At 44.0% G+C, this 72089-nt stretch overlaps 1 protein-coding gene across 6 annotated transcripts; it reads left to right on the forward strand.

Annotated features, from left to right (window-relative positions):
• The first annotated feature begins 2507 nt into the window (after positions 1-2507).
• On the forward strand, positions 2508-30580 carry fst (follistatin). Of its 6 annotated transcripts, none has more exons than XM_036979142.1 (6): positions 2508-2760; positions 12212-12403; positions 12635-12853; positions 13316-13540; positions 23448-23678; positions 28984-30580. In XM_036979142.1, exons 2-6 carry the CDS (start codon positions 12274-12276, stop codon positions 29088-29090), a joined length of 912 nt encoding a protein of 303 aa, XP_036835037.1. In that variant the 5' UTR covers positions 2508-2760; positions 12212-12273; the 3' UTR covers positions 29091-30580.
• The last annotated feature ends 41509 nt before the right edge of the window (positions 30581-72089 follow it).

A 72089-nucleotide genomic window follows, 5' to 3' on the forward strand; every position in this document is an offset into this window, starting at 1 on the left:
GGTCAAGAGCTTCAAGTTTCTCGGTGTCACGACATCACTACGGCATTAACATGGTCCACACACACATTCACACAAATGTGAAGAAGGCACAACAACGCCTCTTACGCCTCTTTCCCCTCAGGAGGCTGAAAAGATTTGGCATTGGCCCCTCAGTTCCTCCAAAGAGTTCTACAGCTGCACCATCGAGAGCATCTTGACTGGCTGAATCACCACCTGGTATGGCAACTGAACGGCATCCGAGAAGAAAAAGAAACGCACACCTATTTAGACGAGGTGCTGGCTAGAGGTGCTGGCTAGAGGTGCTGGCTAGAGGTGCTGGCTAGAGGTGCTGGCTAGCGGAGTAGAAAACTTGAAAATAAAAGAGAGCCGCACACTCTAGGAGCTGGGAGATGGAGATGGAGATGCAAAAATGTTATTAACCAACGTTACGACAGCCAAGCTGTCTTCATCAGGGTGTAATGATCGGCATCCAGTAGTGTGTACGGCCCAGTACATCACTGGGGCCAAGCTTCCTGCCACCCAGGACCTCTATACCAGGCAGTGAAGCCCTAAGCATTGCCAAAGACTCCGGCCACCAAAGTCATGGACTGTTCTCTCTGTTACCGCATGGCAAGTGGTACCGATGCACCAACTCTGGAATCAGCTTCTAACCTCAAGCCATAAGACTGCTAAATAGTTTGTCCAGCTAAGTAATGGATAACTATATGGAGCAAACACTGCTCCTACTATTTATTATCTGTCCTGATGCCTAGTCACTTTACCTTTATGTACATATCTACCTCAATGACCTCGTACCCCTGTACATAGCCGCGATACTTGTACCCCGTGGATATAGCCAAGTTATCGTCACTCATTGTGTATTTATTCCTTGTGTTATTATTTTTCTCTCTACATTGTTGGGAAAGGCCAACAAGTAAGCAATTCACTTGTTAGTCTACACCTGTTGTTTGTGAAGCATGTGATGAATACAATTTGATTTTGGTTTGAAGTTGGCTACTGTTATTGACACCTGAGTGAGACAAGGTAACAGCTGAGGCCAAAGACAGACACAAGTCAGAGGAGATGCTGTGGTCATATGACGGAGAGGACTACATGAGTGAGAATGTACCGTTGTTGGCTGCCACTGTTGTAATTTGGCTTGGCTTCTCCGACCATGGCCAGTCCTTCTCATGTATAGCATACAGCCCATACATCGATTGCAGCCATTACAATTTGACTTGTGTTATTGGCTTCCATGGCTTCTCCGACCGTGGCTATTCCTTCAATGTTGACCTGTTGCTATAGCCAGGCAGAACTGACAGATGACCCAGATTGATTTTTAGCTAGTTTAAGTTTTTTTTTCTGAAACTGGATATTCAACGCAGACCACCACGGGAATGGGCCTCACTCACACATGCAAACACACACCATGGGGACAGGCCCTCAGGTCTCTGATCAATGTTACGGGTGCCTGTGAAGTCCAAGAGAATCAAGATAACACTCTGTACTTGGAGTGTCCAAACACACACACACACACACACACACACACACACACACACACACACACACACACACACACAGGAAAAAGTGCTTGTGCATCTAATTTCTCCTGAGACCCTGATCTAGTCAAGGTCGAAGCAAACCTATACCAATACTGCCATCGTCTGGCAACTTTATGTACTTCACATGAACAGTGCATGTTAGAGTAGGCCTAATTTTATTCTTTGTAAATGACAGGAAAATATTCGATAACAGTAAATATCTTTCATCTGACAAGCAACACAAAACATACTGATCATGGACCTTGATAATAACGCAAGAGACATCTTATAAATAGTATCATAGCTTCTATAGTAGCTAAAGCAAATTTTATGTAAAAAAAAACATGATTTATTATATATATTTGTTTTAAAAACTTGAGCTAAGGATATGCCTTTTTTTGGGGGGGGGGGGGGGGGGACTTGGGACAGGCCTCTACTTCCCTAAACTCTGTGTACCAATCTGTAACCAACATCTTGATCAACTCAAAATATATCAACAGAAGTGTCTGAATATCTTATGAGAATTTGACAGTTGGAATGGTTGGTTCTAGAACATTAACTTTATATACTAATGTGCCAGTCACTCCGTACCCGGCCTAGACTAATCATGCTATGTACAATTTCATAAAACAGTTTATGGAAATTGTTTTTTAAATGCAGTAATAGTAATATTTTTGTCATTTTGACTTTTGATCAAATACCACCACCGACTCTTTTTCGCTGCCATATTAACGTTAATGCGCCAATTGAAACTCAACGAGAAAAGAGTTGATCGTTTTATTAACGTTTTATTTAAAAAAGTATGGATTTCAGCAAACAAAGAAAGGCACGCAGCTAGAGAAAGACAAACACTGCATGGTAAGGGTTTAAGAATTTGTTAAGTTTTGTTTTAAGAGCCCCGACCCTTGTTCTGAACGTTAAAAGATTTGCAGGTTTGGTTTTTGGAAACATACGGAATGTATATTTAATGTGAGCATGAAATTATTTACGAAAAAAAAAAAAAAGCAAAGTGATATTACTACACACCTATAAAGAGTTAGGATTCCCACACGGCCATATTTCCATTTTACAGCGCATGTTGACGTAAGACAGAAGAAGGACAGATGAGGAGAGAGGCGGACCTGTCCTAATTAGCGCTCTGCGTCACCTGTGTGTAAACACAAGACGGATGTCACAGACGTGTTGTCAGTGGAAACATACTGCCGGGTACAACTGTGTTAAAACCTGTTAAAACCGTGCCGTAAGTGTATATTTTGCTACCGTGAAATCATTTTGGTGTGATATGGAAGTAGAGGGTTTTATGTTTCTAGAACCATACCCGCAATGGAGAATCGGTTCACGTTTAGATGGAGTACTTGGCTCTTTTGGCACCCAGAGCCGATTCACATTGAAACGGGACATGTAAAGGTCCTTGGACGAAAAGTAACTTTAGACTCATTTACTCCGTTATTGAGCTTGTCTCTGTTCGACTCCATGCCTGTGATTTGCATGTGATTTGCATGTGATTTACATGTTATTTGCATGTGATTTACATCATGGACTTGGGTGTAGTCAGCAATCTCAGTGTTTGTTTATACAAATCCACAGGTTTATTGCTTTGAAAGCTATACCACTCCGGTTTATTCTGTGATTGTTTGGAGATATGTAGATGGTGGCCCAAACCCCTATCCTCCAGTAACCTCAGGGTAATTGTTTTGGTGGTCCCGAACCCCTCTATCCTCCAGTAACCCCAGGGCAATTGTTTTGGTGGTCCCAAACCCCTATCCTCCAGTAACCCCAGGGCAATTGTTTTGGTGGTCCCAAACCCCTATCCTCCAGTAACCCCAGGGTAATTGTTTTGGTGGTCCCAAACCCCTCTATCCTCCAGTAACCCCAGGGCAATTGTTTTGGTGGTCCCAAACCCCTATCCTCCAGTAACCCCAGGGTAATTGTTTTGGTGGTCCCAAACCCCTATCCTCCAGTAAGGTCATTGTTTTTCAATTGTGCATGTTTGTATTTCAGTTCATATTTACTGTTTATTCGTAAATGCAGTGTTCACATTTACAAGAAGTGTTGGTCGTGGTCTCTTGGTTTTTCTCTTCTGTGGTTTTGGCTTTCTGTGTGAACTCGGTCAGTTGTCTCACTGAAAAAAACGGCAGCATGATAGAGCCTAGTTCTACTTTCCATGGACTTTTGAGTTAGTGGTTACCTAGTTCTACTTGTTATGGACTATTGAGTTAGTGGTTACCTAGTTCTACTTGTTATGGACTATTGAGTTAGTGGTTACCTAGTTCTACTTGTTATGGACTATTGAGTTAGTGGTTACCTAGTTCTACTTTCTATGGACTGTTGAGTTAGTGGTTACCTAGTTCTACTTGTTATGGACTATTGAGTTAGTGGTTACCTAGTTCTACTTTCTATGGACTGTTGAGTTAGTGGTTACCTAGTTCTACTTTCTATGGACTGTTGAGTTAGTGGTTACCTAGTTCTACTTGTTATGGACTGTTGAGTTAGTGGTTACCTAGTTCTACTTGTTATTGAGTTAGTGGTTACCTAATTCTACTTGTTATGGACTATTGAGTTAGTGGTTACCTATTTCTACTTGTTATGGACTATTGAGTTAGTGGTTGCAATGCTGATACTTCACCCCCTGACAGCACACTTGTGTGTTTATAGACAGCAATATGACAAGAACGGGACAGAGAATATTGGCCTGTTATTTACATGAAAAATTAAAAGTTTATATAGGCAATTATTTAATAGCTGTGAAAATAAACCAGAACAGTATCTACATAATGTGGTTAAACGTTACCATAAGGATGTACACTAATCATGTATACTTGATCACTACTTGATATATATTTACTTAATAACTGTGATAGTGACACTACTTTAGGGCATACTCAGTGTGCCCATGTACATCGATTGAATCCTCCACTCATCATGAACAGTTGATTTGGTTTCTAATCGAGGAACCAACTGTTTCTTCTCCAGTAAAACTCTACCCTCACATCTGTCACCGAGCCGGTCGATAGATCAACGGTGGCCAGGAGGCTCAACATGGTGGGAAAGCAACGTCTGTCTGTCTGTCTGTCTGTCTGTCTGTCTGTCTGTCTGTCTGTGTGTCTGTGTCTCTCTGTGTGTCTCTCTCTGTCTCGCTCTGTCTCTCTCTCGCTCTCGCTCGCTCTCTCTCTCATATAAAAAAATAAATGGCTCCATGCAGGTGGTGTCACGGAATTCTAAGAGTGGCAGTGTGCCCTCTCCGACCACAACTGGTGCAGGAGGAGGCTCCTCCTCCGGTCGCCCTAGATGCAGCACCCCCTAACTCCATGGGTGTTGGAGCGGGAGTGCTGGGAGGTGGAACAAACAGGACCTGCTCTGGATGCCCGCTAGCAGGTTGTCTAGCCGGATTGACATGTTGATGAGTTCGTCCAGAGTCACGACAGGCTAGCTCCCTGCGGACGTTCTCCCGACCTATAACGGTCCATCGGGGACCCTGTCATTCCACCCGGCGGCCAGGGTCCAAAACTCCAGCGTAAAGTCCTGCCTAAAGGTGGAACAGCCGTTCACTCACTGGTGGGTGGTCGAACACAGCCCGGAAACGGCGGGTGAACTCAGGGTAGTGGTCCCTCGCTGAGTCTGGACCCTCCCAGACCACGTTGGCCCACTCCAGGCCTCTGCCCGTTAGGCAGGAGGCTCACACTCTCCTCTCCCGAGGGAGTCGGGCGAACGGTAGCCAGGTAATCCTCTAGCTGGAGCAAGAACCCCTTGAACCTCCCTCGGGATCGGTGGCAGCTAGTAGACCGGTGACGATGACCACCGAGGGAGAGGAGCCGCCCGAACGGGGAGAGGAGCCGCCCGAACGGGGAGAGGAGCCGCCCGAACGGGGAGAGGAGCCGCCCGAACGGGGAGAGGAGCCGCCCGAACGGGGAGAGGAGCCGCCCGAACGGGGAGAGGAGCCGCCCGAACGGGGAGAGGAGACAGTAAGTTCGGTGATGTCCTTCCCTCTCCCATCCAGGTGGGGGTAATGTCAGTAAGTCAGGTGGTGTCCTTCCCTCTAACCTCTCCCATCCAGGTGGGGGTAATGTCAGTAAGTCAGGTGATGTCCTTCCCTCTAACATCTCCAATCCAGGTGGGGGTAATGTCAGTAAGTCAGGTGATGTCCTTCCCTCTAACCTCTCCCATCCAGGTGGGGTTAACAGTCAGTAAGTCAGGTGATGTCCTTCCCTCTAACCTCTCCCATCCAGGTGGGGGTTAACAGTCAGTAAGTCAGGTGATGTCCTTCCCTCTAACCTCTCCCATCCAGGTGGGGTTAAGTCAGTAAGTCAGGTGATGTCCTTACTCCTCCCATCCAGGGTTGACAGGTGGGGGTAATGTCAGTAAGTCAGGTGATGTCTTTCCCTCTAACCTCTCCCATCCATGTGGGGGTAACAGTCACTAAGTCAGGTGATGTCCTTCCCTCTAACCCCTCCCATCCAGGTGGGGTTAACAGTCAGTAAGTCAGGTGATGTCCTTCCCTCTAACCTCTCCCATCCAGGTGGGGGTAATGTCAGTAAGTCAGGTGATGTCCTTCCCTCTAACATCTCCCATCCAGGTGGGGGTAATGTCAGTAAGTCAGGTGATGTCCTTCCCTCTAACCTCTTCCATCCAGGTGGGGGTAATGTCAGTAAGTCAGGTTATGTCCTTCCCTCTAACCTCTCCCATCCAGGTGGGGTTAACAGTCAGTAAGTCAGGTTATGTCCTTCCCTCTAACCTCTCCCATCCAGGTGGGGGTAATGTCAGTAAATCAGGTGTTGTCCTTCCCCCTCCCATCCAGGGTTAACAGGTGTCGGTAATGTCAGTAAGTCAGGTGATGTCCTTCCCCCTCCCATCCAGGTGGGGGTAATGTCATTGTGTCAGGGGAGACAGCAGATGTACCTGTGGGGGTGATTGTGGGCAGTGTGATTGGAGGTCTGCTCTTACTGGCTCTGTTGGTGGGGCTGCTGTGGAAGGTGAGGATCAGGGCCCGTATTCACAGTCTTGGAGTAGGAGTGCTGATGTAGGATCAGTTTGGCCTTTTAGATCATAATGAATATGACTATGTGGACAGGGAGGACCTGATCCTAGATCACAATGAATATGACTATATGGACAGAGAGGACCTGATCCTAGATCATAATGAATAAGATGATGTGGACAGGGGGAGGACCAGATCCTAGATCATAATGAATATGACTATATGGACAGGGGGAGGACCTGATCCTAGATCATAATGAATAAGATGATGTGGACAGGGGGAGGACCAGATCCTAGATCATAACGAATATGACTATATGGACGGCGAGGACCTGATCCTAGATCACAATGAATAAGATGATGTGGACAGAGAGGACCTGATCATAATGAATATGACTATATGGACAGGGAGGACCTGATCATAATGAATATGACTATATGGACAGGGAGGACCTGATCATAATGAATATGACTATATGGACAGGGAGGACCTGATCATAATAAATATGACTATATGGACAGGGAGGACTTGATCCTAGATCATAATGAATAAGATGATGTGGACAGAGAGGACCTGATCCTAGATCATAATGAATAAGATGATATGGACAGGGAGGACCTGATCCTAGATCATAATGAATATGACTATATGGACAGGGAGGACCTGATCATAATGAATATGACTATATGGACAGAGAGGACCTGATCCTAGATCATAATGAATAAGATGATGTGGACAGAGAGGACCTGATCCTAGATCATAATGAATAAGATGATATGGACAGGGAGGACCTGATCCTAGATCATAATGAATATGACTATATGGACAGGGAGGACCTGATCATAATGAATATGACTATATGGACAGAGAGGACCTGATCCTAGATCATAATGAATAAGATGATGTGGACAGAGAGGACCTGATCCTAGATCATAATGAATATGACTATATGGACAGGGAGGACCTGATCCTAGATCATAATGAATATGACTATATGGACAGGGAGGACCTGATCCTAGATCATAATGAATATGACTATATGGACAGGGAGGACCTGATCCTAGATAAGCTTGTCTACTCTGGTAATGATGTATAGTATAGGTGATGTGTATATGATGTCTTTTTCATAGGATGTAATAGAGATATTGATCAAAAGGACTTAGGACTGAGGATATTGATTACTGTGTTCTGCCACAATCACAATTTTAAAGAAAGTCTGTGATTTTCCTTTTTTAGTTTGTTTTTTCTTTAGTTAATGAGATTGTGTACTTTAACCTTTTCTAAAGATATAATATATATATATACAGTGGGGCAATAAAGTATTTAGTCAGCCAGCAATTGTGCAAGTTCTCCCACTTAAAAAAGATGAGGCCTGTAATTTTTATCATAGGTACACTTCAACTATGACGGACAAAATGAGATGAAAAAAATCCAGAAAATCACATTGTAGGATTTTTACTGAATTTATTTGCAAATTGTGGTTTTACCAACTTCTGTATTTAATTACCAAACATTTTACCAACTTCTGTATTTAATTACTAAACATTTTACCAACTTCTGTATTTAATTACCAAACATTTTACCAACTTCTGTATTTAATTACCAAACATTTTACCAACTTCTGTATTTAATTACCTAACAATTTACATACAGTTCAAATCAAAATCAAATGTTATTGGTCACATACACGTGGTTAACAGATGCTATTGGTCACATACACGTGGTTAACAGATGCTATTGGTCACATACACGTGGTTAACAGATGCTATTGTGGATGTAGCGAAATGCTTGTGCTTCTAGTACCCGACAGTGCAGCAATATCTAACAATTTCACAACATAATTTCACACAAATGTAAGTAAAGGAAGGGAATTAATAATATATAAATATATGGAGGATCAATGTCAGAGCGGTATAGACTAAGATACAGTAGAAAGTATAGAATACAGTATATAGATATGAGATGAGTAATGCAAGATATGTAAACATTATTAAAGTGACTAGTGACTAGTGATGATTTCATTGGCCTTTCTGTGCTAGTGATGGCTGTTTAACAGTCTGATGGCCTTGAGATAGAAGCTGTTTTTCGGTCTCTCGGTCCCTGCTTTGATGCACCTGTACTGACCTCTGATAGCGGGGTGAACAGGAAGTGGCTCGGGTGGTTGTTGTTGATTATCTTTTTGGCCTTCCTGTGACATCGGCTGCTGTTGGTACTATACCATAGTAATTGAGTTGATTGTTTTTTCTTATTACATTATTGATTTCCATATCATTAAAAAGGCATCCAAACTTAAGCTAAAAGCACAATTTCTGTAATTACTGATAACTAGGTGGAGACTAAATAAGGACATAGTTGGCCGAGATGTGGTCGTTTTTGACAACCAGGTTTCAACATCATATTAGGTACAATATAGCAAAGCGTTTGCGCTCTTAGATGGCTGCCCAAGTATGGACGCATTTGGGAAAGGTGTGTGTGTGTGTGTGTGTGTGTGTGTGTGTGTGTGTGTGTGTGTGTGTGAAAAAAGCTCAGTGAACAGAAACAAATGGTTAGAAGTTGTAGGAGTTATGTTGTCAACATCACACTTTAACCCGATTTCCATGATTATAACATCGTTATGTTTCGCTCGCCAATCAAGTAGGCACAACTCAATTGTGTGTTCCGTAGCCTTCTAGGATATCCGGGGAAGTCAATTATCAGCTGAACCTTAATATAATATGTTATGGTATATGGTTAGGCAGGTTGGTTGGAAAATGATTGCTGCTTTTTTTAAAATTGTTTTAATATATATTTAATTGGATACCTCAAATTACCCTCAATCCAAATCCTCCGCATGAATGTAATTTCGATGGGTTAACATCAGTGTCAAGTATTCCAATAATGAAATGTTGTCGTTGTTTTTCGGGAAAAAAAATACTTAGCGCTAGAACATCGAGTAATTACACAATTAATATTCTAGTATCTTGTAAATGTGAGTACAACTTGAGAGGACAAATGCCAAACCACAAACTTCCCTCATTGCACTTGTCTTGCTTGCCAAGACAGTTGTATCGCCGACGGTCTGCAGAAGAGGTCGCCCGTGGACCTCTGTAAAGACCGTTCTGTGTTCCATTGTGGGGGAGAGTTGACGGTCTAGTCTAGCCTAGAGACTATTTCATTCAATGAAATGTAATACTCGCCTTCACTCTGAAGCCTCTTCGGAAACAGGGTTGGTTATATTTATCAGCTTGACCTGACAGAGAAACCCAAACAACTGTCTCCTCTAATATTAGCGTCCCTCCCTGTACACTGCAATCTATTATTGTCATGCGGCACGGAGAGAGGTCATTCATTCCAATAGAGGACTCTTATTAAAAGATGAACACCTTCCATCCGCAGTTGATGGAAAAAAAATATCAGTTATCACCAAGTCATTTGAAGTTTGGGGAATTGGCGGTCTGCACCCTTGATAGACGTGTCTGTTATATGTGAATGAAATATGGATACATATATATTGATATTAGCCTAGCAATACTTTACAATTAGGCTACTGCTGATGTTACTACTATTATGCATTTAGTCTATAGCCATAACCGCTCATATAAGGAGCAATATCATTATAATCGCTATGTCACACCTATCAACAAATGAAATCAAATAGAAAAATATCAATTAATTAAATGTAGCCTATTTAAATGATTAAGAGGTCACATTGAAATAAACAGTGAATGTACATTAATGAACATGATAGATTATTTTAAGATTTTGATATTTCGTTGTTTTTTTTTAATGAATTTATTTGCCACCTCAATGTATCCACGTCCAATTGATCCTCTGCGATTCATTTTTAAATTTGCACCACAGCAATTAAGCAAGTGTACTAGTAATCTGCTATAAAGTGTACTTTTACCAAACTGCTGTGAACAGACAGAGAAAGTTGAGACTAATCACCTGATTTAGCATTGAAAGAGGTTTACGTGTAATGTAAAAATCCCCCCCCCCCCCCCCCCCCCCCCCCTCTCTCTCCCTTTTCCCTCACCCCCTCCCCTACGGACCAGAAGACCGCCTACCACAGATAGACGACCCGAGACCCCTTATAGATTTAAAAAGAGACGCTGCATTCTCAGACTGACATTCATTCAGCACTCACTGACACCTTTTAAACAGATTTGCTCTGTTCGCTTAGCTGCTAGTGTCAATTTCCGATACCTTGTTCACTTCACTTCGTCTCCAGCACCATGCTCAGGATGCTACAGAAACTCCGTCTCCAGCCAGGGATGAGTCTATTATTGATATGGCTCTGTCATTTCATGGAAGATCAAAAAGTACAAGGTATGTTATTTATTTTCCAAATCTTTCGATAAAAATAGTTTTTATTTTATTTTATTTTTTACGTGTTTTTACCAGTGTAGCCTGTTCTGTCTGCGTCCTGGTGTACATTGAAACGTTGGCAGAGTTCAACACTTTTCAAAGGGACATTTCAACATTCTTTCCATTTGGTTTGAAGTTGCCTACTATTAGACAGAGCGTGTAGAAAACGACTGCCAACCAAACAGGTGCCAGAAGGTTTAAAAGTGAAATGATTGTTATAGTTTTGGAACCCATACAATCGAGCCAAATGGAATTATTTTTTGTTGTTGTTTTTTGTTTGTTGATTAATTTCATGACACAGATTTGTTGGTGTGGAAGGTGTCAATATAACATTCCGTGAAAATAATCTTCGTAGTAATTTATAAAATACTTTGAAAATGTAACAGTATAACTGAGTGTCATAGCAGTGCGCCTTGTATAATAACATTTACCTCAAACTGAGATCGAGTTGGAGTGCAAGTCAGAGATTTAGGTGGTTTGAAATTTGTGACCGCATATTATTGTGACGTATAAGAATGTCATTTATCTAAACATATTGCTAAACGTTTACTTGTATATCTGCAAGGACAGGATTTACGATATGTTTGCCATATGGAGATATTATTATTATTATTTTTAGCATTTGTTACATTGATAAGAATCAAATACAGTTGGTGCTGATAACGATACATATAGTTGACCTCATACAACAGAAACGGTCCCTTTTCTGCCATCGACATAAATATCAACAACGTAGCCTGCGTTTTAAGTGCATCCTTAAAAAAAAAAAAGTTATAAATCACTTGTCACCTATTAGTGTCTTTATGTGTATTTTGGCAAAGTCTTGTTATGGTAGCTATTCGTTATAAATACTGCTATGATCGACGTGTCTCACGGGTGCTGTGAGACCAGGGATGCTCATAGATATTTGGAACAAAAGTGTATACAACTACTGTATTCGTAAAGATCATGTTTTCTTTTTACTGTTCGGGCGTTGATAAATCAAGAATTTCAAGAATACAGTTATGACGAGGCCAAGAGGAAGAAATTCGATGACTGTTATAACTTGTGACATTATGTGATAGGCAATAGAACAAGATTGTTCAACTCTGTGAACATGGAGAACTCAACACTATATATAAAAAGCAATAGCACATCTCAGTTAAAGGTCAGTATTTTCTTCAATGCTGTATCCTACTGGCCAGCTGTCAGTGTTGAACATTTATTGGTCACTGAATAAGAAAGTGTTAAAACTGTTGCATGATATTGGAGGGAAAAAAAACTGAGAGAGCGAGAGTGTGACTGACGTGTTGCGTCTGGATCAGGTTAGTCAGTAAGCGGCATGGCTTCAGACTGTAAAAAGACTGGGCTAATTTGTGTTTGTTTCCAGCTGGTAACTGCTGGTTACAGCAGGGGAAGAACGGGAGGTGTCAGGTGCTCTACGTACCGGGGATGAGCCGAGAGGAATGCTGTAGAAGCGGGAGGCTGGGAACGTCATGGACCGAGGAGGATGTACCCAACAGCACCTTGTTCCGGTGGATGATCTTTAACGGCGGAGCCCCCAACTGCATACCCTGCAAAGGTACAGGGATGTTTATATGATATGGCTCACATAATATGGCTAATAATAATATTTCACATCGTCGTTTTAGAGTGAAAGCATGTCCGATGAAATAATGTTTAACTTCGTTTAAATGTAAGTGAAACTAAATTAGACACATTTTCTCGTTAATAAACCTAATTGCATCTTAGCAATGGCTGTTCTCCATTTATTTAATATAATTGAAGAACATCGACATTTATTCCACTCCAGAAACGTGCGACAACGTGGACTGTGGACCCGGAAAGAGATGCAAGATTAACAGGAGAAGCAAGCCGCGCTGCGTCTGCGCGCCAGACTGCTCCAATGTCACTTGGAAAGGACCTGTCTGCGGATCGGATGGAAAGACATACAAAGACGAGTGCGCGTTGCTCAAGTCCAAATGTAAAGTCCATCTGGACCTAGAAGTGCAGTACCAGGGCAAATGCAAGAGTAAGTAAACCTGCAGTCCGATGCGCAAAACAGAACACAGCCGTATTATTCATATAGAACAATCAATTGGATTCATTCTGGTGTTGGATAAAAGGGCAAGCAAACACGACGCATTCCAAAATTGGATCCGCACATAAGTACGTAAAACATGCTCCATTGCTTTGTATGAATAGTGTTTTACTAGGCAGGTCAGTTAAGAACAAATTCTTATTTTCAATGACGGCCTAGGAATATTGAGTTGTTCAGGGGGTGGGTTGTTCTGTCTTGTTCAGTGGCAGAACGACAGCTCGGGGATTCGAACTTGCAACCTTTACGATTTACTAGTCCAAGGCTCTAACCGCTAGGCTACCCTAGTTGATTCATAGTAGATGTCTACTAGACATCTGAGTATAGATATGGTTAGTTTCTTAACTCTGCAGATATTAAGCATTGCATTCATTTTACATATTCTTGTTCTGACAGAGACCTGCCGTGACGTTTTATGCCCAGGAAGCTCCACGTGCGTCGTGGACCAGACAAATAACGCATATTGTGTGATGTGTAATCGGATCTGCCCTGAACAGAGGTCACCGGATCAGTTCCTGTGTGGCAACGACGGGATCATCTATGCCAGTGCATGCCATCTGAGGAGGGCGACATGTCTCCTGGGCAGATCCATAGGAGTAGCATATCAGGGGAAATGCATCAGTAAGTATTGTCTCCTGGGAACATCAGTCAGTATTGTCTCCTGGGAACATCAGTCAGTATTGTCTTCTGAGAACATCAGTCAGTATTGTCTCCTTGGAACATCAGTCAGTATTGTCTCCTGGGACCGACGGTCAGTATTGTCTCCTGGGAACATCAGTCAGTATTGTCTCCTGGGAACATCAGTCAGTATTGTCTCCTGGGAACATCAGTCAGTATTGTCTCCTGGGAACATCAGTCAGTATTGTCTCCTGGGAACATCAGTCAGTATTGTCTTCTGAGAACATCAGTCAGTATTGTCTTCTGAGAACATCAGTCAGTATTGTCTTCTGAGAACATTGGTCAGTATTGTCTCCTGGGACCGACGGTTAGTATTGTCTCCTGGGACCGACGGTCAGTATTGTCTCCTGGGAAAATCAGTCAGTATTGTCTTCTGAGAACATCAGTCAGTATTGTCTCCTGGGAACATCAGTCAGTATTGTCTTCTGAGAACATCAGTCAGTATTGTCTTCTGAGAACATTGGTCAGTATTGTCTCCTGGGAACGACGGTCAGTATTGTCTCCTGGGAACATCGGTCAGTATTGTCTCCTGGGACCGACGGTCAGTATTCTCTCCTGGGAACATCGGTCAGTATTGTCTCCTGGGAACGACGGTCAGTATTGTCTCCTGGGAACATCGGTCAGTATTGTCTCCTGGGACCGACGGTCAGTATTGTCTCCTGGGAACATCAGTCAGTATTGTCTCCTGGGAACATCGGTCAGTATTGTCTCCTGGGAACATCGGTCAGTATTGTCTCCTGGGAACATCGGTCAGTATTGTCTCCTGGGACCGACGGTCAGTATTTCTCCTTGGAACATCAGTCAGTATTGTCTCCTGGGAACGACGTTCAGTATTGTCTCCTAGGATAGACGGCCAGTATTGTCTCCTAGGAAAGACAGCCAGTATTGTCTCCTTGGAACATCAGTCAGTATTGTCTTCTGGGTACGACGGTCAATATTGACTCCTGGGAACATCAGTCAGTATTGTCTTCTGAGAACATCAGTCAGTATTGTCTTCTGAGAACATCAGTCAGTATTGTCTCCTAGGAAAGACAGCCAGTATTGTCTCCTTGGAACATCAGTCAGTATTGTCTTCTGGGAACGACGGTCAATATTGACTCCTGGGAACATCGGTCAGTATTGTCTCCTGGGAACATCGGTCAGTATTGTCTCCTGGGAACATCGGTCAGTAGGCCTAAACATCAAATCAATGTGTATTTGTCGTGTGCGCGGAGTACAACAGGTGTAGACCTTAAAGTGAAATGCTTACTTACAGGAGACAGCATAGTGGGTCTGTCCAAAAACAACCCCCTAGCCCATACCCCTAGACACTACCCCCTGGACCAGGGGTGGGCAATTCCAGTCCTCGAGGGACTGATTGGTGTCACACTTTTGCCTCAGCTAACACATCTGACACTACCCCCTGGAGACTACCCCCTAGACACTACCCCCTGGACACTACCCCCTGGACACTACCCCCTGGACACTACCCCCTGGACACTACCCCCTGGACACTACCCCCTGGACACTAACCCCTGGACACTACCCCCTGGACACTACCCCCTGGACACTACCCCCTGAACACTACCCTTTAGACACTACCCCCTGGACACTACCCCCTGAACACTACCCCCTAGACACTAACCCCTGGACACTACCCTTTAGACACAATCCCCTAGACTCTGTCCCCTAAATGTCCCCAAGATTCTACCATTTAGACACTACCCCCTAGACTCTGTCCCCTAGACAATGTCCCCTAAATTCTACCCTTTAGACACTACCCTTTAGACACTACCCCCTAGACACTACCCCCTAGACACTAACCCCTGAACACTAACCCCTGAACACTAACCCCTGGACACAATCCCCTAGACTCTGTCCCCTAGACAATGTCCCCTAGATTCTACCCTTTAGATTCTACCCTTTAGACACTACCCCCTAGACACCACCCCCTGGACACTACCCTCTGGACACTACCCCCTGGACACTACCCCCTGGACACTACCCCCTAGACACTACCCCCTAGACTCTACCCCCTAGACACTACCCCCTGGACACTACCCCCTGGACACTACCCCCTAGACACTACCCCCTGGACACTACCCCCTAGACACTACCCCCTAGACACTAACCCCTGGACACTAACCCCTGGACACTACCCTTTAGACACAATCCCCTAGACTCTGTCCCCTAGACAATGTCCCCTAGATTCTACCCTTTAGACACTACCCTTTAGACACTACCCCCTAGACTCTGTCCCCTAGACACTAACCCCTGGACACTAACCCCTGAACACTAACCCCTGGACACTACCCTTTAGACACAATCCCCTAGACTCTGTCCCCTAAATGTCCCCAAGATTCTACCCTTTAGATTCTACCCCCTAGACACTACCCCCTGGACACTACCCCCTGGACACTACCCCCTAGACACTACCCCCTAGACACTACCCCCTGGACACTACCCCCTGGACACTACCCCCTGGACACTACCCCCTGGACACTAACCCCTAGACTCTACCCTTTAGATTCTACCCTTTAGACACTACCCCCTGGACACTACCCCCTGGACACTACCCTCTAGACACTACCCCCTTGACACTAACCCCTAGACACTACCCCCTAGACACTAACCCCTGGACACTACCCCCTGGACACTACCCCCTGGACACTACCCTTTAGACACTACCCTTTAGACACTACCCCCTGGACACTACCCTTTAGACACTACCCCCTGGACACTACCCCCTGGACACTACCCCCTGGACACTACCCCCTAGACACTACCCCCTAGACACTACCCCCTGGACACTACCCCCTAGACACTACCCCCTGGACACTAACCCCTGGACACTAACCCCTGGACACTAACCCCTGGACACTACCCCCTGGACACTACCCTTTAGACACTACCCCCTGGACACTACCCCCTGGACACTACCCCCTGGACACTACCCCCTGGACACTACCCCCTAGACACTACCCCCTAGACACTACCCCCTGGACACTACCCCTAGACACTTAACCATATGGCTTAAACCTGTCCAAACCTCTAAACACTAACTTTACAGAGGCAGCCCAGTCCTGATATTTTACCTAATTATTGGTTGTTCTGATTGCTCTGTGTTTGAAGTGTTTTCCACAGAGATCTAGATGTAGGGGGTTAGGGGTCTTTCTGTCAAATGTACTTTATACCAAGTGTATAATTGGACAAATACAGTGATCTTAAACAATATTGTCTGAATGTAGGCTGTACCTCATAGGCTGCTTCTCTCTGTCAACATTCCACTACTTTTTGTGTCCACTCTGTCAACATTCCAGTACTTTATGTGTCCACTCTGCCAACATTCCACTACTTTTTGTGTCCACTCTGCCAACATTCCAGTACTTTTTGTGTCCACTCTGCCAACATTCCACTACTTTTCGTGTCCACTCTGCCAACATTCCACTACTTTTCGTGTCCACTCTGCCAACATTCCAGTACTTTTTGTGTCCACTCTGTCAACATTCCAGTACTTTTTGTGTCCACTCTGACAACATTCCAGTACTTTTTGTGTCCACTCTGACAACATTCCAGTACTTTTTGTGTCCACTCTGCCAACATTCCACTACTTTTTGTGTCCACTCTGCCAACATTCCAGTACTTTATGTGTCCACTCTGCCAACATTCCACTACTTTTTGTGTCCACTCTTTCAACATTCCACTACTTTTTGTGTTCACTCTGCCAACATTCCACTACTTTTTGTGTCCACTCTGCCAACATTCCAGTACTTTATGTGTCCACTCTGCCAACATTCCACTACTTTTTGTGTCCACTCTTTCAACATTCCACTACTTTTTGTGTCCACTCTGCCAACATTCCATTACTTTTTGTGTCCACTCTGTCAACATTCCACTACTTTTTGTGTCCACTCTGTCAACATTCCACTACTTTTTGTGTCCACTCTGTCAACATTCCACTACTTTTTGTGTCCACTCTGCCAACATTCCACTACTTTTCGTGTCCACTCTGCCAACATTCCACTACTTTTCGTGTCCACTCTGCCAACATTCCAGTACTTTTTGTGTCCACTCTGTCAACATTCCATTACTTTTTGTGTCCACTCTGTCAACATTCCAGTACTTTTTGTGTCCACTCTGACAACATTCCACTACTTTTTGCGTCCACTCTGCCAACATTCCAGTACTTTTTGTGTCCACTCTGACAACATTCCAGTACTTTTTGTGTCCACTCTGCCAACATTCCACTACTTTTTGTGTCCACTCTGCCAACATTCCAGTACTTTATGTGTCCACTCTGCCAACATTCCACTACTTTTTGTGTCCACTCTGTCAACATTCCATTACTTTTTGTGTCCACTCTGTCAACATTCCACTACTTTTTGTGTCCACTCTGACAACATTCCAGTACTTTTTGTGTCCACTCTGCCAACATTCCAGTACTTTATGTGTCCACTCTGCCAACATTCCACTACTTTTTGTGTCCACTCTGCCAACATTCCACTACTTTTTGTGTCCACTCTGCCAACATTCCAGTACTTTATGTGTCCACTCTGCCAACATTCCACTACTTTTTGTGTCCACTCTGACAACATTCCACTACTTTATGTGTCCACTCTGCCAACATTCCACTACTTTTTGTGTCCACTCTGCCAACATTCCAGTACTTTTTCTGTCCACTCTGCCAACATTCCACTACTTTTTGTGTCCACTCTGCCAACATTCAACTACTTTTTGTGTCCACTCTGTCAACATTCCACTACTTTTTGTGTCCACTCTGCCAACATTCCACTACTTTTTCTGTCCACTCTGCCAACATTCCACTACTTTTTCTGTCCACTCTGCCAACATTCCACTACTTTTCATGTCCACTCTGTCAACATTCCACTACTTTTTGTGTCCACTCTGCCAACATTCAACTACTTTTCATGTCCACTCTGTCAACATTCCACTACTTTTGTGTCCACTCTGCCAACATTCTAGTACTTTTTGTGTCCACTCTGTCAACATTCCACTACTTTTTGTGTCCACTCTGCCAACATTCAACTACTTTTTGTGTCCACTCTGTCAACATTCCACTACTTTTTGTGTCCACTCTGTCAACATTCCACTACTTTTTGTGTCCACTCTGCCAACATTCAACTACTTTTCATGTCCACTCTGTCAACATTCCACTACTTTTGTGTCCACTCTGCCAACATTCTAGTACTTTTTGTGTCCACTCTGTCAACATTCCACTACTTTTTGTGTCCACTCTGCCAACATTCAACTACTTTTCATGTCCACTCTGTCAACATTCCACTACTTTTGTGTCCACTCTGCCAACATTCTAGTACTTTTTGTGTCCACTCTGTCAACATTCCACTACTTTTTGTGTCCACTCTGCCAACATTCAACTACTTTTCATGTCCACTCTGTCAACATTCCACTACTTTTGTGTCCACTCTGCCAACATTCTAGTACTTTTTGTGTCCACTCTGTCAACATTCCACTACTTTTTGTGTCCACTCTGCCAACATTCAACTACTTTTCATGTCCACTCTGTCAACATTCCACTACTTTTGTGTCCACTCTGCCAACATTCTAGTACTTTTTGTGTCCACTCTGTCAACATTCCACTACTTTTTGTGTCCACTCTGCCAACATTCAACTACTTTTTGTGTCCACTCTGTCAACATTCCACTACTTTTTGTGTCCACTCTGTCAACATTCCACTACTTTTTGTGTCCACTCTGCCAACATTCAACTACTTTTCATGTCCACTCTGTCAACATTCCACTACTTTTGTGTCCACTCTGCCAACATTCTAGTACTTTTTGTGTCCACTCTGTCAACATTCCACTACTTTTTGTGTCCACTCTGCCAACATTCAACTACTTTTCATGTCCACTCTGTCAACATTCCACTACTTTTGTGTCCACTCTGCCAACATTCTAGTACTTTTTGTGTCCACTCTGTCAACATTCCACTACTTTTTGTGTCCACTCTGCCAACATTCAACTACTTTTCATGTCCACTCTGCCAACATTCCACTACTTTTTGTGTCCACTCTGTCAACATTCTAGTACTTTTTGTGTCCACTCTGTCAACATTCTAGTACTTTTTATGTCCACTCTGCCAACATTCCAGTACTTTTTATGTCCACTCTGCCAACATTCCACTACTTTTTATGTCCACTCTGCCAACATTCCACTACTTTTTGTGTCCACTCTGCCAACATTCCACTACTTTTCATGTCCACTCTGTCAACATTCCACTACTTTTTGTGTCCACTCTGTCAACATTCCACTACTTTTTGTGTCCACTCTGCCAACATTCCACTACTTTTTGTGTCCACTCTGCCAACATTCCACTACTTTTCATGTCCACTCTGTCAACATTCCACTACTTTTTGTGTCCACTCTGCCAACATTCCACTACTTTTTGTGTCCACTCTGCCAACATTCCACTACTTTTCATGTCCACTCTGTCAACATTCCACTACTTTTCATGTCCACTCTGTCAACATTCCACTACTTTTTATGTCCACTCTGCCAACATTCAACTAATTTTCATGTCCACTCTGCCAACATTCCACTACTTTTTGTGTCCACTCTGTCAACATTCCACTACTTTTCATGTCCACTCTGCCAACATTCCACTACTTTTTATGTCCACTCTGCCAACATTCCACTACTTTTCATGTCCACTCTGCCAACATTCCACTACTTTTTATGTCCACTCTGCCAACATTCCACTACTTTTCATGTCCACTCTGCCAACATTCCACTACTTTTCATGTCCACTCTGCCAACATTCCACTACTTTTTATGTCCACTCTGCCAACATTCCACTACTTTTCATGTCCACTCTGCCAACATTCCACTACTTTTTATGTCCACTCTGCCAACATTCCACTACTTTTTATGTCCACTCTGCCAACATTCCACTACTTTTCATGTCCACTCTGCCAACATTCCACTACTTTTCATGTCCACTCTGCCAACATTCCACTACTTTTTATGTCCACTCTGCCAACATTCCACTACTTTTTATGTCCACTCTGCCAACATTCCACTACTTTTTATGTCCACTCTGCCAACATTCCACTACTTTTTATGTCCACTCTGCCAACATTCCACTACTTTTTATGTCCACTCTGCCAACATTCCACTACTTTTCATGTCCACTCTGTCAACATTCCACTACTTTTTGTGTCCACTCTGTCAACATTCCACTACTTTTTGTGTCCACTCTGCCAACATTCAACTACTTTTCATGTCCACTCTGTCAACATTCCACTACTTTTGTGTCCACTCTGCCAACATTCTAGTACTTTTTGTGTCCACTCTGTCAACATTCCACTACTTTTTGTGTCCACTCTGCCAACATTCAACTACTTTTCATGTCCACTCTGTCAACATTCCACTACTTTTGTGTCCACTCTGCCAACATTCTAGTACTTTTTGTGTCCACTCTGTCAACATTCCACTACTTTTTGTGTCCACTCTGCCAACATTCAACTACTTTTCATGTCCACTCTGTCAACATTCCACTACTTTTGTGTCCACTCTGCCAACATTCTAGTACTTTTTGTGTCCACTCTGTCAACATTCCACTACTTTTTGTGTCCACTCTGCCAACATTCAACTACTTTTTGTGTCCACTCTGTCAACATTCCACTACTTTTTGTGTCCACTCTGTCAACATTCCACTACTTTTTGTGTCCACTCTGCCAACATTCAACTACTTTTCATGTCCACTCTGTCAACATTCCACTACTTTTGTGTCCACTCTGCCAACATTCTAGTACTTTTTGTGTCCACTCTGTCAACATTCCACTACTTTTTGTGTCCACTCTGCCAACATTCAACTACTTTTCATGTCCACTCTGTCAACATTCCACTACTTTTGTGTCCACTCTGCCAACATTCTAGTACTTTTTGTGTCCACTCTGTCAACATTCCACTACTTTTTGTGTCCACTCTGCCAACATTCAACTACTTTTCATGTCCACTCTGCCAACATTCCACTACTTTTTGTGTCCACTCTGTCAACATTCTAGTACTTTTTGTGTCCACTCTGTCAACATTCTAGTACTTTTTATGTCCACTCTGCCAACATTCCAGTACTTTTTATGTCCACTCTGCCAACATTCCACTACTTTTTATGTCCACTCTGCCAACATTCCACTACTTTTTGTGTCCACTCTGCCAACATTCCACTACTTTTCATGTCCACTCTGTCAACATTCCACTACTTTTTGTGTCCACTCTGTCAACATTCCACTACTTTTTGTGTCCACTCTGCCAACATTCCACTACTTTTTGTGTCCACTCTGCCAACATTCCACTACTTTTCATGTCCACTCTGTCAACATTCCACTACTTTTTGTGTCCACTCTGCCAACATTCCACTACTTTTTGTGTCCACTCTGCCAACATTCCACTACTTTTCATGTCCACTCTGTCAACATTCCACTACTTTTCATGTCCACTCTGTCAACATTCCACTACTTTTTATGTCCACTCTGCCAACATTCAACTAATTTTCATGTCCACTCTGCCAACATTCCACTACTTTTTGTGTCCACTCTGTCAACATTCCACTACTTTTCATGTCCACTCTGCCAACATTCCACTACTTTTTATGTCCACTCTGCCAACATTCCACTACTTTTCATGTCCACTCTGCCAACATTCCACTACTTTTTATGTCCACTCTGCCAACATTCCACTACTTTTCATGTCCACTCTGCCAACATTCCACTACTTTTCATGTCCACTCTGCCAACATTCCACTACTTTTTATGTCCACTCTGCCAACATTCCACTACTTTTCATGTCCACTCTGCCAACATTCCACTACTTTTTATGTCCACTCTGCCAACATTCCACTACTTTTTATGTCCACTCTGCCAACATTCCACTACTTTTCATGTCCACTCTGCCAACATTCCACTACTTTTTATGTCCACTCTGCCAACATTCCACTACTTTTCATGTCCACTCTGCCAACATTCCACTACTTTTTATGTCCACTCTGCCAACATTCCACTACTTTTTATGTCCACTCTGCCAACATTCCACTACTTTTTATGTCCACTCTGCCAACATTCCACTACTTTTTATGTCCACTCTGCCAACATTCCACTACTTTTTATGTCCACTCTGCCAACATTCCACTACTTTTCATGTCCACTCTGTCAACATTCCACTACTTTTTGTGTCCACTCTGTCAACATTCCACTACTTTTTGTGTCCACTCTGCCAACATTCAACTACTTTTCATGTCCACTCTGTCAACATTCCACTACTTTTCATGTCCACTCTGTCAACATTCCACTACTTTTTGTGTCCACTCTGTCAACATTCCACTACTTTTCATGTCCACTCTGCCAACATTCCACTACTTTTCATGTCCACTCTGCCAACATTCTAGTACTTTTTGTGTCCACTCTGTCAACATTCCACTACTTTTTGTGTCCACTCTGTCAACATTCCACTACTTTTCATGTCCACTCTGCCAACATTCCACTACTTTTTGTGTCCACTCTGCCAACATTCCACTACTTTTCATGTCCACTCTGTCAACATTCCACATAAATTGAGGTTCTCAGAGCAGAGATTCTCCATTTGCTTTGGAGGTTCATTTCAGTATACAAGGCTGGTACTACTTTGTAGTTGCTGCTGTTTAGAAGTTGGCAACATCACCCACACCACAGCTGGGGTGTTTTCCTGGGAAGCGTTTCACTCCCTACTACATGGATACTTGAAACATAGGACATGACTCATTAACCACTACGGTTTCACGGTGATATGCCAAGCAGCACCAACGAGGTGTCAGTCTGATAAGTTCTGTCTTTCCTCTCCTCTCCTCTCTCTGGCTCCAGAGGCCAAGTCGTGCGAGGACATCCAGTGCAGTGTGGGGAAGAAGTGTCTGTGGGACGCCAGGATGAGCCGAGGCCGCTGCTCCCTCTGTGAGGAGGCGTGTTCAGAGAGCCGGATGGACGAGGCGGTGTGCGCCAGCGACAACACCACCTACCCCTCAGAGTGTGTTATGAAGCAGACTGCCTGCTCTCTGGGAACGCTCCTGGAGGTTAAGCATTCAGGATCTTGCAACTGTAAGTAATCACCACCGAGCGAGACAATTCCATCTTCTTTCCCAACAACAATCTCACCCTGACACCAATCCCTTCCTCACACCAATCCCTCCCCCCACATCTGACACCAATCTGTCCCTGACACCATTCCCTCCCCCCACTCTGACACCAATCCCCCCTGACACCAATCCCTCCCTGACACCAATCCTCCCCCCCATTTCTGACACCAATCCCTCCGTGGCACCAATCCCCTCCTGGCATCAATCCTAGCTGACACCAAACCCTCCCTGACACCAATCCCTCCCCCCACCTCTGACACCAATCCCTCCATGGCACCAATCCCCCCCTGACACCAATCACCTCCTGGCATCAATCCTAGCTGACACCAAACCCTCCCTGACACCAATCCCTCCCCCCATCTCTGACACCAATCCCTCCGTGGCACCAATCCCCCCCATGACACCAATCCCCCCATGACACCAATCCCCCCCATGACACCAATCCCTCCCTGACACCAATCCCCCCCATGACACCAATCCCCCCCATGACATCAATCCCACCCTGACACCAATCCCCCCCATGACACCAATCCTTGCTGACACCAAGTCTTCTCTGACACCAATCCTTGCTGACACCAATCCCTCTGACACCAAGTCACCCCTGACTCCTGACTCTTCTTGAGCCCCCTCCCCTCTAACCCCCCACCTCCCTGCCCACCCACCCGGCACAGCTCAGCTTACACATCTGAAAGGACTTGAGATGAGAGAATTGCATGATTTTGTCTGTGTTGTTGGCTTCTTTAACTTTTAGCATTTTTTTCAGCCCAATAAAATAATAATAAACAAAAAAGTTAATAAACAAAATATATGAATAGGTAAAGATAGTTCAAAAGAAAACTATTTCTTGGAAGTTGTTGAGATTATATGCTAACGTCATTACACTAACAAGCATTGATGGAGACTAACATTTGCAATTAAAACAATCATTGTATTTGAAGTCTAGATGAGTTAGTGGTCATAGACATCCCATAGTGATCTGCTGTACTCAAAAGCAGGTTAACTTAGAGTAACTGTCCAGTGAAAATCTCACTTTTAAAAGTTAAAATTCTGTTAACTCATAACAAAATAATGTTGTTAACTCATCCTACACGCTTATTTTCCCAAAGCATAAATTTGAGATAAAACACTTTTTTTTTAAATGCCACCTAAAACTTGTCTCAAACTGACCGTTTTAAAATGGCTTTCTATTTCCTCAGAGTGTGATGTCATACTACTGAGGAAGATGAGCTGGCCAATCAGCTGTCTACTCGCATTTAATTTTTTTAATCTCCCCACTAACACCAATCCCTCCCTGACACCAATCCCTCCCTGACACCATTCCCTCCCTGACACCAATCCCTCCTGACACCAATCCCTCCCCCCATCTCTGATGTTGGGGTACGTCCCGCAACATTCTGTTGTTGGGGTACGCCCCTTTTTTAAATGCCACCTAAAACTTGTCTCAAACTGACCGTTTTAAAATGGCTTTCTATTTCCTCACAGAGTGTGATGTCATACTACTGAGGAAGATGAGCTGGCCAATCAGCTGTCTACTCGCATTTAATTTTTTTAATCCCCCCCTGACACCAATCCCCCCCTGACACCAATCCCTCCCTGACACCAATCCCTCCCTGACACCAATCCCTCCCTGACACCAATCCCTCCCTGACACCAATCCCTCCCTGAAACCAATCCCTCCCTGACACCAATCCCTCCTGACACCAATCCCTCCCCCCATCTCTGATGTTGGGGTACGTCCCGTAACATTCTGTTGTTGGGGTACGCCCCGTAACATTCTGTTGTTGGGGTACGCCCCGTAACATTCTGTTGTTGGGGTACGCCCCGTAACATTCTGTTGTTGGGGTACGCCCCGTAACATTCTGTTGTTGGGGTACGCCCCGTAACATTCTGTTGTTGGGGTACGCCCCCCCGTAACATTCTGTTGTTGGGGTACGCCCCCCCCGTAACATTCTGTTGTTAGGATAAGCCCCGTAACATTCTGTTGTTGGGGTACGCCCCCCCGTAACATTCTGTTGTTGGGCTACGCCCCGTAACATTATGTTGTTGGGGTATGCCCCGTAACATTCTGTTGTTGGGGTACGCCCCGTAACATTCTGTTGTTTGGGTACGCCCCCCCCGTAACATTCTGTTGTTGGGGTACGCCCCGTAACATTCTGTTGTTAGGGTAAGCCCCGTAACATTCTGTTGTTGGGGTACGCCCCCCCGTAACATTCTGTTGTTGGGGTACGCCCCCCCGTAACATTCTGTTGTTGGGGTACGCCCCCCCGTAACATTCTGTTGTTGGGGTACGCCCCCCCGTAACATTCTGTTGTTGGGGTACGCCCCCCCGTAACATTCTGTTGTTGGGGTACGCCCCCCCGTAACATTCTGTTGTTGGGGTACGCCCCCCCGTAACATTCTGTTGTTGGGGTACACCCCCCCGTAACATTCTGTTGTTAGGATAAGCCCCGTAACATTCTGTTGTTGGGGTACGCCCCCCCGTAACATTCTGTTGTTGGGGTACGCCCCCCCGTAACATTCTGTTGTTGGGGTACGCCCCCCCGTAACATTCTGTTGTTGGGGTACGCCCCCCCGTAACATTCTGTTGTTGGGGTACGCCCCCCCGTAACATTCTGTTGTTGGGGTACGCCCCCCCGTAACATTCTGTTGTTGGGGTACGCCCCCCCGTAACATTCTGTTGTTGGGGTACGCCCCCCCGTAACATTCTGTTGTTGGGGTACGCCCCCCCGTAACATTCTGTTGTTGGGGTACGCCCCCCCGTAACATTCTGTTGTTGGGGTACGCCCCCCCGTAACATTCTGTTGTTGGGGTACCCCCCGTAACATTCCAACACAGAACAAGCTACTTTTTAACATACTTCTTCTTTTGGAAGTAAAATGACTGAATGAAATCTTTAAACACTGGACAGTTACTTTTTAATTTTGATGCAATTTTGTTTCTCAATATTATAGTTTTTATAAATATTCTTTTTTTTTTTCTAGACAGCCACATAGGGGTCATATCCTTACGTCTTGTCAATTTCATGGTCACTTTGCTAATTATATATTACTCATCTATTTACATTTTTATTTTGGCTATTTGGCTGTAATTAATCAGTAATTAAAAATGCACAGTATTGGCACACACCACTCTGCTAACATGTAATATAGTCAGAATGAAAACACACACCACTCTGCTATAACATGTAATATAGAGTCAGAATGAAAACACACACCACTCTGCTAACATGTAATATAGAGTCAGAATGAAAACACACACCACTCTGCTATAACATGTAATATAGAGTCAGAATGAAAACACACACCACTCTGCTGACATGTAATATAGAGTCAGCATGAAAACACACACCACTCTGCTATAACATGTGATATAGAGTCAGAATGAAAACACACACCACTCTGCTATAACATGTGATATAGAGTCAGAATGAAAACACACACCACTCTGCTGACATGTAATATAGAGTCAGAATGAAAACACACACCACTCTGCTGACATGTAATATAGAGTCAGCATGAAAACACACACCACTCTGCTATAACATGTAATATAGAGTCAGAATGAAAACACACACCACTCTGCTAACATGCGATATAGAGTCAGAATGAAAACACACACCACTCTGCTAACATGCGATATAGAGTCAGAATGAAAACACACACCACTCTGCTATAACATGTAATATAGAGTCAGAATGAAAACACACACCACTCTGCTATAACATGTAATATAGAGTCAGAATGAAAACACACACCACTCTGCTAACATGTGATATAGAGTCAGAATGAAAACACACACCACTCTGCTAACATGTGATATAGAGTCAGAATGAAAACACACACCACTCTGCTAACATGTGATATAGAGTCAGCATGAAAACACACACCACTCTGCTATAACATGTAATATAGAGTCAGAATGAAAACACACACCACTCTGCTAACATGTGATATAGAGTCAGAATGAAAACACACACCACTCTGCTAACATGTGATATAGAGTCAGAATGAAAACACACACCACTCTGCTAACATGTAATATAGAGTCAGAATGAAAACACACACCACTCTGCTAACATGTGATATAGAGTCAGAATGAAAACACACACCACTCTGCTAACATGTGATATAGAGTCAGAATGAAAACACACACCACTCTGCTATAACATGTAATATAGAGTCAGAATGAAAACACACACCACTCTGCTAACATGTGATATAGAGTCAGAATGAAAACACACATCACTCTGCTATAACATGTAATATAGAGTCAGAATGAAAACACACACCACTCTGCTATAACATGTAATATAGAGTCAGAATGAAAGAGGAGGAAAGTGGCACTTTACAATTTGCAGATAATAAACAGAGGAAGCCAGGTTTGCGGTCAAATCCATTACAATTCCAGTCAATTAAAGAAAATGAACTAAATTAAAATTCCAAATGTTGTTTTACTGAAAAGCATTGAAGTGAATTGGAATTGGAATGTCAGTTTGCTTCCTGAATTGAAAGGAATGGAAATGGGAATGAATAATGACTACTCATACTTCGCCTCGGTCTCTCTCTGTCTGCCAGTAGTCAATTAACATGTATACCATCTATATGCATTGACTTCCCTGTGTGCTAATTGTCGTGAATGTGTTGTTGCCTATCAAACACGAACATCCATTTGGATTGGATGATGAGGGACTGTCTGTCGCTTGTGTTGCTTTCTTATTCCCCCCCCCCCCCCCCCCCCCCCCCGCTTGGTAGAGGTCGTAGGTCAAACTGCTGCGACACATAGAGACTCTCCGCCCAATGGCAGCAACTGTACTGTGTCTGAGACAAACGGAGAAACATAAAGAAACATGAGAACGAAACCAGCAAAACCCTACAACATAAACAAAAACACTTTTGTGTGTCTGACTGTCTGCTTTCAGGATTCTGCTGCCCAAAAAAAAGACCTGATCCATTCAACCCCTCAGATCGCCCTGCCCCCTGACCCCTGACCCCCCCCCCCCTCCCCCCCTCCCTTTCCCACTCGCTGCTCTGCTGTCATAGCCCTGGCGTCCTAGACCTAGATTATGTAAACAATGTCTCATCATTATGGGATGGATGACTCAGTGCCAAGTCCCCTCTCGGCCCTGAAACATAACAGCACCACGAGGCTATACTGGGGCTTCGTGGAGGGACATGGGGCTTTTGAGAACAATTAGATAAATACTCTTCTGCTACATTGCTGTTGTGGTCCTTATCTATACAACAGCTACCATATATTCTCCCATCTAGCCATTACAGAAGCCCCGGAGGAAGAGGAGGAGGAGGAGGAGGAGGAGGAGCAGGAAGATCAGGACTACACGATTTATATCCACCTGTCCTCCTTATTGGATGGATAGGCTGTCTATCATATCCACCTGTCCTCCTTAATGGACGGATAGGCTGTCTATCATATCCACCTGTCCTCCTTATTGGATGGATAGGCTGTCTATTATATCCACCTGTCCTCCTTATTGGATGGATAGGCTGTCTATCATATCCACCTGTCCTCCTTATTGGATGGATAGGCTGTCTATCATATCCACCTGTCCTCCTTATTGGATGGATAGGCTGTCTATCATATCCACCTGTCCTCCTCATTGGTGGATAGTCTATCTTCCTCCCCTCCTTATTGGTTGGATAGACTGTCTATCTATCTGCCTGCCTGGTCTGCACTAGAGGGACAGTCCAAGGGCCTGGAACCATGTTCATACTGTACAGTCCACATGTGTATGCTTATATATATATTTTTTAAAGAGACAAAAGTATACATTTAGTTCAGTTCTAGATGTTTTATTTATACATTTGGTTTGTGTTTTTATAATTTATACAGTTAAACACTGTACTTACTATCTACCATGTTATTTCTACCACCAGTTTGTTTTTTATTTTTTATCATGGTTCTTTTTAGTTTTCATTATTTTTTTTTTATATTATGAAGACATATATTTCTCCAAAGAGAAGCAGTGTTATTTATTAAGTATCCATCTTCTTTCTGTAAATGGCATCGTTTTTCCCTGAGCCGTAAAAAAAAAATGACAAAAAAAATCAAATCTGCTTTATGTTCACGTGAACTTTTATTATCACAGATGTTTATCATTCACACATTAACTCCATGTTTAACCTTCCTACGTGTTTATTTATGGGTTATCTATCTTATCTGTCAATCGTTTATATACAGAAAATGTTTCTGCTTTCTTGTTTACACCTCGTTGTAACTGGCCAAAGGGAATTCTTGTCTGTTCTGCGGTGGAACGGTGCTTTCGTATGGTGCAACGTGGTTATAGCTGGTAAGCCCCTGGTCCCAGATCTTTTGCCTTACTCCATTATTGTCGAGCTATTGTTTGGCATGACAAGTACATGAGTTGGCAAAAGAGCAGAAACCACCTGGCAATCAGGATATGGTGATATTAGTGAGGCTACTCCTCTACAAACGGTTTCCCAATGGAGTGTTTTACCCAGAAGTCACTCAGTAGTAGTATTTTATATATAATACATGTTAGAAAATATATGTTTTTTTTTTGGGACAACACTTGATTTTGTCCGAAAATGTGCCGTGAACAAATGTTGTGTGCTGCCAATGTTTTGTTCGATATTGCTCTTGCAGAGATCACCTGACTAGGATGCTACAGAGACGTACGTATGTAGCATATCAAACATGCTTTCTTTTTTTTCCACTGTTGTTGTTGTTTTCAGAATGCATTTTTTTATTTTCAAACATCACAAGAGAAATACAATTAGACGTCTGTAGTTTTGTATTTTTTTTAATGTAAATGTCATATGTACATACAAAGGGTGATGGTATTTGTACAGATATGAAAGAGTGAAACAATAAAATATAATATTCCCATATGTTTTGTATTTACTGATTACTGGAGTCTATCATTAGATATTTACTGGAGTCTATCGTTAGATATTTACTGGAGTCTATCGTTAGATATTTACTGGAGTCTATCGTTAGATATTTACTGGAGTCTATCGTTAGATATTTACTGGAGTCTATCGTTAGATATTTAATGGAGTCTATCATTAGATATTTACTGGAGTCTATCGTTAGATATTTACTGGAGTCTATCGTTAGATATTTACTGGAGTCTATCGTTAGATATTTACTGGAGTCTATCATTAGATATTTACTGGAGTCTATAATTAGATATTTACTGGAGTCTATCATTAGATATTTATTGGAGTCTATCATTAGATATTTACTGGAGTCTATCATTAGATATTTACTGGAGTCTATCATTAGATATTTACTGGAGTCTATCATTAGATATTTACTGGAGTCTATCGTTAGATATTTACTGGAGTCTATCATTAGATATTTACTGGAGTCTATCGTTAGATATTTACTGGAGTCTATCATTAGATATTTATTGGAGTCTATCGTTAGATATTTACTGGAGTCTATCGTTAGATATTTACTGGAGTCTATCGTTAGATATTTACTGGAGTCTATCGTTAGATATTTACTGGAGTCTATCATTAGATATTTACTGGAGTCTATCATTAGATATTTACTGGAGTCTATCGTTAGATATTTACTGGAGTCTATCATTAGATATTTACTGGAGTCTATCATTAGATATTTACTGGAGACAATCATTAGATATTTACTGGAGTCTATCATTAGATATTTACTGGAGTCTATCATTAGATATTTACTGGAGTCTATCATTAGATATTTACTGGAGTCTATCATTAGATATTTACTGGAGTCTATCATTAGATATTTACTGGAGTCTATCATTAGATATTTACTGGAGTCTATCGTTAGATATTTACTGGAGTCTATCATTAGATATTTACTGGAGTCTATCGTTAGATATTTACTGGAGTCTATCATTAGATATTTACTGGAGTCTATCGTTAGATATTTACTGGAGTCTATCATTAGATATTTTACAACCAACGATACCAAAACAACTATGTCTTTTTCCAAATCGTTCCTCATATTAGATATTTAACACAACCGTTCAAAAGTTTGGGGTCGCTACGAAATGTCCTTGTTTTTGAAAGAAAAGTTGGAAAAAATTGTCCATTAAAATAACAGAATTGATCAGAAATACAGTGTAAACATTGTCAATGTTGTAAATGACTATTGTAGCTGGAAACAGCAGATTTTTTATGGAGTATCAACATAGGTGTATAGAGGCCCATTATCAGCAACCATCACTCCTGTGTTCCAATGGCACGTTGTGTTAGCAAATGCAGGTTTAGCATTTAAAAAGGCTAATTGATCATTAGAAAACCCTTTTGAAATTATGTTAGCACAGCTGAGAACTGTTGTTCTGATTAAAAAATAAATAAAACTGTCCTTTAGACTAGTTGAGTATCTGGAGCATCAGCATTCGTGGGGTTGATTACAGGCTCAAAATGGCCAGAAACAAAGACATTTCTTCTGAAACTCATCAGTCTATTCTTGTTTTGTGAAATGACGGCTATTCCATGAAAGAAATTGACAAGTAACTGAAGATCTCGTACAACGCTGTGTACTACTCCCTTCACAGAACAGCGCAAATTGCCTCTAACCAGAATAGAAAGAGGAGTGGGAGGCCCCGGTGCACAACTGAGCAAGAGGACAAGTACATTAGAGTGTCTAGTTTGAGAAACAGACGCCTCACAAGTCCTCAACTGGCAGCTTCATTAAATAGTACATGCTAAGTAACAGTCTCAACATCAACAGTGAAGAGGCGACTCCGGGATGCTGGCCTTCTAGGTAGAGTTCCTCTGTCCAGTGTCTGTGTTCTTTTGTCCATCTTAATCTTTTCTTTTCATTGGCCAGTCTGAGATATGGCTTTTTCTGTGCAACTCTGCCTAGAAGGACAGCATCCCTGAGTCGCCTCTTCACTGTTGACGTTGAGACTGGTGTTTTGTGGGTACTATTTAATGAAGTTTCCAGTCTTTTCCTTCTTCTTCTACTTCTTTGTCTAATATCCCATGATCCTATAATAGCCTATATTCATTTAAGCATCTCAGAGTTGGAGTGCTGATCTTGATATAGGTTCTGTTTTGCTTTTTAGATCATAATGAATATCATAATGATCTATAATGAATATCATAATGATCTATAATGAATATCATAATGATCTATAATGAATATCATAATGATCTAAAATGAATATCATAATGATCTATAATGAATATCATAATGATCCATAATGAATATCATAATGATCTATAATGAATATCATAATGATCTATAATGAATATCATAATGATCTATAATGAATATCACAATGATCTATAATGAATATCATAATGATCTATAATGAATATCATAATGATTCATAATGAATATCATAATGATCTATAATGAATATCATAATGATCTATAATGAATATCATAATGATCTATAATGAATATCATAATGATCTATAATGAATATCATAATGATCTATAATGAATATCATAATGATCTATAATGAATATCATAATGATCTATAATGAATATCACAATGATCTATAATGAATATCATAATGATCTATAATGAATATCATAACCTATAATGAATATCATAATGATCTATAATGAATATCATAATGATCTATAATGAATATCATAATGATCTATAATGAATATCACAATGATCTATAATGAATATCATAATGATCTATAATGAATATCATAATGATCTATAATGAATATCATAATCTATAATGAATATCATAATGATCTATAATGAATATCATAATCTATAATGAATATCATAATGATCTATAATGAATATCATAATGATCTATAATGAATATCATAATGATCTATTATGAATATGACGACATGGATGCCATGATCCTCTTCGTTAAGGAGGTATAAAGTGTAGAGGACTTCATGTCAAAAGTTTTAGAACACCTACTCATTCCAGGGTTTTTATTTTATTTTTCATTCTATTTTCTACATTGTAGAATAATCGTGAAAACATCAAAACTATGAAATATCACATATGGAATCGTGTAATAACCAAAGAAAATGTTAAACAAATCAAAAATATTTGATATTTGACATTATTCAAATAGCCACCCTTTGCCTTGATGATAGCTTTGCACACTCTTGGCATATTCTTAACCAGCTTCACATGGAATGCTTTTCAAACAGTCTTGAAAGATCTCCCACATATGCTGAGCACTTGTTGGCTGCTTTTCCTTCACTCTGCGGTCCGACTCATTCCAGACCATCTCATTTGGTTTGAGGTCATCTGATGCAGCACTCCATCACTCTCCATCTAGGTAAAATAACCCTTAGACAGCCTGGAGGTGTGTTGGGTCATGGTCCTGTTGAAAAACAAACGATAGTCCCAATAAGCCCAAACCAGATGGGATGGCCTATCGCTGCAGAATGCTGTGCCTTGATTTCTAAATAAATCACAGACAGTGTCACCAGCAAAGCACCCCCACACCATTACACCTCCTCCTCCATGGTTCACGGTGGGAAATACACATGCTGAGATCATCCGTTCACCCACAACGTGTCTCACAAAGACTCAGCGATTGGAACCAAAAATCTCAGATTTGGACTCCAGACCAAAAGACACATTTCCACCAGTCTAAAGTCCATTGCTCGTGTTTCTTGGCCCAAGAAAGTATATTCTTATTATTGGTGTCCTTTAGTAGTGGTTTCTTTGCAGTAATTTGACCATGAAGGCCCTTTTCACGCAGTCTCCTCTGAACAGTTGATGTTGAGATGTGTCTGTTACTTGAACTTTGTGAATCATTTATTTCGGCTACAATTTCTGAGGCTGGTAACTCTAATGAACTTATCCTCTGCAGCAGAGGTAACTCTGGGTCTTCCTTTCCTGTGGCGGTCCTCATGAGAGCCAGTTTCATCATAGCGCTTGATGGTTTTTGTGACTGAACTTGAAGATACTTTCAGAGTTCTTGAAACGTTCCGTATTGACTGACCTTCATGTCTTAAAGTAATGATGGACTGTCGTTTATCTTTGCTTATTTGAGCTGTTCTTGCCATAATGTGGACTTGGTATTTTACCAAATAGGGCTATCTTCTGCATACCCCCTTAATTAAATTGTCACAACACAACTGATTGGCTCAAGAAGGAAAGAAATTCCACAAATTCACTCTTAAGAAGGTATACCTGTTAATTGAAATGCATTCCAGTTGACTACCTCATGAAGCTGGTTGAGAGAATGCCAGGAGTGTGTAAAGCTGTCATCAAGGCAAAGGGTGGCTGCTTGAATGATTTCAAATATTAAATATATTTTGATTTGTTTAACAATTTTTTTTTTTTGGTTACTCTATGATTCCAAATGTGTTATTTCATAGTTTTGATGTCTTCACTATTATTCTACAATGTAGAACATAGTAAAAATAAAGATAAAGCCTTGAATGAGTAGGTGTTCTAAAACTTTTGACTGGGATTGTTTGTCTGTGTGAAACGGAGTGTATGGGGCCGGATTAGGAGATCATAGGCATTTAAAAAAAAAAACAATCTACAGATTAGTCTTCTCTTTTCTGTTGTAGGCATTTGCTCTCCAAATTGTACGTTTGTCCCGTGATTGTATATTGAAATTTGCAAAAGAGAAGCAGACAACCGCAACCAAACATAGAAATATAATCGATCGATGGAAGTTCCCATTCAAATCAGGACTGGCAGCCATTTGCCAGTGTACCCATGAGTTTAACAGTTAAATTGCCAGGGCTAGAGGTTCCATAACCCTTCTATAGATTATATGTCTATAGCCACAACAAGCTGTGTATTTGATATGCATGCTGTCCAAACCGCAGCCTTCCTGACGGCAGACATACTGGTAACTACCAAAATAAAGGAAACACTTGAGTAAATGAGGAGTACAAAGTTGATGTTATGGTGTGGGGTGCATTTTCCTAGCTTGGTTAAGGTCCACCAGTAGAATCTATGCCAAGGCGCATTGAAGCTGTTCTGGCAGCTTGTGGTGGTCCAATATCCTTTAATATTTTTATGATGATGTCCTAAATTTTGTCAATTACTTTTATGCGCTTGTAACGAAATTTAATCCACAGTTATTTTTTTTAAAACTGTTGATTCTCTGTGGATAAATGAGTGTCTGGTGTATTTTGAACATTGAGAGTTGGCTCCACTCTCACAGAGCAACAATTATTTTTTTTCAGATCCTCAGAGAGTTCTTTGCCATGAGGTGCCATGTTGAACTTCCAGTGACCAGTCAGTATGAGGGAGTGTGAGAGCGATGACACCAAATTTAACACACCTGCTCACAATTCACACCTGAGCCCTTGTAACACTAACGAGTCACATGACACCGGGGAGGGAAAATGGCTACTTGGGCCCAATTTGGACATTTTAACTTTGGGGTGTTCTCACTTTTGTTGCCAGCGGTTTAGACATTAATGGCTGTGTGTTGAGTTATTTTGAGGGGACAGCAAATGTACACTGTTATACAAGCTGTACACTCACTACTTTACATTGTAGCAAAGTGTCATTTCTTCAGTGTCACATGAAAAGATACACTCAAATATTTACAAAAATGTGAGGGGTGTACTCACTTTTGTGATATACTGTATATATATATATATATATACTATATACAATATATCTAATGTACACTACATATATAATATATAATATAAACTATATATCTAATATACAGAGCATTCGGAAAGTATTCAGACCCCTTGACTTTTTCCACATTTTGTTACGTTACAGCCTCATTCTAAAAAATATTAAAAACCCCATAATGACAAAGTAAATGTAGAATTATTCAGACCCTTAATCAGTACTTTGTTGATTACAGCCTTGGGTATGACATTACAAGCTCGGCACACATGTATTTTGGGAGTTCCTCCCATTCTTCTCTACAGATCCTCTCAGGTTGAATGGGGAGTGTCGTTGGTTCTCAGCTATTTTCAGGTCCAGATGATGATCGATCGGGTTTGTATTTCTATTTGTTTTTATTATTGATTCCCAAGGCAGCAGATTTCACAACAAATTAGGTGTGTGCCACTACCACTTATCCGACCGATTCGGTCTTATGTAGAAAAATATGAATGCTTTTTTTTTTTTTTACATTGGATAAGAGTAGAGACTGGTATATCATAGACTGCAGTTGAGAAAGAATGGGAAAGTAATTCAATTTTTAAGAAGATGGTCCTTAAATAATTTGGTACGCCTACTGGAGAGCTCTTCTTTGTCTACACCCATTCAGCATCGTTCACACCTTTAGCCCCACCCATCTTAAGCCCTTAGCCCCAACCATCTTAAGCCCTTAGCCCCACCCATCTTAAGCCCTTAGCCCCACCCATCTTAAGCCCTTAGCCCCACCCATCTCTTTAAGGATTCACACATTAGGCAAACACACACCATAAATTAAATCAAATCCAATTTTATTTGTCACATACACATGGTTAGCAGATGTTAATGGTCACATGGTTAGCAGATGTTACTGGTCACATACACATGGTTAGCAGATGTTAATGGTCACATACACATGATTAGCAGATTAGCAGTTAATGTGAGTGTAGCGAAATGCTTGTGCTTCTAGTTCCGACAATGCAGGAATATCCAACGAGTAATCTAACCTAACAATTCCAAAACGACTACCTTATACACACAAGTGTAAAGGGATAAAGAATATGTACATAAAGATTTATGAATGAGTGATGGTACAGAACGGCATAGGCAAGATGCAGTGGAGGTATCGAGTACAGTACATACATATGAGATGAGTAATGTAGGGTATGTAAACATTATATGAAGTGGCATTGTTTAAAGTGACTAGTGATACATTACATCAAGATGGCAAGATGCAGTAGATGGTATAGAGTACAGTACATACATATGAGATGCGTAATGTAGGGTATGTAAACATTATATGAAGTGGCATTGTTTAAAGTGGCTAGTGATACATTTATTACATCAATTTTTCCGTTATTAATGTGGCTGGAGTTGAGTCAGTAATTGGCAGCAGCCACTCAATGTTAGTAGTGGCTGTTTAACAGTCTGATGGCCTTGAGATAGAAGCTGTTTTTCAGTCTCTCGGTCCCAGCTTTGATGCACCTGTACTGACCTCGCCTTCTGGATGATAGCGGGGTGAACAGGCAGTGGCTCGGGCGGTTGTTGTCTTTGATGATTTTTATGGCCTTCCTGGAACATCGGGTGGTGTAGGTGTCCTGGAGGGCAGGTAGTTTGCCCCCGGTGATGCGTTGTGCGGACCTCACTACCTCAGTTACCCGCCAAATTGTGGAGTCAACAAAAGTCATAAATAGCAGTATAAATCTTCACTTACCTTTGCTGATCTTTGTCGGATTGTAAAATTATATTATATGAATCTCCCCAACAGTTATTAAAAACAACTGATCATTACTATTCATCATGAAAATAGCACTTATAACAGGGTATCCACAAGTCCAAAAGTATCTAAAGAGATCAATGTGGACTTAAGAGTTTTGTTCTTGCCAACCAGTACACACCTGATTCAACTAATCAGCTAATCATAGACTTCAAGAAAGACATGCTTACTTGAATCAGGTGTGTTACTGCTTTGTTATAAAAACAAAAAAAAAGAACCCACACTGGTCCTCTGTGGATAAGAAGCCATGTAACAACGACCAGACCATAACACCATGCTGGTCCTCTGTGGATAAGAAGCCATGTAACAACGACCAGACCATAACACCATGCTGGTCCTCTGTGGATAAGAAGCCATGCAACAACGACCAGACCATAACACCATGCTGGTCCTCTGTGGATAAGAAGCCATGTAACAACGACCAGACCATAACACCATGCTGGTCCTCTGTGGATAAGAAGCCATGTAACAACGACCAGACCATAACACCATGCTGGTCCTCTGTGGATAAGAAGCCATGCAACAACGACCAGACCATAACACCATGCTGGTCCTCTGTGGATAAGAAGCCATGTAACAACGACCAGACCATAACACCATGCTGGTCCTCTGTGGATAAGAAGCCATGCAACAATGACCATAAAACCACACTGGTCCTCTGGATAAGAAGCCATGCAACAATGACCATAACACCACACTGGTCCTCTGGATAAGAAGCCATGCAACAACGACCATAAAACCACACTGGTCCTCTGTGGATAAGAAGCCATGCAACAACGACCAGACCATAACACCATGCTGGTCCTCTGTGGATAAGAAGCCATGCAACAATGACCATAAAACCACACTGGTCCTCTGTGGATAAGAAGCCACGCAACAACGACCATAAACCACACTGGTCCTCTGGATAAGAAGCCACGCAACAATGACCATAAAACCACACTGGTTCTCTGGATAAGAAGCCATCCAACAATGACCATAACACCACACTGGTCCTCTGTGGATAAGAAGCCACGCAACAATGACCATAAAACCACACTGGTCCTCTGGATAAGAAGCCATCCAACAATGACCATAACACCACACTGGTCCTCTATGGATAAGAAGCCACGCAACAATGACCATAACACCACACTGGTCCTCTGTGGATAAGAAGCCATCCAACAACGACCATAAACCATGCTGGTCCTCTGTGGATAAGAAGCCATGCAACAATGACCATAAAGCCACACTGGTCCTCTGGATAAGAAGCCATCCAACAATGACCATAACACCACACTGGTCCTCTGTGGATAAGAAGCCACGCAACAACGACCATAAACCATGCTGGTCCTCTGGATAAGAAGCCACGCAACACTGACCATAAAACCACACTGGTCCTCTGTGGATAAGAAGCCATCCAACAATGACCAGACCATAACACCACACTGGTCCTCTGTGGATAAGAAGCCACGCAACAATGACCATAACACCACACAACTTTTAATACATTATCTGAAAGCTGATTCACATTTTCTGTACTGCTATTGTTGTTAATTTGTTCAACTTGTCTTCCTAAAACCTGCCTGGAGACTGTTACAAAATCTCCCTCTACTGTGTTGATAAGGTGCAGGTGGTGGACCCAAAATCACAATCATCTGGATGAATGAAGGACAACACCTGCACGAGCAGTTGCCCAATACTCATCTTCTTGTCCCTCATTTGTTATCCAACACTTACAGGTAGGTCTTCTATACCTGATATCTTCAACCCTTATTTTATTTTTCTCTCTCTGATTGTCTTTTTCTCTCTCTGCATTTTATTTAAACAAGGCAACTCAGTTAAGAACAAATTCTTATTTAAAATGACGGCCTACAACAGCAAAATCCTCTCCTAACCTGGTCGACACTGGGCCAATTGTACACCTCTCTGTTGGACCCCTGATAACAGCCGGTTGTGATACAGCACGGGATTGAACCAGGGTCTGTGTTGACGCCTCTAGCACTGATATGCAGTGCCTTAGAGTGCTGCGCCACTCAGGAACTACCTGTCTTGGAGACAAAGGTTTGTAAATGTTCCTAAATGGTCATAGTATTGGTAAAGCCACCATGTCTAGATGGATAATTGTATTTTTTTGTATTTTAATCAACTTTAACTGAATTAAAAAGCAATGTTCATCGAATATTAGGGATATCAACACACTATCCACATAAGAATGTGTTCTTAACTGACATGCCTAGTAAAAAAAGGTGGGATTTATTTTTGACATTTGAATTAACCAGGTAAGTCAGTTAAGAACAAATTCGTATTTACAATGACAGTCCAGGAACAGTGGGTTAACTGCCTTGTTCTAGAGCAGAACAACACATTTTTACCTTGTCAGAACTAGGTGTTCCCCTTTCCCCTAAAATACTCTAGTGCGAGTCTCCTCCATGCTACTGGGAAATAGGATGTGGGGGATAGAGATTTGTTTTGAATGCAGCCTAGTGATGATGCATTTCACGTAGCTTCCACCTTTGGGATACGTTCCAGGTGTTCCCCCTTTTTAATATTAGATAGGCCTATTCCAAGACTCCCACGAAGAAGAACCCATAGCGTGAGCATCCATGGCTGTTCATTTCTAGCCCCTGTTGTCCCTGGACCCTGCTACCTCAGCTCGGTCTATTCACTAGGAAGTAAACGAGCCAAAACAAGGAGGGACCTACCTGAATTTGGAACCATAAAAGAAGCACTTGTTTTCTTTTTTCCATTGCAAAATGATTTGCTACCATGTGTACTAATGAATATGACCCTGGATGAATCTGACTGAACTGTGTCTGACTGAAGAGAAACAATGGTGGTGAGTTCAGTGGGTCTGCCTGCCCTCGACTGACCGTCCGGTTTGTCTCCCTAACTTGCTCTCTGGCCAGGCTGGGAAAGTCGCTGTTTTGTGACAGTCCAGCACGTTCACTGCCCGGGCCTTGGTTGTAGTCATCAGCCTGCTGACAACCTGGTTCACCAGGACACTGCCATTTTCAGTGCCCCGGCTGCCCCTCCATGGACTGGGAAAGCCAGTCTCCTCCATGTTACGGGGTAATGAGATGTAAAAGACTAAGGCGCGAGTCTCCTCCATGTTACGGGGTAATGGGATGTAAAAGACTAAGGCGCGAGTCTCCTCCATGTTACGGGGTAATGGGATGTAAAAGACTAAGGCGCGAGTCTCCTCCATGTTGCGGGGTAATGGGATGTAAAAGACTAAGGCGCGAGTCTCCTCCATGTTGCGGGGTAATGGGACATAAAATACTAAGGCACGAGTCTCCTCCATGCTGCGGGGTAATGGGACATAAAAGACTAAGGCACGAGTCTCCTCCATGCTACGGGGTAATGGGATGTAAAAGACTAAGGCGCGAGTCTCCTCCATGTTACGGGAAATGGGATGTGGGGGATGGAGATTTGTTTTGAATGCAGCCTAGTGATGTTGCAATTCTCATAGCTTCCACCTTTTTAATATTAGATAGGCCTATTCCAAGACTCCCATGAAGAAGAACCCATAGCGTGAGCATCCATGGCTGTTCATTTCTAGCCCCTGTTGTCCCTGGACCCTGCTACCTCAGCTCGGTCTATTCACTAGGAAGTAAACGAGCCAAAACAAGGAGGGATCTACCTGAATTTGGAACCATAAAATAAGCACTTTTTTCTTTTTTCCATTGCAAAATGATTTGCTACCGTGTGTACTAATGAATATGACCCTGGATGAATCTGACTGAACTGTGTCTGACTGAAGAGAAACAATGGTGGTGAGTTCAGTGGGTCTGCCTGCCCTCGACTGACCGTCCGGTTTGTCTCCCTAACTTGCTCTCTGGCCAGGCTGGGTAAAGGCGCACTGTTTTGTGACAGTCCAGCACGTTCACTGCCCGGGCCTTGGTTGTAGTCATCAGCCTGCTGACAACCTGGTTCACCAGGACACTGCCCTTTTTCATCTGAGTTTGCAGTGGGATTTAACTGGGTTTCAGTGCCCCGCCTGCCCCTCCATGGACTGGGAAAGCCAGTCTCCTCCATGCTACGGGGAAATGGGACATTCAGTGCCCCGGCTTCCCCTCCATGGACTGGGAAAGCCAGTCTCCTCCATGCTACGGGGAAATGTGACGAAAAAGACTCAAGCGCGAGTCTTCTCCATGCTACGGGGTAATGGGACATTCAGTGCCCCGGCTTCCCCTCCATGGACTAGGAAAGCCTGTGTCCCTCACTGGGAGGTGTGCACCTTAATGCTTCGTGACAAGCTATCAGCCAGTAGTCTACGTTGTCATTCACATGTCACAGATCCCCCCCCCCCTCCCCAGTCTACCCCACAGACACAGTCTCCCTGGTATCCTTAGGGCTCTGTTGGCTGGCTAGGCTTGCTGCTTTTTCGTGACAAGCCAGCACGTTCACTTCTCCACACAGAGCCATCCCAGTCCTTCTTCAGGCACTCGGTGGCAGTGAGCCGGGGACATTTGGCCGGTGAGCCAACATAAAGTCTGTCGTCAACTCATCAGCAGACCAGGGTTATATGAGTATTTGAAATCTTTCAAATATTTTAGCTGTGTTTGATTGAGCTTGGCTGGTGTGATGGAACCGATCGAATAATTCTAACAGCCCAAAAGGCTCTCCAGGTAGGCTGCAGGTAGGCTCCAGGTAGGCTGCAGGTAGGCTGCAGGTAGGCTCCAGGTAGGCTGCAGGTAGGCTGCAGGTAGGCTCCAGGTAGGCTGCAGGTAGGCTGCAGGTAGGCTCCAGGTAGGCTCCAGGTAGACTGCAGGTAGGCTCCAGGTAGGCTCCAGGTAGGCTCCAGGTAGGCTGCAGGTAGGCTGCATGTAGGCTGCAGGTAGGCTGCAGGTAGGCTCCAGGTAGGCTGCAGGTAGGCTCCAGGTAGGCTGCAGGTAGGCTGCAGTTAGGCTGCAGTTAGGCTCCAGGTAGGCTCCAGGTAGGCTGCATGTAGGCTGCAGGTTGGCTGCATGTAGGCTGGGATGCAAACAATTAAAGTATTTGAAAGATGTAAATTATATTGATTTATTTTGTTGTCACATCCACTGGATTGGTGCAGTGAAATGTGTTGTTTTACAGGCCCAGCCGTAGTAGTACAGCGCCCCTGGAGAAAATAAGGGTTAAGCGCCTTGCTTAAGAGCACATCGAAGAGTTTTCACCTTGTCGGCTCGGTATTTGAATCAACAACCTTTCGGATACTGGCCAAATGCGCTATGCGCTAACCACTAGGCTGCTTGGCGCCCCAATGTTTGAAAATACTGTTTGAACCCTTGCATGTCGGGTTAACAACAAGCAGGAGCCTGAAACTCACCAGACAGAACTGATGGGGAAAGAATGGAATCCCTCTGTCTGTCTGTCTGTCTGTCTGTCTGTCTGTCTGTCGTTCACTTTCCCCTCCCTCCCTCCCTCCCTCCCTCCCTCCCTCCCTCCCTCCCTCCCTCCCTCCCTCCTCTACTCTGGGACTCCCTCCCTCCCTCCCTCCCTCCCTCCTCTACTCTGGGACTCTAGTCCTCCCTCCCTCCCTCCCGCCCTCCCTCCTCTACTCTGGGACTCTATTCCTCCCTCCCTCCCTCCCTCCCTCCTAACCTTCTTCTACTCCAACTTTATGCATGCATCATGGCTCTTACAGGGAAGGAAAATCATCACAGCCTGTCTGTCTGTCCCTTCTCTCCTTTCACTTTCCCCTCCCTCCCTCCCTCCCTCCCTCATTTCTTCCCCTCCACTGAGTCCTCTGAGACGGTTAATTTTCACGGAAGTTCCTAACTTGTTTCCATAATGCTGTGTGTGTGTGTGAGATTGTGTATGCCTGATTCTTTGCATGAACCGTCTGTTCTGACTTCCTGTGTTGCAGGTCGGTGAGCCTGATGGGATGGAGGCTGGCAGAGAAAGCATGACGAGAAGCAACTCATCACCGTGGATGAGAAGCTGATGAGTAATAGGCCACACACACAGGGTTCTACAGTGCAACCATTTTACTTGTATGTGCATCTTAATATTTTTCTGTGCGAACTGGAATTTTTATTTAGTAGTGCCAGTGCGCCTAGACTAGAATTTATGGATTCTATCTTTAATATAATGAAGGATTGTAGATTTATTAAACTGAAGAATTCTGGAAAAATAAAATGACTCTATTCTAGTCTGACTGGGCCTCTATTCTGGGACTCTATTCTAGTCTGACAGGGCCTCTACTCAGGGACACGATTCTAGTCTGACAGGGCCTCTACTCTGGGACTCTATTCTAGTCTGACAGGGCCTCTAGTCTGGGACTCTATTCTAGTCTGAGAGGGCCTCTACTCTGGGACTCTATTCTAGTCTGAGAGGGCCTCTACTCTGGGACTCTATTCTAGTCTGAGAGGGCCTCTACTCTGGGACTCTATTCTAGTCTGACTGGGCCTCTACTCTGGGACTCTATTCTAGTCTGACTGGGCGGCGCTCCTAGTGGCCGGGGACGTTAATGCAGGCAAACTTAAATCAGTTTTACCTCATTTCTACCAGCATGTCACATGTGCATAGGCGGCGCTCCTAGTGATTGGTGAATTTAACTTTAACTTAAATCTGTTTGACCTCATTTCTAATCAAATCAAATCAAATCAAAATGTTATTTGTCACATGCGCTGAAAACAACAGGTGTAGTAGACCTTACTGTGAAATGCTTACTTTACAAGCCCTTAACCAACAGTGCAGCTCAAGAAACAGAGTTAAGAAAATATTTACAAAATAAACTAAAGGACAAAAATATAATAAAATTAAAAAACTAAAACAAGAAAATCACACAACAATAACAAGGCAATATACAGTGGGTACCGGTACCAAGTCAATGTGTGGGGTACAGGTCAGTCGAGGTAATTTGTAAAGTAACTATATTTAGATCATAAACAGTGAGTAGCAGCTCTGTAAAAACAAGGTGTGGTGGTCAATGTAAACAATCTGGTGGCCATTTGATGAATTGTTCAGCAGTCTTATGTCTTGAGAATGGCTTTTTTTAAAAACTTTTATTTAACTAGGCAAGTTAGTTAAGAAAAAAATCTTATTTACAATGATGCCCGAGGAATAGTGGGTTAACTGCCTTGTTCAGGGGCAGAATGACAGTTTTACCTTGTCAGCTCAGGGATTTGATCTAACAACATTTCATTGAAAACAGCTTAGCGTTCAGCACCATAGAACCCACGAAGCTCCATGCGCTAACCACTAGGCTACCTGCCGCCCCAGGCAGTGATGCAACCTGTCAGGATGCTCTCAATGGTGCAGCTGTAGAACCTTTTGAGGATCTGAGGAACCATGACAAATCTTTTCAGTCTCCTGAGGGGGAAAATTTGTTTTCGTGCCCTCTTCCCAACTGTCTTGGTGTGCTAGGACCATATTAGTTTGTTGGTGATGTGGACACATCTCGAGCCGTTGATGTGAATGGGGGCATGTTCGCACTTTTTTCCACATTGTCCCCGATCAGCTCATTTGTCTTGCTCACATTGAGGGAGAGGTTGTTGTCCTGGCATGACTGCCAGGTCTCTGACCTCCTCCTTATGTCTCATCGTTGTCGGTTATCAGGCCTACCATTGTTGTGGTTGGCCATGCAGTTGTGGTTGATCAGGGAGTAGAGGAGGGGACTAAGCACGCACCTCTGAGGGGCCCCAGTGTTGAGGATTAGCGGGGAAGATGTGTTGATGCCTACTCTTACCACCTGGGAGCGGCCTGTCAGGAAGTCCAGGATCCAGTTGCAGAGGGAGGTGTTTAGTCCCAGGGTCCTTAGCTTAGTGATGAGCTTCGTGGGTTCTATGGTGCTGAATACTAATCTGTTGTCAATGAACAACATTCTCACAGAGGTGTTCCTTTTGTCCAGGTGGGAAAAAGCAGTGTGAGTGCGAGTGAGATTGCATCATCTGTGGATCTGTTGTGGCGGTATGCGAATTGGAGAGTGGGTCTAGGGTTTCCGACATGATGGTATTGATGTGAGCCATGACCAGCCTACTTCATGGCTACCGATGTGAGCGCTACATTATGGTTACCTTAGTTTTCTTGGGCACAGGGACTATAGTGGTCTGTTTGAAATGTGTAGGTATTACGGACTCGGTCAGGGAGGGGTTGAAAATGTAATTGACGACACTTGCCAGTTGGTCAGCGCATGCTTTGCGTACACGTCCTGGTAATCCGTCTGGCCCCCGTGGCTTTGTGAATGTTGACCTGTTTAAAGGTCTTGCTCAAATCAGCTACGGAGAGCGTGAATTCACAGTTGTCCGGAACAACTGGTGCTCTCATGCATGCTTGAGTGCTGCTTGCCTCGAAGCTTGTCTGGTAGTCTCAAGACACTGGGCAGCTCACAACTGGGTTTACCTTTGTTGTCCGTAATAGTTTTATAGCCCTGCCACATCCAACGAGCGTCAGAGCCGGTGTAGTAAGATTCAATCTTAGTCCTGTATTGACGCTTTGCCTGTTTGAGGCGTCGTCTGTATTCGGTACATGTGACCAACACAGTTTGATTTGATTTTGATTTGACATGTTGAGTGTGGAATCATCACATGCATAGTCATTCTTGCTTTGTATAAGAACAGTGGCAAATCATGCATTAATAATAGAGAATAGTAACGGCCCAAGGGAACTGCCCTGAGGGACACCCCACGGTACATATCTGATGTTAGAAAAGTTTCTGTTGGATAAATAACTCTCCAACCTTTTGATGGCAGTTGATGTAAAGACATGTCAAGTGAGTTTCTTCAATAACAATATATGATAAATAACATCAAAGGCTGCACTGAAATCTAAAAATACAGCTCCAACTGTGATCTTATTCACCATGTATTTTAACCTATCATTAGTCATCTGAGTCGGTACAGTTGAGTGCCCTTTTCTCTATATGCATGCTGAAAGTCAGTAATTCACTTGTTCTCTGAAAAATAGCAGTGTATGTGGTCAAACACAATCCTCTCCATCAGTTTACTGAGAACATTTAGCAAACTGATTGGGCGGCTTTTAGAGCACGCGAAGGCCTACTATTTGTAATCACACACTCCTTTAGGCTTTAAATAAGGGTGGCTAATATTCTCAGTAGTTTCAAGGTTGTCTATACCTCGTGGCGTATCATTAGTAATGGATAACAATAGTTGTTCCACCTCTTCCACACTTTCTTGACCTCTCCCACACTAGATTAAAAAAATAAAAAAATTAAAAAAACCTCTCTTTCATTATTTGATATTTTATACAAAAATATAACGGTTCAATGTTGCCATTTTCCCTTCTGAGTTTTTTTTCTTCCCTTTCTACTATTGAAACAGTCGTTGAAATGTTATCGAAAGGTTTTGCATCAACTTCCATGAACAATGGAGATGAATCGTGTTGTTATATTATAGAATTATATAATTTAAGGTACAAGGTGTATGTGGAGCATGTACATGGAGATTTCCTAGTCTAGATATAGCTGATTAAAGATGCCGGTAGAAGAACAACAAACTACATGTCATCAAACAGATTTGAAATTGTATTTATTTATTATTTTACCTTTATTTAACAAGGCAAGTCAGTTAAGAACAAATTCTTATTTTCAATGACGGCCTAGGAACAGTGGTTTTAACTGCCTGTTCAGGGGCAGAATGACAGATTTGTACCTTGCAACCTACTGGTTACTAGTCCAACGCTCTAACCACTAGGCTACACAACACCATCCTCAACTCATAAAGCCTGTTTCTCCTTTCTCTGAAGGTTTCCTCCCTACACATTAGATCATACAGAAATCCAAGGTCTTCACAGCTTGTTGTCCTTCTCATCTGTCCACATTGTTGTATAACAAAACATAAGATGGCTTGGCCTAAACATTGATAACCAGCCGCATGCTTGCTTTGAACATGGTTAGCTATATACGGTACACCGAGTTTAAAAATGATTAAGAACACCTGCTCTTTCCATGACATAGACAGACCAGGTGAAAGCTATGATCCCTTATTGATGTCACTTGTTAAATCTACTTCAATCAGTGTAGATGAAGGGGAGGAGACAGGTTAAAGAAGGGTTTTTAAGACTTGAGACATGGATTGTGTTATGTGTGCCATTCACAGGGTGAATGAGGGTGAATGGGCAATGCAGAATATTTAAGACAACAGATGCCTTTGATGTATGATCTAATGTCGGACTGGTTTGTGATCTGCAATCCTGCTGGGTTTTTCTTGCTCAACAGTTTCCTGTGTGTATCAAGGGGTGGGGGATGGTCGTGCAACTCAATATTAGGAAGGTGTTCCTAATGTTTAGTATAACCATGTATATAGCTACGTTATAAGACAAACGCGACTTTGAGACCGTCCTTCTTTAGACTAGTTTAAAGGTAAATGTAAAAAAATAAATGTCCAATTCCTCATCTCCAGCACCACCCCAAATGGCGCGTTTCTATTGTAGTAAAAAAGACAGAGGAAGATAAATGTTTCCAATGACATCATTGGTTTTCATCGCATTGCCAACTAAACACTTGGGGGGCAGGGTAGCCTAGTGGTTAGATGTGGAGGCAGGTAGCCTAGTGGTTAGAGGGGGAGGCAGGGAGCCTAGTGGTTAGGGGGAGAGGCAGGTAGCCTAGTGGTTAGAGGCAGGTAGCCTAGTGGTTAGGGGGAGAGACAGGTAGCCTAGTGGTTAGAGGCAGGTAGCCTAGTGGTTAGAGGGGGAGGCAGGGAGCCTAGTGGTTACAGGGGAAGGCAGGTAGCCTAGTGGTTACAGGGGAAGGCAGGTAGCCTAGTGGTTAGAGAGGGAGGCAGGTAGCCTAGTGGTTAGAGGGGGAGGCAGGTAGCCTAGTAGTTACAGGGGAAGGCAGGTAGCCTAGTGGTTACAGGGGAAGGCAGGTAGCCTAGTGGTTGGAGGGGGAGGCAGGTAGCCTAGTGGTTAGAGGGGGAGGCAGGTATCCTAGTGGTTAGAGGGGGAGGCAGGTATCCTAGTGGTTACAGGGGAAGGCAGGTATCCTAGTGGTTACAGGGGAAGGCAGGTCGCCTAGTGGTTAGAGGGGGAGGCAGGTATCCTAGTGGTTAGAGGGGGAGGCATGTAGCCTAGTGGTTAGAGGGGGAGGCAGGTATCTTAGTGGTTAGAGGGGGAGGCAGGTAGCCTAGTGGTTAGAGTGTTGGACTAGTAACCGTAAAGGTTGGAAGATCGAATCCCTGAGCGGACAAGGTAAACATCTGTCATTCTTCCCCTGAACAAGGCAGTGTTAACCCAACTGATCCTAGGACGTCATTGAAAATAAGAATTTGTTCTTTATCTGACTTGCCTAGTTAAAGAAAGGGTAAGTAAATCAATGTTCTACTAATTGGTTGATGATGTCATTGGAAACATTAAGTTTAATATATTTTTTTCTACATAGAAATGAGGTATATGTTGATTTATTTTATTTTATTTTATTTCTGGTTTGGGGTAGATCAGCTTTAATACAGCAGATAGATTGTGGCTTCCATCGATGCACTTGGCTGCATAATTTCCATATTTTTATGTGTAAACATACAGCACCAGATTTGTGAAGGAAGTCGGCCTATAGGACAGCATGAGTTGGAGACAGATGAAGGTTGTCGGCCTATAGGACAGCAGGAGTTGGAGACAGGTGAAGGTTGTCGGCCTATAGGACAGCAGGAGTTGGAGACAGGTGAAGGTTGTCGGCCTATAGGACAGAATGAGTAAAACGAGGCAGATGAAGTAGAGGCAGCGAGGGTGGCGATGCTGCAGGGTGATGAGAGATGGTTGTGGGCACTGTGTGGGGCAGGAGATATGTCCTACCTAGACCACAGCTGAGCTGACCACCCAGAGACTGACAGACATACAAGCCTTTGGCCAGCCCAGGGTTTCTCTCTCTCTCCGTTTGTCTCTGTCTCATCAGTCCTCACAGCAGGGGCCACCGTGAAGAGAAGCAGAGGAGAAAAAGGGTTGAAATAATTGGAGAATTAGGAGCAGATAAAAGGGACAATGAAAACATTTTTGCCAAGAAGCCGGTGCTTCAGCATTGTGGGCCACAGAGGTTTCATTATATTGTAGTGGAGGAGAGAAACATAATGGCCCGATCAGAGAGGGACAGAGACCCGTTTTGCAGACACGGACACTAACCTACGCTGGCTCATGTTCAGTCTCCCGACAGGACAAAACAGTCCGGAAAGAATAAACGATTGATGTTGTTTTTCTTGTTGCCACGGCGGTGTACCTTCACACGATCATCAACTCTTCTTTCACACGAGAGGGTTTGGTAGGGGGAATGAGAAGGAGGGAGAGGGTTAGGGAGGGAGAGGGTTAGTTAGGGAGAATGAGAAGGAGGGAGAGGGTTGGGGAGGGAGAGGGTTGGGCTTGGGCAGGGAGAGGGTTAGTTAGGGAGAATGAGAAGGAGGGAGAGGGTTAGGGAGGGAGAATGAGGGAGAGGGTTAGGGAGGGAGAATGAAGGAGAGGGTTAGGGAGGGAGAATGAGGGAGAGGGTTGGGCAGGGAGAATGAGAAGGAGGGAGAGGGTTAGGGAGGGAGAATGAGAAGGAGGGAGAGGGAGAGGGTTAGGGAGGGAGAATGAGAAGGAGGGAACAGGTTAGTTAGGGGGAATGAGGAGGGAGAGGGTTAGGGAGGGAGAATGAGGGAGAGGGTTAGGGAGGGAGGGAGAATGAGGGAGAGGGTTAGGGAGAGAGAATAAGAAGGAGGGAGAGGGTTAGGGAGGGAGAATGAGAAGGAGGGAACATGTTAGTTAGGGGGAATGAGAAGGAGGGAGAGGGATAGGGAGGGAGAATGAGGGAGAGGGTTAGGGAGGGAGAATGAGGGAGGGTTAGGGAGGGAGAATGAGGGAGAGGGTTAGGGAGGGAGAATGAGGGAGAGGGTTGGGCAGGGAGAATGAGAAGGAGGGAGAGGGTTAGGGAGGGAGAATGAGAAGGAGGGAGCGGGTTAGGGAGGCAGAATGAGAAGGAGGGAGAGGGTAAGGGAGGGAGAATGAGGAGGGAGAGGGTTGGGGAGGGAGAATGAGAAGGAGGGAGAGGGTTGGGCAGGGAGAATGAGAAGGAGGGAGAGGGTTGGGCAGGGAGAATGAGAAGGAGGGAGAGGGATAGGAAGGGAGAATGAGAAGGAGGGAGAGGGTTGGGCAGGGAGAATGAGAAGGAGGGAGAGGGTTAGGGAGGGAGAATGAGAAGGGGGGAGAGGTTTGGGCAGGGAGAATGAGAAGGAGGGAACAGGTTAGTTAGGGGGAATGAGAAGGAGGGAGGGGGTTAGGGAGGGAGAATGAGGAAAGGGTTAGTAGGGGAATGAGAAGGAGAGAGAGGGTTGGGCAGGGGGAATGAGATGGAGGGAGAGGGTTAGGGAGGGAGAATGAGAAGGAGGGAGAATGTTACGGAGGGCGAATGAGGAGGGAGAATGAAAGGGAGGGGATGAGTTAGTTAGGGAGAATGAGGAGGGAGAGGGTTAGGGAGGGAAAATGAGAAGGAGGAAATGGGTTAGTTAGGGGGAATGAGGAGGGAGAGGGTTAGTGAGGGAGAATGAGAAGGAGGGAGAGGGTTGGGGAGGGAGAATGAGGAAGGAGAGGGTTAGGGAGGGAGAATGAGAAGGAGGTGGAGGGTTAGTGAGGGAGAATGAGAAGGAGTGAGAGGATTAGGGAGGGAGAATGAGGAAGGAGAGGGTTAGGGAGGGAGAATGAGAAGGAGGGAGAGGGTTAGTGAGGGAGAATGAGAAGGAGGGAGAGGATTAGGGTGGGAGAATGAGGAAGGAGGGAGAGGGTTAGGGAGGGAGATTGAGGAGGGAGAGGGTTAGGGAGGGAGAATGAGAAGGAGGGAATGGGTTAGTTAGGGGGAATGAGGAGGGAGAGGGTTGGGGAGGGAGACTGAGAAGGAGGGATGTGGTTAGGGAGGGAGAATGAGAAGGAGGGAACAGGTTAGTTAGGAGGAATGAGAAGGGGGTTGAGGGTTAGGGAGGGGGAAGGAGCAGGAGGGAGAGGGTTTGGCAGTGAGAATGAGAAGGAGGGAGAGGGTATGGCAAGGAGAATGAAAGGGAGGGAGGGTGTTAGTTAGGGGGAATGAGAAGGAGGGAGAGGGTTGGGCAGTGAGAATGAGAAGGAGGGAGAGGGTGAGTTAGGGGGAATGAGAAGGAGGGAGGGAGGGAGGGAGGGTGGGAGGGAGGGAGGGAGTGAGGGAGCCGGGGTTGGAGGGAGGGAGGGAGGGAGGGAGGGAGGGAGGGAGGGAGGGAGGGAGGGAGGGAGGGAGGGAGGGAGGGAGTGAGGGAGGGCGGGAGGGAGGGAGGGAGGGAGCCGGGTGGGAATACTAGTCTTGTTGGGTCATTTTGCCAACGTCCGTGGTCTGTTCATAGCTAACACGCTACCAATAGGTGTGAAATTGCTTTTGTGTTCACAAGACCAGTTATGCTGGATTGCACACTATTGTTCTCAATCAAGATGCCAAATTCCAGAGAACTATGCCTCTGCTGCTCTGCACTCTCCTCTCCCATTGCTCCGCTCTCTCCTCTCCCCTGCTCCGCTCTCTCCTCTCCCCCTGATCTGCCCTCTCCTCTCCCCTGATCTGCCCTCTCCTCTCCAATGATCTGCCCTGTATTCTCCCCTGCTCTGCCCTCTCCTCTCCCGTGCTCTGCTCTCTCCTCTCTCCTGCTCTGCTTCTCCTCTCCCATGCTCTGCCCTCCTCTGCTGTCCCCTTCTCTGCCCTCCTGCACTCTCTGCTATACCTTCCCCTGCTATCCGTACCTTCCCCTGCTCTCCCCTGCTCTGCCCTCTCATCTCCCATGCTCTGCCCTCTCCTCTCCCCTGCTCTGCCCTCTCCTCTCCCTTGCTCTGCCCTCTCCTCTCCCCTGCTCTGCCCTCTCCTCTCCCCTGCTCTGCCCTCTCCTCTCCCATGCTCTGCCCTCTCCTCTCCCATGCTCTGCCCTCTCCTCTCCAATGATCTTCCTTCTCCTCTCCCCTGCTCTGCTTCTCCTCTCCCATGCTCTGCTCTCCTCTGCTCTCCACTGCTATGCCCTCCTAGCCTCCCCTTCCCTCCTCTCCCCTCCGCTGTCCTCCTACCCTTATCTCCTCTGCCCTCCTCTGCCCTCCCCTTGCTCTGCCCTCCTCTGCCCTCCTCTGCCCTCCTCTGCCCTCCCCTTGCTCTGCCCTCCTCTGCCCTCCCCTTGCTCTGCCCTCCTCTCCCCTCAGCTGTCCTCCTACCCTTCTCTCCTGTTCTCTCCTCTGCCCTCCCCTTGCTCTGCCCTCCTCTGCCCTCCCCTTGCTCTGCCCTCCTCTGCCCTCCCCTTGCTCTGCCCTCCTCTGCCCTCCTCTGCCCTCCCCTTGCCCTGCCCTCCTCTGCCCTCCCCTTGCTCTGCCCTCCTCTGCCCTCCTCTGCCCTGCGCCGACCAGCTTTTGTTAGTAATTCTTATTTGATTAAGCATGCTGTGGACCTCCAGGACCCGGCTGGTAGGCTGCCACTGATACACAGCTTGACACGGTGTGTGTGTGTGTGTGTGTGTGTGTGCACACACACACACACACATACACATACACACACAGAAATAGATGGTTGATCTAGTTTAGTCTTCTGTTATGAATCCTGCCTTTGAATTATATCTCATGAGTAGCAGACTGAGCTTTACCTAGCAAAGACTTATAGATGACCTGGAGCCAGTGGGTTTGGCGACGAATATGTAGTGAGGGCCAGCCAACGAGGCATACAGGTTGCAGTGGTGGGTAGTATATGGGGCTTTGGTGACAAAACAGATGGATGGCACTGTGATAGACTACATACAATTTTCTTGAGTAGAGTGTTTGAGGCTATTTTGTAATGACATCGCCGAAGTCAAGGATAAGTTGGACAATCAGTTTTACGAGGATATGTTTGGCAGCATGAGTGAAGGAGGCTTTGTTGCGAAATAGGAAGCCGATTCTAGATTTAATTTTTGATTGGAGATGCTTAATGTGAGTCTGGAGGGAGAGTTTACAGTCTAACCAGACACCTAGGTATTTGTCGTTGTCCACATATTCTAAGTCAGAACCGTCTAGAGTAGTGATGGTGGGCAGGTGCGGGCAGCGATCGGTTGAAGAGCGTGCATTTAGTTTTACTAGCATTTAAGAGCAGTTGAAGGCCACAGAAGGAGTATTGTATGGCATTGAAGCTCGTCTGGAGGTTTGTTAACCTCTTGAAACTATGGGGGCGCTATTTCATTTTTGGATAAAAAAACGTGCCCGTTTTAAGCGCAATATTTTGTCACGAAAAGATGCTCGACTATGCATATAATTGACAGCTTTGGAAAGAAAACACTCTGACGTTTCCAAAACTGCAAAGATATTGTCTGTGAGTGCCACAGAACTGATGCTACAGGCGAAACCAAGATGAAACTTCAAACAGGAAGTGAGCAAAATTTTTGAGGCGCTGTTTTCCATTGTCTCCTTATATGGCGGTGAATGCGCCAGGAACGAGCTTTCTGCCGTTTCCCTAAGGTGTCTGCAGCATTGTGATGTATTTTTTAGGCATATCATTGGAAGAATGGCCATAAGAGACTACATTTACCAGGTGTCCGCCCGGTGTCCTTTGTCGAAATTGGTGCGTAATCTTCAGCTGCAAGCATTCTTCCATGGGATTCAGAGGAGAAAGCAGACTTCCACGAACGGTATATCATCGAAGAGATATGTGGAAAAACACCTTGAGGATTGATTCTAAACAACGTTTGCCATGTTTCAGTCGATATTGTGGAGTTCATTTGGAAAAAAGTTTGGCGTTTTGATGACTGAATTTTCGTTTTTTTTTTTCGTTTTTTTTTTCTCGGTTTTGAACAAAACGGAGCGATTTCTCCTACACAAAGAATCTTTTTGGAAAAACTGAACATTTGCTATCTAACTGAGAGTCTCCTCATTGAAAACATCCAAAGTTCTTCAAAGGTAAATTATTTTATATGAATGCTTTTCTTGTTTTTGTGAAATTGTTGCCCGCTGAATGCTACGCTAAATGCTACGCTAGCTATCAATACTGTTACACAAATGCTTGTTTTGCTATGGTTGAAAAGCATATTTTGAAAATCTGAGATGACAGTGTTGTTAACAAAAGGCTAAGCTTGAGAGCTAGCATATTTATTTCATTTAATTTGCAATTTTCATGAATAGTTAACGTTGCGTTATGGTAATGAGCTTGAGGCTGTATTCACGATCCCGGATCCGGGATGGCTAGTATCAAGATTAACACAGTGTCCAAAGAATGGCCAGAAGTATACAGAATGGTGTTGTCTGCGTAAAGGTGGATCAGAGAATCACCAGCAGCAAGAGCGACATCATTGATATATTTACAGAGAAAAGAGTCGGCCCGAGAATTGAACCCTATGGCACCCCCATAGAGACGGCCAGAGGTCCAGACAACAGGCCCTCCGATTTGGCACACTGAACTCTATCTGAGAAGTAGTTGGTGAACCAGGCGAGGCAGCCATTAGAGAAACCAAGGCTGTTGAGTCTGCCGATAAGTATACGGTAATTGACAGAGTCGAAAGCCTAGGCCAGGTCGATGAAGACGGCTGCACAGTACTGTTTTTTATCGATGGCGGTTATGATATTGTTTAGGACCTTGAGCGTGGCTGAGGTGCACCCGTGACCAGCTCGGAAACCAGATTGCATAGCGGAGAAGGTACGGTGGGATTCGAGATGGTCGGTGACCTGTTTGTTCACTTGGCTTTCGAAGACCTTAGAAAGGCATGGTAGGATAGATATAGGTCTGTAGCAGTTTGGGTCAAGAGTGTCACCCCCTTTGAAGAGGGGGATGACCGCAGCTGCTTTCCAATCTTTGGGAATCTCAGACGACAACGAAAGAGAGGTTGAACAGGCTAGTAATAGGGGTGGCAACAATTTTGGCAGATAATTTTAGAAAGAAAGGGTCCAGATTGTCTAGCCCGGCTGATTTGTAGGGGTCCAGATTTTCGAAGACTTTAGAAGTACTTTATTACTCTCCTTGGAGACTCTTACTCTTCTTGGACTTTACAGTGTCCATAAAACTTTTTGGAATAAGAGTATTGTATTTAAAACCTGTTGCGGCTAGACGTTCCGCCAGCGAAATATTTCACTTCCGTAAAATCACAATTGCAATACACCAAATAAAGCATAACTTGTTAATCCAGATTTCTACCTACCTTGTCAGATTTCAAAAAAGGCTTTACGGCGCAAGCAAACCATGCGATTATCTGAGGACATCATGCAAACACATGAAAATCATATTTCAACCAAGCAGGTGCGACACTAAGGTCAGAAATAACGATATAATTCATGCCTTACCTTTGAAGATCTTCTTCTGTTGGCACTCCAATATGTCCCAGCAACATCACAAATGGTAATTTTGTTCGATAAATTCCTTATTTTTATCCCCAGAATGACCATTTATTTGGCGTGTTTGATTCAGAAATACACCGCTTCCAACCCGCCCAACGTGACTACAATTGATCTAATAAGTTACCTGTAAACTTGGTCCAAACATTTCAAACAATACAACTTTAGGTATCCTAAAACGTAAATAATCATTACAATTTATGACGGAATATACTGTGTTCAAGAGACCACTTGGCTTGACACTCAGACTGAACAGCCCTACTTCTTCATTTCTCAAAGGAAAAACATCAACCAATTTCTAAAGCCTGTTGACATCTAGTGGAAGCCATAGAAACTGCAACCAGGTGCCTCATAAATCTAGTCCCCCATAGAAAACAATAGAAAACACAGTGACCTCAAAAAACATTTTCCTGGATGGTTTGTCCTCGGGGTTTCGCCTGCCAAATAAATTATGTTATACTCACAGAGATTATTCTAACAGTTTTAGAAACTGTAGAGTGTTTTCTATCCAAATCTACCAATTATACGCATATCCTAGCCTCTGGGCCTGAGTAGCAGGCAGTTTACTTTGGGCACGCTTTTCATCCGGACGTGAAAATACTGCCCCCTATCCCAAACAGGTTTTACGTTTTGTTGTTGTTGTAGTCTGTACAGTAACATTAATCTAATGTTACACTCCCACTTAACATTTTCCCCCTCTAATAGCACTGTATTAACTGATAGCTACTTATTGATGATAAATGTATTGATAAATGTACTGAGATTATGTGGTTGTCTCACCTAACTATCTTAAGATGAATGCACGAACTGGAAGTCGCTCTAGATAAGGGTGTCTGCTCAATGACTAGAATGTAAAAGGTGAATGTAATCTCTAAATGTAAAAAAAATGAATATAGACATTAATAACTGCTTTTCTATAACTTCCACTGTATGTTTTATTCTGGAGTGGGAGTACCTTTTCTATAACTTCCACAGTATGTTTTATTCTGGAGGAGGAGCCAAGACTTTTAAACTCATAATTTGTTATTATTAGTATCATGACATTGTGTGCAACTCTAATCGCAATCCTTCTCCCGTAAAGCGATTGTGAAGCTTTGTTATAGTTGTCGTCTAATGTAAATAATGGTTTTACGAGAGAGGGGAGAGGACAGGAGATGGGAAAGAGGAGAGGAGAGATGAGAGGAGCGAGGAGGAGATGAGATGGAGGAGAGGACCACGAGGTATTCAGGGCATGGTCCTTCAGTGCCAGCTGGCTTGTTTGTCATCAACTGGCAGCTGTGACTAGTGTCCTGTCTGGTCTGTTTGGTGCCATTTCATCTTGTTATTTCGTCTCGTTATCTTTTGAAGTGTAGCTTGGTCACATCATTATGGAGAGACTAGACTAGTTTTTTTTTTGTTAAAATAAATAATTGATCCCTTCTAACATTGTAAGGTGATGATTACGTAAATGGGGTTTAATTTGTTTTAAAATTACCACCTACCTTCTATTTAAATTGTTGTGGTTTCTTAGTACTGAGAGGAGTAAAATGTCTCCCCAGACGTTGATGAACTGAAAGTGTCTGTCCAAACTGAGTAGAGTAGGTGAGCTCTCTCAAATCAAATCAAAACAAATTGTATTTGTCACATGCACCGAATACAACAACAACAACAACCTTACAGTGAAATGGTTTCTTACAAGCCCTTAACCAACAGCAGTTTTAAGAAAATACCCCCCCCCCCCCCCTCCAAATAAAAGTAAGAGATAAGAATAACAAATAATTAAAGAGTAAATAACAATAGCGGGGCTCTATACTGGGGGAACTGGTACAGAGTCAATGTGGAGGCAATGTGGAGGCTATATACAGGGGATACCGGTACAGAGTCAATGTGGAGGCTATATACAGGGGATACCGGTACAGAGTCAATGTGGAGGCTATATACAGGGGATACCGGTACAGAGTCAATGTGGAGGCCATATACAGGGGGAATTGGTACAGAGTCAAAGGGGCATCTGTGATGAAGTAATTTAGGTAGTATGAACATGTAGTGATGTTAAAGTGGCTTAGATAATAAAGAGAGTAGCAGCAGCGTTCCGGGGGGGGGGGGGGGCAATGTAAATAGTCTGTAAATGTAAATGGGTAGCCATTTGATTAGCTGTTCAGGAGTCTTATGACTTGGGGGTATAAGCTATTTAGGAGACTCTTGGACCTAGATTTGGAGCTTTGGTACCACTTGCTGTGCAGTAGATGAACGAACAGTCTAATACCAGGGTGGCAATTTTTAGGGCCCTCCTCTGACACCGCCTGGTATAGTGGTCCTGGATGGCAGTTAGCTTGGCCCCGGTGATGTACAGGGCCATACACATTACCCTCTGTAGTGCCTTGAGGTCGGAGGCCGAGCAGTTGCCATACCATGCAGTGATGCAACCCGTCAGGATGCTCTCAATGGTGCAGCTGTAAAACATTTTGAGGATCTGAGGACACATGCCAAATCATAGATTTTGTCGTGCCCTCTTCACGACTGTCTTGGTGTGTTTGGACCATGTTAGTTTGTTGGTGATGTGGACGCCAAGGAACATGAAACTCTCAATCTGCTCCACTACAGCCCCGTCGATGAGAATGGGGGCGTGCTCGGTTGCTCTTTTTCCTGTAGTCCACAATCATCTCCTTTGTCTTGATCAAGTTGAGGGAGATGTTGTTGTTGTCCTTGCGGCACACGGTCAGGTCTCTGACCTCCTCTCTATAGGCTGTCTCATTGTTCGGTGATCCGGCCTACCAGTGTTGTGCCATCAGCAAACTTAATGATGGTGTTGGAGCCATGCCAGGCCGTGAAGTCATGAGTGAACAGGGAGTGCAGGAGGCTGAGCACGTACCCCTGAGGGGCCCCAGAGTTGAGGATCAACTTGGCGGATGTGGTGTTACCTACCCTTACCACCTGGGGGTGGCCGGTTAGGAAGTCTAGGATCCAGTTGCAGAGGGAGGTGTTGAGTCCCAGGGTCCATAGCTTAGTGATGAGCTTTGAGGATGCTATGGTGTTGAACGTTGAGCTGTAGTCAATGAATAGCATTTTCACAGGTGTTCATTTTGTCCAGGTGTGAAAGGGCAGTGTGGAGTGCAATAGAGATTGCATCATCTGTGGATCTGTTGGTGCGGTATGCAAATTGGAGTGGGTCTAGGGTTTTTAGGATGGTGTGGTGATGTGAGCCATGGCCAGCCTTTCAAAGCATTTCATGGCTACAGACTTGAGTGCTATGGGTTGGTAGTCATTTAAGCAGGTTACCTTAGTGTTCTTGGGCACAGGGACTATGGTGGAGTGCTTGAAACATGTTGGCATTACAGACTCAGTTAGGGACAGGTTGAAAATGTCAGTGAAGACACTTGCCAGTTGGTCAGCGCATGTTCGGAGAACACGTCCTGGTAATCCGTCTGGCCCTGCGGCCTTGGGAATCTTGACCTGTTTAAAGGTCTTACTCACATTGGCTACGGAGAGCTTGATCACACAGTCGTCCAGAACAGCTGATGCTCTCATGCATGTTTCAGTGTTACTTGCCTCGAAGCAAGCATTGAAGTTATTTAGCTCACCTGGTAGGCTCGTGTCACTGGGCAGCTTTCGGCTGTGCTTCCTTGTCGTCTGTAATAGTTTGTAATAGTCTGCCACATCCTACGAGCGTCGGAGCCGGTGTGATTCAATCTTAGTCCTGTATTGACGCTTTGCCTATTTGATGGTTTGTCAGAGGGCATAGCGGTATTTCTTATGAGATTCCGGGTTGGAAGCGGCAGCTCTACCCTTTAGCTCAATGCAAATGTTGCCTGTAATCCATGGTTTCTGGTTGGGGTATGTGCGTACAGTCACTGAGGGGACGACGTCGATAAAGCCAGTGACCTATGTGGTGTCCTCCTCAATGCCATCGGAAGAATCCCGGAACATATTCCAGTCTGTGGCAAAGCAGTCCTGTAGTTTAGCAACTGCTTCGTCTGACCACGTTCTTATAGATCTAGTAACGGGTGATTCCTGCTTTCATTTTAGCTCGTAAGTAGGAATCAGGCGGATAGAATTATGGTCAGATTTGCCAAATGGAGGGTGAGGGAGAGCTTTGTACACGTCTCTGTGTGTGGAATAAAGGTGGTCTAAATGTTTTCTCTCCTCTGGTTGCACATTTAACATCTTGATGGCTCTTCCAAATTTTTGACTGGTACAGTATGTACTTACCTATCCAATGCAGTTGGGACAGCGGTTGCTTGTGAGTGAATGTATTAATGTCCTCTATATTGTTAGAGTATGCAACATGATGAACTGACTGGTTTAAATGTGTATGATGTGACAATGAGATGCCCAAGCCCCTCCCGCTTCTCCTTCACCCAAATCCAGATAGCTGATGTTCTGAAAGAGCTGCAAAATCTGTATCCCTACAAATCTACTGGACTAGACAATCTCGACCCTCTCTTTCTAAAATTATCAGCCGAAAATGTTGCAACGCCTATTACTTGCCAATACAACCTCTCTTTCGTATCGTCTGAGATCCACAAAGAATGGAAAGCTGCCGCAGCCATCCCCCTCTTCAAAGGGGGAGACACTCTAGACCCAAACTGTTACAGACCTATATTCATCCTGCCCTGCTTTTCTAAAGTCTTCGAAAGCCAAGTGAACAAACAGATCACCGACCATTTAGAATCCCACTGTACCTTCTCCGCTATGCAATCTGGTTTCCGAGCTGGTCACGGGTGCACCTCAGCCACGCTCAAGGTCCTAAACAATATCAAAACCTTCATCGATAAAAGACAGTACTGGGCAGCCGTCATCTTCGACCTGGCCAAGGCTTCCGACTCTGTCAAATCACCGCATTCGTATCGGCAGACTCAAAAGCCTTGGCTTCTCAAATGACTGCCTCGCGTGGTTCACCAACAACTTCTCAGATAGAGTTCAGTGTGTCAAATCGGAGGGCATGTTGTCCGGACCTCTGGCAGTCTCTATGGGGGTGCCACAGGGTTCAATTCACGAGCAGACTATTTTCTCTGTATATATCAATGATGTCGCTCTTGCTGCTGGTGATTCTCTGATCCACCTCTACGCAGACGACACCGTTCTGTATACATCTGGCCGTTCTTTGGACACTGTGCTAACAAACCTCCAAACGAGCTTCAATGCCATACAACACTCCTTCCGTGGCCTCAAACTCCTTTTAAATGCTAGTAAAACTAAATGCATGCTCTTCAACTGATTGCTGCCCGCACTCTCCCGCCCGACTAGCATCACTATTCTGGACGGTTCTGACGTATAATATGTGGACAACGACAAATACCTAGGTGTCTGGTTAGACTGTAAACTCTCCCTCCAGACTCACATTAAGCATCTCCAATCCAAAATTAAATCTAGGACCGGCTTCCTATTTCGCATTAAAGCCTCCTTCACTCATGCTGCCAAACATACCATCGTAAAACTGACTATCCTACCGATCCTTGACTTCAGGAATGTCATTTACACAATGGCCTCCAACACTACTCAGCAAATTGGATGTAGTCTATCACAGTGCAATCCGTTTTGTCACCAAAGCCCCATACACTACCCACCACTGCGACCTGTATGCGCCCGTTGACTGGTCCTCGCTAAATATTTGTTGCCAAACCCACTGGCTCCAGGTCATCTATAAGTCTATGCTAGGTAAAGCCCCGCCTTATCTCAGCTCACTTGTCACCATAGTAACACCCACCCGTAGCACACGCTCCAGCAGGTATATTTCACAGGTCACCCCCAAAGCCAACACTTCTTTGGCCGCCTTTCCATCCAGTTCTCTGCTGCCAATGACTGGAACAAATTGCAAAAATTCTCTGAAGCTGGAGACTCATATCTCCCTCACTAACTTTAACCATCAGCTGTCAGAGCAGCTTACCGATCACTGTACCTGTACATAGCCCATCTGTAAATAGCACACCCAACTACCTCATCCCCATATTGTTATTTATACTCTTGCTCTTTTGCACCCCAGTATCTCATCATCGGCACATCTATCACTCCAGTGTTAATTCTAAATTGTAATTATTTCGCCTCCATGGCCTATTTATTGCCTTTACCTCCCTTCTCTTCTACATTTGCACACACTGTACATAGATTTTTCTATTGTGTTATTGACTGTACATTTGTTTATGTGTAACTCTGTGTTGTTGTTTTTGTCGCACTGCTTTGCTTTATCTTGGCCAGGTCGCAGTTGTGATTGAGAACTTGTTCTCAACTGGCCAACCCGGTTAAATAAGTAATATATATACATTTCATTATTTTCTGTTGTAATCTATTATATTCTATAGTTCTATAATATTATATTCTGTCCTATAGTTTCCTATTATTATTTTATTATGTTCTATTATTTTCTATTCTATACTATTATATTATATTATATTTAATTATATTATATTATTTTCTATTATTTTCTATTCTATAGTATTCTATTCTGTTCTTTATTATTATATTCTATAGTATTCTATACATTTCTATATAATTCAATTATATTCTATAGTATTCTATTCTATTGTATTATATTACATTCTATATTTTTCTCTTCTATTCTATAGCATTCTAAAAAATTCTATCCTACTCTGTTCTATTCTATTATATTCCATATGATTCTGTTCTATTCTATTCTATAGTATTCAACTCTATTCTGTAGTATTCTGTTCTATTCTATATTATTATTTTCTGTAATATTCTATTCTATTCTACAGGATTCTAATCTACATTATTCTATTCTACTCTATAATGTTCAATTCTATAATTTTCTATAGTATTGTAGGCTATAGTATTCTATTCTATATTTTTATATTCATTCTATAGTATGATATTCTCTTCTATAGCATGTTATTCTATAGTATTCTATAGTATTCCCTTCTTTTCTATAGTATTCGATTCTATTCTATAGTATTCTATTCTATTCTATACTATACCATTTTATATGATTCAATTATATTCCAGAGTATTCTATTCTATTCTATTGTATTATATTACATTCTATATTTTGTTTTCTATTCTATAGTATTCTATTCAATTCAATTATATTCTGTTATATTCTACATTATTATTTTCAGTTCTATTCTATTCTATAGTTTTCTATTCTATATTGTTCTATTCTATAGTATACTATTCTATTCTGATCTTTTCTATTCTATAGCATTCTATTATATCCTATATTATTACATTCCGTAGAATTCTATTCTATACTATTCCATTCTATTGTATTCTACATTGTTGTATTTTCTATAGTTCGATGCTGCGGTATCCATCTGTCGTAATGCATGTCGGTGTCGTAGCATACCACCAGCATATCTCTATCTCTCTGGGGTTAGGCCTAAGATTCTCTTATTATTTTGTATTATTAAAATATGAATATCATACAGAAGACTGTGGAACAAAAAGGTTTTGTGTGTCTCTATCGGGCCAGCTGAGTGATCGTAAATACAGTATTTTATGCATTCGAAATAACCGCCCATTTGAAAAAAAGAGAATGCAATAAATATTTACTCTGAGCTGCTCTTCGGTAGATTGTTCGTAGATGGGAGGCCGGGTGGTCCAGCATGGATCTCTGGTATTCTGAAGACTGTCTAGTGGTGAACTGGAGTGTGGTAGAATGGATACTCTGTCCGTCCTCTCCTAGCCCACGTTTAGCAGGCGGAGAGGGTAGCACTTCTTTACTGAATAAGAGTTCAAAGTTCATACCAAGTTGCTATACTTTAAGCTCATGCTATATTCTGGCTGGTATAGTCGAAATTCATCCTTCCGGCGTGTAGGTCGTCACCTTCACATTTAAATTTGATTAGTTCTGTAGGTGGTCTTTGTCCTTTCAACGTGGGGACTGCCTGTCCGCACGTCCTTGGAACAGGAAGTTACATTTTCGTCAAGGGGCTTATATAGGATTGGGAGACAGGGCGTTTCATAGTTTACAACCCATTTCTGTTCACTTGGGCCTCTGAGTGAGCAGAGTGGTGTTCTTCTGACAAACCGTTCTCTCATTAAGAAGCTAAAAATTACATTTAATCTTTTCACAAATAGTTTCATATTTAAACATTTAAATTCCACAACAATTCCATGTGAATCTGATAACTAGAATGTGTAGATTTTCCGAGATACAGTTTATGTCGTCCTATCATCAGTAATAATGTCTCAGACTCCAACTGAACTGACATCATATTCATTAAGTCCCAACGCATATTTTCAACTGGTTGGATTACTGAAATATGGTTCCGTTTCCCATCTTTTGATGTCACCAGACTCTCTCTCAATGTTAACAAAGGGATTTTCAATAGTCACATCGGTAGAGTAGAGAGAGGAAGAAGGGGAAAGGTATTTATGGGGGTCATAAACCTTCCCTTCAGGCCAACGTCATGGCACCTTGAACAGCGTTCCAGCAGTGTGAATTCGATCAGAGCGTGTACTAGCAGCAGAGAGAACCTCACTCTTTAGCAGAGTGAAGTGAATTCAGATCAAATTTCAACCAAATGTATTTATAAAGCCCTTCTTGCGTCAGCTGATGTCACAAAGTGCTGTACAGAAACCCAGCCTAAAACCCCAAACAGCAAGCAATGCAGGTGTAGAAGCACGGTGGCTAGGGAAAACTCCCTAGAAAGGCTAGGAAAAACTCCCTAGAAAGGCTAGAGAAAAACTCCCTAGAAAGTGAGTTCGGAAGAACTACTGAATGTATACATCTTAGAAGTAGTTTTCACAGTAAAAAAAAACATTGTATGTCTGAAGTCCGAATCAAAAAACGCTTACCAAAAATAACATGCTGTAGTAGAACGTTAATTTTGATTGGCAATTTTCAGGTCCCCTGATTTAAAGATATGTCCATGTGTCCAACAGGATTATTGGAGAAATCGTTCTTCTTGCAAAAGCATGTAAATCTAACTATTCATCTGATTGTCCACAATAATCACATTATTGTGTGCATGTAACCATACTCAGTGTAGAGAAATTTGACTGCAACTACAACGCACACACACCACACACACACAACACACACACACACCACACACACACACCACACAACAGACCACACACACACAACACACGCACAACAAACACCACACAACACACACAACACACACACACCCAGGTACTGAGAGGCTGAAAGTTCACAGACTGTCAAACCAGCAGTAGTTCCTTGTCATCGCTCCACGTTGTGATTGACAGGCGCCCGGTCCAATCTATAGATCATAAGGAGATGCATGCTATTCGATCTAGCAAGGGGAGGGCTCTGGAATAATTTTTTTCTGACTAGCCAATTGAAAAGTAGTCGGCTTAAAATGTGTCTGTAATCGTCTGTTTTAGCCGACAGCCTTGCACTAGTGAAAAAAACTGAATTAACCTATTTTTATGGTTACTTTAACAGCTCATTAAAGTAAAATGTCAGCCCCATATATCAGTGAATATGTCTGTCTAAACTCTGAAGCCTCTGATACAAGGTTGTTCTCTGTTTGTGTGTGTGTGTGTGTGTCTGTCTGACAATGTGGACAATGAAGCATGGCTGACTACCAGAGAGGAACACTGTCACCCTCCTGTCCAGGGTATTTTTAGCGTGAGTAGTTAATGTCTACAGTACCAGGGTTTGAATTCTCTAAGCTTGTCTGTCTAGCCTGCCTCACTTGGGGGTAGAATGACATGCACTGGAGCATACTGCCCCTCTCGCTCTTTCTCTCTCTCTCTCTCTCTCTTTCTCTCTCTCTCTCTCTCTCTCTCTCTCTCTCTCTCTCTCTCTCTCTCTGTCTCTCTGTCTCTCTCTCTCTCTCTCTCTCTCTGTCTCTCTCTCTCCCATCCGTCCTTTCCTCCCTCCCTCCCTTCTGCACAGACATCTCAAGTGTCTGTTTTGTCTGGTCGCCCCCTCATGTATGGCGTGCTTGGCAGGAATCTCCCGGTTGTCTGGCTGGAGTGTAGAGTACCCTAGCGGGTAAGAGGAAAGGTCTCTTTGATGGGGCCCTAGACAAGAGAGTTTATTATGAATGCTCCACTAAATAAGGATTTAATTTAGTTAACACACTTCTACAGAGAGAGAGACCTCTCCAGGCCTCTTCAGCGTTGTCAGACCTGTGAAGGGCCGAAGGAAACGACATGGCGCTCACCGGAGCGAAGAGTTTACTCTGTGAAAGGGGGGAAAACAGATTTCATTTCTGTCTCCCATTGTCTGTATTAGAACTAGTCTTCCCTTGTCTGTATTAGTAGTAGTCTCCCCTTGTCTGTATTAGCACTAGTCTTCCCTTGTCTGTATCAGTAGTAGTCTCCCCTTGTCTATATTAGTAGTAGTCTCCCATTGTCTGTATTAGTAGTAGTCACATAGGCAGTTGGTTGTCGTCTGTCTTCTTGTTTGCAGCTCTTTTCATATTTTTTATTTTACCTTTATTTAACCAGGCAAGTCAGTTGAAGAACAAATTCTTATTTACAATGACGGCCTAGGAACAGTGGGTTAACTGCCTTGTTCAGGGGCAGAACGATATATTTTTAACTTGTCAGTTCGGAAGATTAGATCTAGCAACCTTCAGGTTACTAGTCCAACGCTATAACCACTAGGCTACCCTGCCGCCTCTACACTCTAACCACTAGGCTACCCTGCCACCTCTACACTCTAACCACTAGGCTACCCTGCCACCTCTACACTCTAACCACTAGGCTACCTGCCTCCTCTACACTCTAACCACTAGGCTACCTGCCTCCTCTACACTCTAACCACTAGGCTACCCTGCCACCTCTACACTCTAACCACTAGGCTACCTGCCTCCTCTACACTCTAACCACTAGACTACCCTGCCGCCTCTACACTCTAACCACTAGGCTACCCTGCCACCTCTACACTATAACCACTAGACTACCTGCCTCCTCTACACTCTAACCACTAGGCTACCTACCGCCTCTACACTCTAACCACTAGGCTACCCTGCCTCCTCTACACTCTAACCACTAGGCTACCCTGCCTCCTCTACACTCTAACCACTAGGCTACCCTGCCTCCTCTACACTCTAACCACTAGGCTACCCTGCCTCCTCTACACTCTAATCACTAGGCTACCCTGCCGCCTCTACACTCTAACCACTAGGCTACCCTGCCTCCTCTACACTCTAACCACTAGGCTACCCTGCCGCCCCTACACTCTAACCACTAGGCTACCCTGCCACCTCTACACTCTAACCACTAGGCTACCCTGCCACCTCTACACTCTAACCCCTAGGCTACCCTGCCGCCCCTACACTCTAACCACTAGGCTACCCTGCCACCTCTACACTCTAACCACTAGGCTACCCTGCCGCCCCTACACTCTAACCACTAGGCTACCCTGCCGCCCCTACACTCTAACCACTAGGCTACCCTGCCACCTCTACACTCTAACCACTAGGCTGCCCTGCCACCTCTACACTCTAACCACTAGGCTACCTGCCGCCTCTACACTCTAACCACTAGGCTACCCTGCCGCCTCTACACTCTAACCACTAGGCTACCTACCACCTCTACACTCTAACCACTAGGCTACCCTGCCGCCCCTACACTCTAACCACTAGGCTACCTGCCTCATCTACACTCTAACCACTAGGCTACCCTGCCGCCTCTACACTCTAACCACTAGGCTACCTACCACCTCTACACTCTAACCACTAGGCTACCCTGCCACCTCTACACTCTAACCACTAGGCTACCCTGCCGCCCCTACACTCTAACCACTAGGCTACCCTGCCACCTCTACACTCTAACCACTAGGCTACCCTGCCGCCTCTACACTCTAACCACTAGGCTACCCTGCCACCTCTACACTCTAACCACTAGGCTACCCTGCCACCTCTACACTCTAACCACTAGGCTACCCTGCCACCCCTACACTCTAACCACTAGGCTACCTGCCTCATCTACACTCTAACCACTAGGCTACCCTGCCACCTCTACACTCTAACCACTAGGCTACCCTGCCACCTCTACACTCTAACCACTAGGCTACCCTGCCACCCCTACACTCTAACCACTAGGCTACCTGCCTCATCTACACTCTAACCACTAGGCTACCCTGCCACCTCTACACTCTAACCACTAGACTACCTGCCTCCTCTACACTCTAACCACTAGGCTACCCTGCCACCTCTACACTCTAACCACTAGGCTACCCTGCCGCCCCTACACTCTAACCACTAGGCTACCCTGCCGCCCCTACACTCTAACCACTAGGCTACCCTGCCTCCTCTACACTCTAACCACTAGGCTACCCTGCCTCCTCTACACTCTAACCACTAGGCTACCCTGCCGTACCACATGACTTAATTATATTATTTTTAAAAAAAAACAACATACTACTCCTCCAGGATATTAGACTTGCTAGATATTTCCGTGTGAAAACGTACTTCATATAGGCTAACCTAGGCCCACCGATACAATGTCTGACAATTAGTTGTTTTTATTTGTCCTCCTGTTTTGATCCACCTTTGGTCAAGATGGTATCTCAGTAGTAGTCATTGATTTATTTCACCTTTATTTAAGCTGGGAGATCCATTGATACCAAATGTTCCTTTTTTTCTATTACAAGTTCAGCAGCAATTACGCAAAAAAGCTTTTATACAATTATATACATTGAAGGTCATTGAGTGACAAATAAACAAACCACTGCTATGATGTCATGGCAAAGCGGATGTGGAACTGACACTCTGTCGGCTTGGTAACCCGAAAATTAAGACAGCTCTTAGCACCAGCTGCTCCTCGCCCCCAACCACACATACGCACAAACAGTCACTGCACTAGCTGCCCCTCCCCTCCCCTCCCCCACCCCACCCCACCCCAAACCACACACAGTCGCAACACCAAGTGCCCCTCCCCCCAGCCCAACCACAAACACATTCACAGCACCAGCTGCTCCTCACCCTCACCCCCAACCCAAAACTTCCTAACCAAACACTTCCTAACCCAACCTTTCCTAACCCTACCCATCCCTTCCTAAACCAACCCTTCCCAACCCATCCTAACACTTCCTAACCCAACCGTTCCTAACCCTTACTAACCCTTCCGAACCCAACCATTCCTAACCCAGCCCTTCCCAAACCAACTCTTCCTAACCAAACACTTCCTAAACCAAGCCTTCCTAACCCAACCCTACCCTACCCTACCCAACCCTTCCTAACCCAACCCTTCCTAACCAAACCCACGGGTTCCGAATTCAACCCAACCCTCCCTAACCCCTACTAACCAAACCCTTCCTAACCCTTTCTAATCCAACCATTCCTAACACTACCATTCCTAACCCAGCCCTTCCTAACCCAACCCTTTCTAACAAAACCGTTCCTAACCCAACCATTCCTAACACTACCATTCCTAACACTACCATTCCTAACCCAGCCCTTCCTAACCCAACCCTTTCTAACCCAACCCTTCCTAAACCAACCCTTCCGAACCCAACCCATCGTAACCCTTCCTTACCCAACCCAACCCTTCCCAACCCTTCCTAATCCAAGCCTTCCTAACCCTTCCTAACCCAACCCTTCCTAACCCTTCCAAACCCTACAATTCCTAACCCAACCCAACCCTTCCCAACCAAACCCTTCCTAGCCCAACCCTACCCAACCCTTCCAAACCCAACCCTTCCTAACTTTCCTAACCCAACCGTTCCTAAACCTTCCTAACCCTAACCAACCCTTCCTAACCCAAATCTTCATAACCCAACCCTTCCTAACCCAACCCTTCCTAACCCAACCCAACCCTTCCCAAACCAACCTTTCCTAATCCAACCCATCCGAACCCAACCCTTCCTAACCCTTCCTAACCCAACCGTTCCTAACCTAACCCTTCCTAACCCTAACCAAACCAACCTTTCCTAATCCAACCCATCCTAACCCAACCATTCCTAACCCAACCCTTCCTAACCCAACCCTTCCTAACCCAGCCCTTCCTAACCCAACCCTTCCTAATCCAACCCATCCGAATCCAACCCTTCGTAACCCATCCTAACCCAACCCTTCCTAACCCAACCCTTCCTAACCCAGCCCTTCCTAACCCAACCCTTCCCAACCCAACCCTTCCTAACCCAACCCAATCCTTCCCAAACCAACCCTTCCTAATCCAACCCATCCGAACCCAACCCTTCCTAACCCTTCCTAACCCAACCGTTCCTAACCTAACCCTTCCTAACCCTAACCAACCCTTCCTAACCCAACCATTCCTAACCCAACCCTTCCAAACCCAACCCTTCCTAACCCAGCCCTTCCTAACCCAACCCTTCCTAATCCAACCCATCCGAACCCAACCCTTCGTAACCCATCCTAACCTAACCCTTCCTAACCTTTCCTAACCCAACCGTTCCTGACCCAACCATTCCTAACCTTACCATTACTAACCCAACCTTTCCCAACCCTTCCTAATCTTTCCTAACCCAACCCTTCCCAACCCAACCCTTCCTAATCTTTCTTAACCTAGCCCAACCCTTCCCAACCGTTCCTAACCCAACTGTTCCTAACCCAACTGTTCCGAACCAAACCCTTCCTAACCCTACCCAACCAAAACAAACCCTACCATTGCTAACCCAACCTTTCCCAACCCAACCCTTCATAACCCAATCCTTCCTAACCCAACCCTTCCTAACCCTTCCTAACCCAACACAACACTTTTCCTAACCAAACCTTTCCTAACCTAACCCTTCTTAACCCAACCCTTCCTAACCAAACCTACGGGTTCCGAATTCAACCCAACCCTCCCTAACCCTTCTTAACCAAACCCTTCCTAACCCAACTCTTCCTAACCCAAACCAACCCTTTCTAACCCTACCCTACCCAACCCTTCCTAACCCTACCCAACTCTTCCTAACCCAACCCTTCTGAACCTTCTGAACCTAAACCTTCCCAACCCAACCCCTCCTAACCCAACCTTTCCTAAGCAAACCCTTCCTAACGCATCCCTTCCTAACCCAACCCTACCCATCCTTTCCTAACCCAAACTTTCCTAAGCCAACCCAACCATTCCTAACCCAACATTTCCTAACCCAACCCTTCCTAACCCACCCAACTCTTCCTAACTTAACCTTACCTAACCATACCCAACCCTTCCTAACCCAACCAAACTCTTCCTAACCCAGCCCTTCCTCACCCATCCCTTCCTAACCTAACCCAACCCTTCCTAACCCAACCTTACCCATCCTTTGCTAACCCAACCTTTCCTAACCCAACCCAGCCCTTCCTAACCCATCCCTTCCTAACCCAACCCTTCCTAACCCAACCTTACCCATCCTTTGCTAACCCAACCTTTCCTATCCCAACCCAGCCCTTCCTAACCCATCCCTTCCTAACCCAACCCAACCTTTCCTAACCCAACCCAACCCTTCCTAACACTACCCAACCCTTCCTAACCCTATGCAACCCTTCCTAACCCATCCTTTCCAAACCCTACCATACTATTCCTAACCCAACCCTTCCTAACCCAACACTGCCTAACCCATCCCTTCCTAACCCAGTCCAACCCTTCCTAAACCAACCCAACCCAACCCACCCCCTAACCCAACCCTTCCCACCCCTTCCTAACCCAACCCTTCCCACCCCTTCCTAACCCAACCCTTCCCACCCCTTCCTAACCCAACCCTTTCAATCCCTTCCTAACCCAACCCTTCCCACCCCTTCCTAACCCAACCCTTCCCAACCCTTCCTAACCCAACCCAACCCTTCCTAACCCAAACCTTCCTAACCCAACCCTTTCAATCCCTTCCTAACCCAACCCTTCCCACCCCTTCCTAACCCAACCCTTTCAATCCCTTCCTAACCCAACCCTTCCTAACCCAACCCTTCCTAACCCAACCCTTCCTAACCCTTCCTAACACAACCCTTCCTAACCCTTCCTAACCCAACCCAACCCTTCCTAACCTAACATTTCCTAA

This window comes from Oncorhynchus mykiss, chromosome 6 (genome assembly GCF_013265735.2).
Source record: "Oncorhynchus mykiss isolate Arlee chromosome 6, USDA_OmykA_1.1, whole genome shotgun sequence".
NCBI lineage: Eukaryota > Metazoa > Chordata > Actinopteri > Salmoniformes > Salmonidae > Oncorhynchus > Oncorhynchus mykiss.

What these genes read in the sequence shown, in the direction of transcription:
- fst (XM_021604949.2), top strand. Translation starts at nt 10,710, where the DNA reads ATGCTCAGGATGCTACAGAAACTCCGTCTCCAGCCAGGGATGAGTCTA. An exon ending in CAACTGCATACCCTGCAAAG is followed by an intron (nt 12,404 to 12,634) that starts GTACAGGGATGT and finishes ATTCCACTCCAG; the next exon opens with AAACGTGCGACAACGTGGAC. An exon ending in GCATTCAGGATCTTGCAACT is followed by an intron (nt 23,679 to 28,983) that starts GTAAGTAATCAC and finishes TCTCCCATCTAG; the next exon opens with CCATTACAGAAGCCCCGGAG.